The following is a 72,089-nucleotide window of genomic DNA, read 5'->3' as shown; positions in this document are numbered from 1 at the left end:
TTAGCATAGCAGCTCTATGAAATTGGGCCCTGCTCCACTTCAAAGAACCTGTCTTGGGTGAAAAGTAAAGCAGCAATAGTCCTCTTCAGTGCAGCAGGGAAGGAAACTCCTAAACTATCATATTATACTCTTACATTGTTGGCTGTGTCTACTCCTATGTTGGACAGAGTAATATGGTTCCAGCTTGCTACCCTGACGTCCTAAAATCTTCCGGTAGTTTATCTACAAAACAAGCATGCCCTCTTAAAAATGAAAGACCTTCCTATTCTTCCCTTTTCTCTTTGCGTATGACTTCTTGTCCTTCTCTTGAGCTACACCCAAGTTTTCCGACCTGTACCTTTAATTAAAAAAAAGATAAGTATACATATTATAATTTCTTGAGAATCTTATATTTAGATTACAAAATCAAACCTGACATAACAAATAAACAAACTTATCCGATGTTTTGCAACCTTGGCTTGCTCTGTCACATTGCTGGCAAATTCCCGCAGAGCATCAAAGTTTAGAGAGGTAGATACTTCTGGTTGGGCATCCTCTGCTCAGCAGCTACAAAAATCACAAAAATTTAGATTTAGCCTTCACCATAGATTGAAAAAGCACATGTGTCAAAAACAAGACTATTGTAAACGACAAGCAGGATGATTGGGAGAAAGGTTTAGGTAATTATTACACTTCAAAATTTAACTTAAAGACTTATTTTGAGTAATTTCAAATAGTGGCCAGTGCCTTTAAGTACCACCTGGACTGTCTAAGCTGCCATGGCTGTGTTAAAAACCTGTATTTAATTTTTTTTGTACAGATCCAGCACTGTTTGGCTACCGAACATCCGTACATGCCACAAAAATGGGGTAAAGGGTTTAAATTTATCTTTTAAGGGAATCATTTTTTCGAAAATATTTTCTTTCAGGAAAAAGAACTTGCTAAAACTGTGTCTGAGAAAAAAAGTGTTGATAATAATTGAGAAAAATAAGATTAGCAATTCATTTGGCATCAGGTGATGGCATCATACCTTCTACTTTGAAGTTACTCGCAAATCTTCGAACACTTCGCTGCTGATTTCCACTCATTCCTACAGGATAACCCCTTTCTGAAAACTGAAAAGCATGTTCAAACAAAAGGTTAGATTTGTTAGTTTGATCAACACTTCCCTCGGCCATATTATAAACCCCAACCAAGCTAAGCAGTCGAACGCTTAACCTCAAAAATATGTCAAGATTAGTCCTCCGGCTTCAACTGAACCCAGGATGGCATCAGCAGGGGAGCAGACTAGCCGTCGACAAACCTTCCTCTCCGAGGTTATGATGAGTTTGGTTGGGCCAAAGATCCAAACGCTGGTGGCACGTCCTTTGGGATTGAGGCATACCATAACATCGGCAATGTTTTCTCTTGGGTATGAGGTGCACTTCCATTGACAACAACCATTCCCGGGAGTACCCCAATATGGTTCTTGCCACATGTGCCACCATCAACCCGGGGCGAGACGACGGCGAAGGACATCCCGTCTCTGCTGCCTCTGTAACCGGTTCAGCTGTACAGAACACAGCCAAAGTCAGAGAACCCATGAAGTCATGCGCATGCACTGCATCATGGCTGTGTAAACTGACTTAAACTGATCTGCTGATTTATGATTTTTCATATATACATGCTTCACTCATTTTGTTCTCATGATTTTCCACAAGTGTATGTTCTTCATTGCATTTTTATTTTTTTATTGTTAGTTATTCTGTTTTTATTTTATTAAAAACAGATTGGGGAAGGGGGTGGGCAAGGAAGCGAAAAAAGAAAAGGAAAAAAGCTTCTTTGATGTTTTCAGTACGTGTAGATTCATTTGTGATGGAAGGTTTTCCACAAGTTTATTTTCTTCATTGCATTTTTTTTTTTTTTGGGGGGGGGGGGGGGGCAAGGAAGCGAAGAAAACAAATACAGCTTCTTTTATTTGTTAATTACATGTAGATTCATTTGTGATGGAAGGTTTTTCACAAGTTCATTTTGTTCTTTGCATTTTTTTTTATTTTTTTTCCTTCCCTGTAAATAAACATATAAATACTTGCAATTTCCCGCATTTGCTTGATTGCGAATTTGTTTGGCTGCAATGGTAATGGCTTAATGTATTTGTATTGTTCTTGCCTGTTGTCTGTGGTTAGTCAAGTTTTGGTTGTTAATCATTTTTTCAAATTTTATTCATTGCTAAAAAGAGTTTGTGTGTTTTATGTGTTTTGCTGTTTTAATGTGTCTTGCTTTTTTTCTTTCATTTTTGTTTTTGGTATTTTAGTCTTTTGATATTTCGTATTTTGAAATTGTACTTAATACCTATTTATAATATTTTTTAATGTTTTTCTGTAAGTTTGTTTTTCTGTTAGTTTGTTTTTCTGATAGCGACCCATCGCTGACCCATCAGTCATCGCAGCTTTGGCCTCCCCTGACATCGTTACTTGTGTAGCTGGCAAGATCCGCATCCCCAACTCGTCAGCCGAGCCTTGTGTTTTCAATCACAATGAACATTTCTGTCAAGACAGTATTAAAGTCTAACCTTCGAGAAATATGGATCCAAATATCATTCTTATATTTTGTGCTCAATTCACATTTTCCTTTTGCTTAGGCCAAATAAAAAAAATACCAGTTGATCGTCCGGATTTTTCAAAAAGAGGAGGATGAGGGCCTTACCATTTACTATTTTTTTTTTCAAGATGGCCGCTTAGTATTTCAAATCAAACAGGCCACCAATTCTCAGTTTGAATCAACCGCAAACTTATTTTTAACACTAATTACACTAACAGGGTCGGATAACACTAACAAGATTTGCTGGTAGGCATTCACTAATATTGTATTATGAAACAGACGGTTACAAGTGTTCGAAAGCATCGCGATAGATTCGGGAAAAGCTCCTACGCAATACCTTTTGAAAAGATGGATTAAAAAAAATTTTTTTTAAAGAGTGATGATGGCATGGCATTATTCTGGATGAGACATTTCCCAACATGGTATGTTGGCCTCACTCTTCAACTACCGCAGTTTCAAGGGAATGGACTGGACTATTATGGGCCACAATATCATTCTAAATGCTTTTGTGCTCGGTTCACCATTTCATTTTACTTATCAGTACACCATCCGTACTGTATTTTGAGAATGATGAACTCTGTTTCCTTTTTGAAACATTTGGCAGGTCTTTTTTGTCCTGTTTTTTTTTTTCAGTTTATGTTTATTTGTTATGCTGAGACTGAATCCAAGCCTGTATGCCCGTCTGCTTCCTCATTTTGAAGGACAAGGACTTCTTCCACCTAGAGATCTTTACTGTGACACCGCTCCTGATCTCCTGCAATTTTTCTGACTGATGGGAAAATCACCTGAATCCATGAATTCCATATGTCAGGATCTACATCCGCTCATGGAAAATCGTTGAGCTGGGCGGAGACATTACCAACACATGACATGTTGGCCCCACTTTTCAACGTGTCAACTACTGCGGTTTCAAGGGAATGGACTAAAAAAATATGGACCACAATATCAATCTTATGTTTTTGTGCTCGGTTCATCATTTCCTTTTGCCTTACCGTATTTTGAGGACGATGAACTATGTTTCCTTTTTGAAACATTTGGCAGGTCATATTTTGTACTGTTTTTAAGTTTATTGTTGTTTGCTCTACCAGAATGAATGCAAGCCTGTACATGTACGCCCGCCTAATTCCTCATTTTGAAGAACAAGACTTTCTTTCATCTAGAGGCTTGTACTTCGGCAATTTTTTCTATAGATGGGAGAATCAACTGAATCCTTTAATTCCATATGGCAGGATCTGCAGCCGTTCATGGAAAATCAAGGAGCTGGGCGGAGACACAGACATCTTGCAAGAAACAGAGTTATAATGGCATTAATTTGAATGAGACAGTATCCAACACATGACATGTTGGCCTCACTTTTTAACATGTCAACTAACGCAGTTTCAAGGGAGTTGTACTGATGGATCACAATATCATTCTTATGTTTTGTGCTCATTTCACCATTTCCCTTCGCTTCTTTTTAGAACGATTAACTTTGTATCCTTTTTGAAACATTTGGCAAGTCCTTTTGTCCTGTTTTTAAGTTTATATTTATTTGCTCTGCTGGGACCGAATCCAAGCCCATCTGCTTCCCCATTTTGAGAAACAAGGACTTCTTCCACCTATAGAGACCTGTTCTTCGACGTCGCTCCTAATCTCCCACAATTTTTCCGACTGAATCCATAAACTGCACATGGCAGGATCTGCAGTAGTTCATGGAGAATGAAGGATCTGGGTGGAAACACCGACATCTTGCCAGAAACCGACATCTTGCCAGAAACCGAGTTATGATGGCATTGATCTGGATGAGACATTATCCAACAAAAGACATGTTGGCCTCACTTTTCAACATGTCAACTACCGTGGTGTAAAGGGAGTTGTACTTGATTATTCCCCCTGATGTAGTACTTTTTCAAATCACAGGTTGCCTGGCCCACGCAAAAAGAAACCAGATTTCTGGCGAGCCCAAAATTGGTCTCATAATAAACTGACCCTTCCCCCAAAAAGAACAATATTGATTCATTTTGTTCAATCTTCTCATTGTTGACAATAACACTATATCAGCACAAATAAAAATGCACTTCTATGGATGATCACGATTATGATACTGATTTTTTTAAATAGAAAATCAGAGACGTGTTACACAAGTACTTTCTGTTTATAGCAGCCATTCACTGGAATCCTCAACAGGGTTTTCAAATACTAATTGCAATGAGTTGAACCCATCATTTGTATTGCTGTCATTGTTCTGAAAAATATTATTAACCGTAAAACAAAGTGAATTGACAGTGTGAACATTTTGTACTGGAATCGCCACAGTAGCAGTTCTCTTCAGGATAACATGATAGACAGGGATTATTGTCACAAAAAAACCAGTATTTTGATTTAGTATGAATATTCATTTTCTTATTTGCTGTTTTACCTAATCCCCTTGTATGTATTGTAAATTGTCCAGAACCCAGTGGCCATGATTGTATATAACCCATGTCTATTGTGTAGTAACTCGCCTTGATTTGTACGGTCTCAGGTTTAGGGTCCAGTAACTTCATTGCATATTCAAAAGGTAAGTTTCAATAACTTTAAGATTAAATTAGATTAAGATTAAAATATTTTATTGTCATGATAAAAAAACATGAAATTTTGTGCTGGTGTGATGTGTGTGTAGGGATATAGTGTATGCTAATGGGGGTGGCAATAGGGGGTAGAGCAATTGGGTTTGGTGGGATGTGAACACGGTCCTTCTGAGAATTTGTGCTGGATGCACACACCCTGTTTTTGCTGTGCGGTTGGTTGGTCCTTTGAGACCACAGTTTTTCAAGATATATATAATTGGAAAACCAACCTGAATTCTGCTGTGTCAGCTTTTTGCAATACTTTTATCAGCTATTGTAGGCTTTTAGCCTATTTGGCCAGCTTTGGAAAGGAAGACAGACAAGTTGGAGAATAGACGCCTACAATCATGGCCCGTAGTTGAAGTGTGGAGTTGGTACTAAAGTAAGAGGTCCTCCATGAACCGCTGGTTCACCGATGTGTTTGTACAAAGGATTTGAGTGAGGAGGATCCACGCTGGAATTCGTTACAAAGAGCGTTGGACGGAACAATATTGAACTATAACTGAACTATTACTGCAAGGCAGTCAACAAGAAGCTAAGTGTAGCATAGCGAAAACCTCTAAACACAGTGTATGAGGTGAATCTTCAAGAGTTGAAAGTATATAAATTTGGTTGTGGAATATTTATAGTTCATTGTAATATTGAGGGGAGTGATTGGATTTTTGTTTGGTTTTGAAGTGTAACCGAGGACCTAGAAATACAGATAACAATTCATTGTCGTTTTTTCGTCGGGAAGTGGTTAGGTTGTTTTAACAATTTACTGAATCACTATTCCTATACGAAGAAGGAGTTCTCAGTTTTTGACCAGGTGAAATTATTATTTGAATTGCAATTATTAGTACATAGTCATACTGACCCTTAGCCTGAGACGTAATTTGTATTGGAAGTGTTGTGCATATATAGAGGATTGTTTTATTTAATAAACTAATAGTGTAAATCGAGAAATTCTCTCTGAGTGTTATTCATTGGATTATGGACAACATAAGATTGTTCTGACAATTATGGAAATTGAAGATTCGGCTTCAGTTCTAAGCCATGGCAGTACACAATCCCATAGTTTCAGGACCAGCTTCAGACTTTCCCAAGCCATCAAGATTGGTGCCTCGAGACCAACTGATGGATGACAAGAAACTAATTTCATTTCTCATTGAGAAAGCAACTCCCTTCGGACTGTTCAACAAATTATCAAGTGACAAAAAAAGCTTTTTGTTGTCGGCAGAAATTTATGATGTCATTTCCAAACTGATCAAGACAGACGACGGCCCTAATAATACAGACTCACTGTTCTGTGACCTCTTCTCTTGAGAGGAAGCTTTGCAAACTCTAGGTACCCAGAAAGATAGGAAAATACCAGCTGGAACCCCCTTCTCCATATTCAGAAGCACCCAAGTTCAACCACTCACGAAGTTGCTGGTGACAATGGATGAAGGCCAAGGGCTGTTAGACCGTTTCCTTATTTTGACTCCCCAATGTTTCCGGCCTGCTCCCGTTGAACGCCAAGAAGCCCACAGAAGGTTTCTTCATTTTTCAACTTGATTTTGGCAGTTTATGACCTTTACAAAGTGCCAAGCTCATATAAGTTTGACAAATTTGCCATACGTATGTTAACCCACATGGAAACAGAACTTGTAACCAAACTAAATGACGCCATCAGAAACGGCAACATGCCCCCTCAGTCCAAAAAGATGGACACCGCCTTGGCCTCCATGTCAGACCTTTGTGCCTTTTATATATCAATATTTTAAACATATTATAGCAGAAATGCATGTGACGGACATGTGACTGTCTATTTTAGCCTATGTGTTTTATGCAGGTATTTGCTGCGTGACTGGGCGATGCAAGTGAGCGGAGCGTAACGCTGACCCAGACCGGCAGGGTGCAGGTGCGCAGTTGGGGATTTAAGACCGCATGTGTAGAGGCATGGCACCAGGCGGCTACATGTAGTGTGTAGCGACAAGCGGATCAGTGTGATTAGTGGACGAACTCGGACAAGACGTGTTTTCTAGTATAGTGTATTGTATATGTATTGTGTAGGGAGACGATGTCTCTCCTTTGTAGACACACTAAAATGAGACACCGGCTTGACCATCGCTGAGGAACTTGAAATGTAGTGTTTGTTAATTTACAAACACTAGGTGTTCAGGTTTTTAATGAAAGTTAGTAGACTTATCCATGGTGATGTCATGCAGAAATTTGTAAGTATATCTTTCATTTGATGTACAGATTGTCAAAATAACTTATGTGGTAGAGGAATTATGAAAGAAGAGACCAACTAATCATAAGGGAAAGCATAAATTCTAATTAAGGTGTTTAAGCGAGATTCAACGACACTTATTCCCTGAATTAAAGAATATGTTGCAGCTGAATCCACAATCATATCGAACTGACAGGGTTGACTCAGTCAGTAAAATTTCAAAACTTCTTCAAAGTATTTCAAATCGGTGCATCCAAGCTCTCATGAAATCTTGATTTGGCTCCCATAGGACTCTTTGAAATATTTATGATCATGTTTTAGTAAAATCAGTTTGAAAGGCCACATGTACAATACTAGGATTTTGCACATGAAATTTGTGTAAATCCTAAATAAAGATTAGAATGGTGCAAATCAACTGCCTGCAAGGCATGTTTCACTTACAAGAAGTTCTAACCCAATTCCATCTGGTCCAAAAAAAAACAATTTTTCTTTTTATATTTCTTTTAGTGATGACTGTTTTTGCACCTGTACCTTCTTTAAATCTTAAATGATGCAAATTATCGGACATTGGTATCCTTATCTTTAATGACATGCTCATCCAGCTGCATTTAGCCAAACTAGTATGTCATTTATAGATACTTCACTAGTCTAACATCCAGATGATCCAGCAAGCAATTTCTTTGCATGTATTATTGGCATTCTCATTCAGCCACACCTGGCCAAACTAGTATACCACTACAATGCAGAAGGGAACACAGTGGCGACCACAAGTTTGTGATGCTACATGTATGTGTACATATCCTGCCACGGTATGAACATGTCTGAGTTGATGGATGTGGTTATCTTGTGGCTTAGGATGTTGCTATGGGCAACTTATCCCACAACCCTTGTTTGAAGGATGATAAGCCACAGCCACAGATTCAGACCATGGCCTGCCATTTCAGATGGAGTGGCTGAAATGAGCAATGGCAGTCTCAATCAGCTACATCTAGCTGAATTAGAAACACCACTACAGTACAGCGTTATAGGTGCAGGAATCTTAATTCTGGTAATCTTGATTAGCTACATCTAGCAAAAACAGCTTACCAGAGATGTGTCCCATTTTATTATTGGCATTATGGATTGATTTACCGGGCAATCTTGTTGGTCTAGTTGGTATGACACTACTCTAGAATTGCAAAGGTCATGGGTTCGCATCCCACCCAAGTAACATGCCTGTGATTTTTTCACAGAACTCGAGTAAAATGAGTGCTGAGTATACCAAGGTAACAGACATCGGTGTATATATAGGTAAAAACCAAAATGCATATTCTTTATCCCGATGCAAATTGAATATCTATTAAATATTTTGGATTGCTCGCTGGATTGGTTACCTCTACTAGCTAAGGTTCATGTATTCAGAATGGCATTCTCAGTTGGGTAGGAGCCAAATTAGAATTCCCACTATATTCTCAATGACAGGCACAGGTGCCTACACTAAAGTGGGATTTGGTGTCCATCAAATAGTTATATGGCACACTCAGCTGGCTACATCTAGCCAAAATAGCATGGTCACTCACTTACATAACGGAAATGAAATTTGGCCCTAAAAGTAGGAACCTTTTATTAAGTACAATCTGACAATGTTTGACATGCATGTCATAAATGGGATTGGCTTATAAACAGATTTGTCAGGGTTTTTAATCACTATAGTTTCATTTTTTTTCTCCAAAAAAGGGCAATAAAAAAATCTATAAATCAGACCAAAGTAGGAAGAATATCATGCCTGCATAAAATGTACATGTATCGTTTCTAGACACCAATCATGACTTCTAAAAATTAAATACTCTAGTGATTGTAGGCCTACATAAACTTGACTTTAATGGCTTACATAAAAAACTAACAGATTTTCACAAGAACAGTGAGAGCCAAACCAAGATTTTCACCTTTGTTCAATAAATTCAGGCAAACTCAGTTGACTACATCTAGTCAACATAACATACCTTTTGCAATATACCAGTGCTGTCAGTATTTTTCAATCAGGGTGATTATGTACATTTATTAGGGATATCTATCATGTACACTGTACAGGTTGTATTTAGTTTTTGAATCGATTAGATACATAAGAAAAGAAGTTTTGTTTTTTAACATGCTGAATTTCTCAATCTTGTCGGAGTAAATGTTATTTTGCTGCATAAAATTTTTTTTAACGACTGATTATTGTTTCTGTCTTGATTGATTGTGTTTAGAATGTGAATTGTACCTGTGTGTGACTTCCATCTGGATAAGATGGTCAGTAAACATGACAATGGAATGGCAAGCATGAAGGAAACTGTCTTGGCAATGCTTCGTAGATGTGCCCATTAAAACACCATTGCAACAATGCCGTTTTGAAGTCAAAAACTCCAAGGGATGAAGAACATCCAAGTTAACTTAGAAACTGGTTTTCACAAGTGTGCATTCCAGAGGCCAAGGTTTGTAAAAAAAAAAATATTCATTTGATCTTACATTTCAGATTAAAATCATGACTAAGAATGACATGCACTCTGATCCTGGGTCAGCAGATCATTTGAGGGCGGTGTTAAAACTGGCTATCAAAGGAAAACTGACAGTGAGTATCAATCCAGAGTGTGTGATACGATCACCAGTCACTCCAGAGGTCTTCCAAGAAGCCTTCGCTTTATTTACCAGTACTCCGATAAGCATTTCAGTGGATGAACTTGATTCAACTTTAGCACTGTGCTGTGGCACCACGGTAGGCCAGGTGCTGGAAATAGAGTACTATTCCTAGTTGCTGTGTTAAGAAAATCAGGGATTCATTTCCAGATAGTGCCTTGATGTTTTGCTTCCAGTAATTACCAACATTATAAACTCATCATTAGTTTCTGGTACATTTCATACTGACTGGAAAGAGGCTTTAAAGATGCTATGTCAGATTTTTGGCCCCAAACAATAAAAATATATTTTTTTAAGTGAATGGTATTTCAAAGAGTATCACCCGTCCTAAATTAATGGTCAGGAACCATTTCTCACTTCATGCATAGTGGCTGGCATATTTTGATATTTGTGTCCTCTTTCGCATCAATTTTTATGTACATACTATACTCTAAAGTATTGGTCCCCTATATTTTGTATTCTTCTCACTTTTGATTTCTATTGTTGCATTATTGCTCTTTAAAAGCATTTGTACTATTGAGGCAGTCACACTTTACCAATCTTATTGTCTATATATGTATATCTTTTAAACTTTTTTAGTGGTGCTCACATTATCGGTGTATTTTGCTCATTATGGTTGAGACTCTTATCCTATCACTATTGTCCACACCGACATCTTAGTCATTTTAAATTGTTTTGGTACACATAGTATTGTGGTTTGACTTTGCCATGGCTAACCCTCCATGCCCTGCCTCTAGCTCCTCTCCCCCTTCCCTTTATTTTAAAACGGATCTTCTGGCCCCATTCTCTGGTGATGGCATCTGGTGCCGTCGACTCAAATAAGGTCCAACATCCCCAACTCGCCACCATTCTGCCCGCCAAACTGAGCGGAGCGGCTTTTACCTTATGGGACAGTTTGCCCATGACAACAAAGGACGTCTATGACAAAGTCAAATTAGAGTTGAAATCTGTATTTGTGCACCATCACACAAAATTTCAGTCATGCATAAATGCCCGCCCCCGGCTCCCCGGTGAAGCCCTTGAGGTTTTTGCCGCAGACATAACCCGCCTAGTGCACGAAGCATTCTCTACCTATGGTAAGGAGGCGAACGATGGCGAACTGTTCCGCCGTTTTGTCCCCGGTTTATCTCCATATCTTCAGCTGAAGGTGCATGAATGTGGCGCCACAACTCTGCCCGACGGGCTAAAAACTGCCACGCAACTAGAGCGTGCACATGATGCCAGCCATAATAAACTAATATTGGAAAATGGTACGCATCATTATTCCGCAGTCAAAAATCATACATGTCGACTATATCAACAAACACGAGACATCATCAGCCAACAGCCGTTATGGTGCTAAAGTTACCGGAATAAATTTTTACTCCTCGGGAGTGGAAATTAACGTTTGGACAATTGTTATTACTCAAGACTTGTCCAGAAATGAACTGGGGTGCTACAGTGCTTTTCCGGCAACAAAAGACAGAGCTGGACACTCAAGGGCTGAAAAGGCTCAACTTGACCCTCCAAAATTTGGGCATTGTTTGATGATCAGCTACATGTTAAAGTAAATTTTTGTGTCCACCACTTAGAATTAATGCGTTAAAGTCAGAGGAATGGGGAGCGCATTGATGATTTCGTGACCAGGTGTTGTGAGAATGCGAAACACTCCCAGAGATTTGTTTCAGACACATCTGGTGACCACAATTCGAGTTGTGTGCGCTGCTCATCTCCAAGCCTCAGACCAGGTATGATGTGAGTAAAATTCATCGTACGGATCTTCATTCTGCTATGCATAAAGTTCAGAAGTCCGCCAGTAGTTTCCTGCCTCAGCCGACCACAAGAAACTGTTGGCTATTATCCGACTATTGGAGTAACTAGTCATCAGCTCTATCTATTGCTTCTTGATGCTGTTATTATGTTGGAGTCAGCAGGGTTTGTTGTACGAGCGATGGTCTCTGACGGTGCATCGCAGAACAGAAAGTTTTACCGTATGTGCCGTGAAGAGGACGACAAGAGTAAGGATGTCTACTGTGTACTCAGTACGGTCGATTATTCACGGCATGTTTTCTTCTTCTCGGATGTTCCCCATCTGATTAAGACAGCTGAACGACTCGCCTATATGTCCCGGTCATGATTTCCCTCAAGGATCAGGCTTATCTTGTCACCCCATGTGGTTACATGGAACTGACCAGAAAGGATGACGCCCCAAAGAGTGTGAAAGATGAATTGGATATCCCCATTTCTTCATCCCCAGAACTGGAACCATCTAATGTGACCATGGTCATCAAAGTTTTACAAGATGACCATCCAAGAACATGTGAACTACCTTCTTCTGATTTTCAGAGAATTAACAAGAAAGAGGAAGACAGGAGCTGTACTCATTGTTGATGGTAGCCAGGATTGGACAACACATTGTTGCAAGGCTTACTTGGGAGGTATGAACTTGACATGGAAACTTTTGGGTACAAGTATGTTTCATTGATAGTAACATTCTTTTTAATGGATAGAAATAAAGGGTAATTGTTTTTGTTGTACACAACACAATAACGCTAGTAAAATAAACTTGTGATGTATACAGAATAAGTGTATCTGATATCAGCAGAAGCATAGAAATGGTACCAGGAAACAGTGACGGATACCTCTTACTGGACACAGACATAATATCTGAGCAGCGTCTGGCTACACACTTTTATGTACATACTTCTTTGTTTCATAACATGGTATTTTATAATTAATTGTTTTATCTTTTATCTTCTCACAACCTATATGAACACTTTCAATCAGCTTACAGAAAATTCCACAGTACAGAAACAGCTTTATTGAGGGTACAAAATGATATTTTATGTGAACTGGATGATAAATTTGGTGTATTTCTTATTCTTCTTGATCTTTCCACAGCCTTTGACACCATTGACCATGACGTACTTTATTCTCGCATTGCATCAATTGGTGTCAAGGGCTCAGCTCTGAAGTGGCTACAATCATATCTCAGTAACAGGACCCAGTCAGTGAACATTGCTAGTGTCCTGTCTGACTTTGATCCACTCCCTTACGGCGTGCCCCAAGGATCAGTTCTGGGGCAGTTGCTTTTTACAATCTATGCTAGCCCAATTGCCAATATTGCTCGTAAACATGGCTTGCGGGTACATGCCTATGCGGATGACACACAGCTCTATTTACCATTTGATTTAAACATACCCAATAGTGAGGAATCGGCTCGCCAGTGTGCCAAAGCCTGCATATCTGAGATTAAGTCGTGGATGACAATTAACAAGCTAAAACTAAATGATGATAAAACTGAATTTCTCATTATAACTCCCAGACATCTATTCACGCCTCACCTTGTGCGTGTAATTTGGGAGTTATTTTTGATAACACACTATCCATGGATAAACATGTCAGCAGAATCTGTCAATCGACATACTATTACTTAAGAACTGTTAATACCATTCGAAAAACCTTATCACATAAAACTGCTGCTACTATCATACATTCTTTGGTCACTTCTCGCCTTGACAATGGTAATTCCCTATTACCAAACACCAGCTCCACAAACTACAACTTTTACAAAATGCTGCCGCTCGTGTTTTAACAAAATCTAAAAAACATGATCATATTACACCTATATTGCAGGAACTTCACTGGCTACCCATTCGACAACGAATTCAATTCAAAATTCTACTTATTGCATTTAAATCTCAGTTCGGCATGACTCCGTCTTATATTGCAAATCTCCTTGTACCTTATGCCCCCTCTCGCACTCTTCGTTCTTCTGCTAAGTCCCTTTTAACTATTCCTAGAACTTCCTCATCGTATGGCGATCGTGCCTTTTCCGCTTGTGCTACTAAACTTTGGAACGCTTTACCTAATAACATCAGGTGCTGTAGTTCTCTTCCATTGTTTAAAAACTTGCTTAAAACTCATTTATTTGAATCCTCTTACACTTAGCTCGTTACATGTCTTGACAGTAGACAGTAGATTATTCATTGTATAATTTTTATTATTATGTTCTACATTTCTTTTTTGTTGTATGTATTGTTTTTTTTGTTCTGCGCTTCGGTCTTGTACACTAGATAGATGGCGCATTATAAATGTATTATTATTATTATTATTATTATTATTATTATTATTATTATTATTGTTATTATTATTATTATTATGATCCAGAGTTCTTCATTGCGAAGCGATGGACCTTCTCAAAGCTGTGGCTCCAGTAGTGCCCCTTTGTCTTGCCGACCAGAACAAAGACATATCTATGCTGGGTATGTTTAAATCATAGTTTTATACATATTTCTGTATTTGTTTCTGCCTTGGAGCTTTTTTCAATGTTTTGACATGTAAATTTTTCCGTTTTTATCTTTTTAATGGACAAATAAGTTATTGAATTGAGTTGACTATGCTCAGCAGGTCCATCCCCCTGTGGATCCTGTACAGCCAAGCCCAGTGTACTTAATATTGAGGGCATGAACAAGGCAGGACTGAACCCTGAAGAAGATCACTGTATCCTCACAACTGTGAAGGACGGGGCACATGGAATGGGAGTTGTTTCCATCATCAAGACAGCGAGGGATCGTCTATTGCCAGACAAGGCCTTCTGGGCAGCCTTTGCGATCATCAAGTGGGAGGTGGAGAAGGATGGGGAGAGAGTAACGGTGTATGAGCCCGATAAACCTGATTCCACTTTCATAACTCGGCCCCTCATTGAGGCAATAGGGGATGAGAACAACAGATCGTCTGCTGTTGTACTACTTGAAGGCATGGAGCATGATCAGGAGGTGCTTTACGGAAAAGAGCTTTCAGTGAATATTTATTCTGTATGGAGGAAACATAAGCAGAAGTTCTTCAATAGCATGATCGACGAGAAGCTGGACCGGGCAGAGGGCAGTTTAGTTTACAGGGGAGTGGATCAAGGTACGTCTGCACTCTACAACATAGAAGAAAGGAGACGGCGAAGAGCTAGTTGGGCACTTTCTGCATTTCACGAAGCTATGAAGAAACAAAAGCCACTGCCCAATACCTCCAGGTCAACCCTGAAAATGTTTCAGCTGCTGAGCTGTCAGAAGTTGCCAGGGGTGTACAGTCTTACCCAGTTCTTAGGTCTCACCCCAAACACAAGCTCCTGGATGCAACCCATGCCGACATCAATTTGGGTAATTTCTTCAAGAAAGTCATAATATGTGAAATTGCCTGCTTCCAAAGCTGGGACACCACTCGAGACTTCAAACCCATGTTTGATGATGCAGAGAAGAAGTTTAACGATCACTTAATGGAGACGATTGGGTTAGTGCCCAAGTTAATGATGCCAGGCAACTTTGCTCGTGACCTGTTTAACCAGACCAAGGTTGACAATTTCCTTGCTTTGATTCCTGATGAGGATAGGAACAGAAGTTAAAGGAAATTTTGAATTTTTTTTCTTTCTTCGTAAAGTATATCGCTCGACCCATCTAAACCAAGAAGATGTATGTCTCTACAAGGACGAAGCTGTTTAAATGACTTAATTTGACCTAATCACATTTTGTCAATGATGTTGAACTCACTGTAATAGAAGACCATCTGTCAAGGTCTAATAATCACACTTTAGGTTCAAACTAACCATTCAGATTTAAAATTAATACAGGTTTTTAATATTTTCAGTTGCCCATACTTACAGACTTGACCCCATTTTGACCTTGTCTTCCGGTTTAAAATGGGTGTTGAACATTAAAAAAATTCATGTCTAAAGAACTACAAATTTCCCCCATTGGTCGTGCAAAAAGATTTTACATGTCCATGTACAACACATGTAGTATGCAGTGCATAGTCACGCTACAGTGATTGCGCTAGTCTGTGTTAAAGGCGTTTTCCACATACATTTTCCTTTTGGTTTAGTAATCTCTTTTACAGTCGTCAAAATGTATAAATTCCTATTTCCTCAATCAACCACATCAGCCATTTTGACAATCTATACATCATATGAAAGGGCTGGACATACATCACAAAAATGGATATGTCGGTGACCTTCTGTTGACCTTTGACCTATTTAAACTGAAAGTACCTGTAAAATACTTTGGAAAAGTGTTATTTAATGGCCTTTTTGGTTTGATTTACACCTTTTGATGCTGTACCATTGAAGAATACAAGTTTTGCAAAGATCGGGAAAAGCTCTCGTTTTAATAAAAATGATGTCACCAAATGTAAGAGCGCCTTGTATCGGCAGATTAAAAACAATTCAAAATACACTTTTACTTGATGTCTGCGGCAGAGTTTTTGTTTGTGTTTGGTTTTATTAATTGTGGCTTTTTTTATTTGTAGCTCTGAATCACCTTCTCAAGTTTTTCTGATCCTCCTTGCATGGCTCAGAATACATTTGACCGCACTGCCTCCAAGTGAATGGTGTTCACTGCCTATCGTATACGACAACATGTGTCATGTTGATAACATGTGTGTTGCAAGAAAGCTTCTTCCTCTACCTTCCCCATGGTGCGACATGTGGTTATCCGTAGACAAGTGCACCGACAGACTGCATCTTCGCAACCATGTTGATCCAAATTGTAAGCTTCTCTATAACCCAAATGATCATCTAAAAGAATCCGATAACACCTTCAGTTGTGAGCAGACATTTGCTACGCAGAACAATGTTATATGCAAGGCTACAACCCAGTGCTCCCAGTCGTGAAAAGTACCAAAACCACTTGAGGAATTTGCGGTTTGTGAAACTGTTTATTGCTTATTCTATGCTTTGAATCATGGCCAAAGATAATGTTACCTGTAACATTTAATGGTATAGATTACTGTGTAGGGGGAAGGATAAGGTACCCTGCACCTCCCTCCACGCCTACTAATTTAAATTTTTCTTTTTTGGCGCTACCCTTATTACCATTCCATTGTTTGGAGATGTAACTCATGAGTTTTTCAAGAGCCATTTTTGCCATTCCCATTGTGTTACAATTTGACTTCCTATTACTAGGCAGGTTACACATGCGCACAAAATATTCAGCCGACCGGGCTGTGCACACACAAACTGGGTCGCTTGATGTTTCGGTATGAAAACAGGGGTGGTGTTTAGCAAAAAATATTATGTTAATATGAAAATAAAATTGACAGATAAAATAGAATCTTCAGAAATTATACTGCATGAAAACGCCTTGGAAGGCTTTTTAAACACACAGTTTGTCATGCATGCTATATAGGCTACCTGGATTTTTAATTCGTTGTATCATTTACATGATGTAAAAAAAAAATAGGCATAGAGTTGATGTTCGTTTGTCATCATGATTCAACAACACCTTGGTTTAAATTTTTTGTAACATTTTTTTATTTTTATTTAACTGAGCCAAGTAACCACAAGTGTAGAAACTGCAGCCACTTACTTCAAGGACCTATCCTTGTTTATAATTTAATTAATCGTTAATTTTTAATTCTTAATTAATAATTGAATTAATTAGTATTATTATCTTCAATTTTCTGGAAGTGGTAGGGCTCCCTTTCAAGTAAATATTGCTTATGTCAGAATTTTCCAAATTGTTTATCATCTATTTTTATCTCATCTCATTTGTATTTATAGTTTTCAATTTTGCTTTTTCCAATATTCAGCTTTTTTTAACATAGAGAAAGGACTCTATGGTCTGCAAGGAAGAAGTTGTGATGGTCTGAACCATGGCTGAATGTCTACGGGATGTTTGCAGGCTATGTGGAGAGAAGGGAGCCGCTGGTCTGCATAGGAGAAAACCCCACAATAAAGAAAAGTATAGAGATGTTATACTTCAGGCCTTGGATTTGGATGTCAGTCAGGATGTCCTTGGCACCCATCCCCCATTTCTCTGCCATAACTGCTTCAAGAAGCTAGACCTGTGGCATAAAGCTTTAAAACTCCAAAAGCAAACTTCATGCAACATCAAGGTTGCTACCTTTTTTGAACATGAGTGTTCACAAGGCTGTGCTGTTGTCCATCTCTCACTTGATGATCTCTCTTCAATTTGCAACAGGGTCATCGAATTGGCCAGTCAACATGGGTGCATGACATGGCGTGGTCCCGACAGGTTGAAAGTCATGAAGTTCGGGGAGAGTGGCTACCCTGAAGTGGAGTTGAGTATATTCAATGATGTTTCTTGGAGGGTTGATGTGTGTGGATTCGATGTAACAGGTTCAGGTTGTTCTTTGTTTGTGGATGTTCCGGCATCATTAGGGTATGCAGATGTTGAAGGTGTGGTAAGAATAATCTGCGAGAATGACGTTTGCACGGGAAACGGTGACTATCCGCTTTTAGTAAAATCGAAGGAAGGTTCGGCTGGTCAAATCCCAGTTACCATTACTGGCAGGGATACATTCCAAATTCACCCATATCGGACCATCAGGCATAGAAAGTGCTCTTTGCTGGTATCCAAACCGAAGATGAAATGCGATTTATGCCAACTTCTGAGGGTAGATCTCAGTGTCTTGTCTTCAAGACTTAGTAATGTCCCGGCTGCAGTTCTCACATCATCAACAGTGCGAAATGATGTCCTATCAAACAGCAACCTGCAAAGAAAGATGAAGTTGATGAAAGCTGAGATTCAATCTCTGAAGAGAAGGAGTGGAGCCCTCCAGGAAAAGGTACGCCTGATGATCGAAGGTGACAGCATCACTTTGCCTGTCGGTACTAGCACTCTGGTTCATCAAGCAATGGAGCAGGAGGAATCTGCCTTCATGTCTGCTGTCCCTGAGCACTCCTATGCAGCGTTGCTTTGGGAACAGCAGAAGAAGTCTTTCCAGAAGGGCAAAGGGATGAGGTGGCACCCAGCCATCATAAGATTCTGCCTTGCTCTGCAGAGCAAGTCATCGGCTACCTACGACCTTCTTCGTGAAAGCGGCTTTCTCAAGCTGCCTCATCCCAACACCCTTCACCCTTACACTCATTTTGGTGAGCCGACTGCAGGTTTTAATTCAGATCTGGTTTTGAGGATTGTTGAGGACATCAATCTCTATTCACTTCCAGAACATGAGCGTAACATCACAATCATGTTCGATGAGATGAAAATAAAAGCGGGATTGGTTTATTCAGTTCGTTCCGGCGCTGTTGTTGGTTTTGTTGATGTGGGCTCAATTGCCAATGAAATCCTCCAGTTTGAGGTAAAATGTAAAGGAGGGAAGGTTCCAATTGCTAGTCATGTGTTGGTTCTGATGATTCGGGGTATATTTACTTCGTTGCGTTCACCAATTGGGTACTACCCTAGCCTTGGCATTTCTAGCCATCAGCTGTACCCCTGCATTTGGGAGGCTATTAATCTTCTGGAGGCAGTGGGGTTTATCGTGAGGTCACTGGCATCAGATGGGGCATCGGCCAACAGGAAATTCTACAGGATCCATGGACCCCGGAACTCCTTCACACATTCAGTGAGCCATCCTGCAGCAGAGCGAGACCTTTTCTTCTTTTGTGATGCCCCTCATCTCATGAAGACAACAAGAAACAACTGGGAGAATTCAGGCTTTAACAACATGACCAGAAACTTGCATGCAAGTTTGTTGATACAACTGTTTAGTGTTGAAATATTTTACAACTGCTAAAATTTTACACTATTTTAAATTGCAGAAAACTTTAACTGTTAATAGAAAATGTAACAATATTCAATGGAAAAACAAAAACCCTTTTTGCATCCTTGACCGACAATTGATAATTTGTTACAAGAAACACTGTGTGTTACGCCGTACACTTGTATGTAATTAGTCAATGTAAAGCTCACATGTGACCCATATGTTTTTCTCATGTTAGTTTCAGAAGCAAGATATTAAGTGGACACATTTGCTGATGTTGTATGACTGGGACATCGGGAAGAACAGATCTTCTCCAGGCCTCCGACGACTATACAAGATCACGTATGAACATCTGCATCTAACCCCAACTTTGAGGATGCGAGTCTATATGGCCACACAAGTACATTGTTGTTTTATAAATGTTAATGAATAACAAACACCAACTGTCATCTAAGCATTGACATTGTAAAATGTAGAGCAGAGCCAGGATCGATGAAGGCAAAGGAACCTACCTTTTAGTTATGAATTTTGGCAGACGTAACAATTTTTATAATGTATCACATTATTTTCAGGTTCTGAGCATTACTGTTGCTAATGCTTTTAAGGCATTTGGCTGTCATGATACTTCTTCAACTCAGCTGTTTGTCTCAAAGTTTGACCAGTTTTTTTGACTGTTTGAACGTTGGAAATCCCCACAAGTCAGCACACAAACTCAAACCAGCTCTTGCTCCATATACAAGCGTAGATGATTGGCGTTTCAAGGTAATTTCAGTCACATTTAAGGTTTTACCCCCCCCCCCCCAAACGGAAAAGAAGTTAAATTTTCAACTGATTTTAAGTGTGTGGTTTCTTACTGCAAAGTATATGTAGAGCATCCTCCCCCCCCCCCCCCCCCCCCCATTCTGCACCGACAAGTTAAGTTTAGTTTTATTAGACTCAACACTGGCATAAAAATGTAAATATATAAATCGATCCATAAAGAAACAAAGAAGCAAAATAGCTAAAAATACCAAGCCAGTGAGTGGTGAGGAGGAACATGTGACCAGCACCTCTACAAAGCCATCCTGTAACAAAGAATGTCCCCTGAAACCCACCCCACAGATAAAACCACCCATTTGATGATTTTATAAAAATATTATAGGCCTAATGTTATCTTTTTTTAACCAGTGGCTTCAAGATGACTTCTTGGACTTTCTTGATAGCTGGGAAAAGGAATCTGAGAGCCTGGAAAACGTAACAAAGGAAGTGAAGCAGAGGATGTGCATAAGCAGAGAGACACTTGAAGGATTGCGAATTACTGGTAATTATTTATTGCATTTTTATTTTTATTGCGGTTCATGTTCATGTATGTCTAGCACAAAGTTACAAATCTTAAAATTAAATTAACCGGGGAACTTTGAGAAACACAAAGAAGCAACAAGACAATTTTTTTTGGAGACTCAAAGAATCCAGTATAATATTGTTCACAACACTGAGGCGAGTTGGATATGGGACGCAGATGCTATATATTTGTTTGTATTTCCACAAATCTGATTGGAGGATGAGAGCATACTTGAAGATAAAATTGTATACATGAATTGTTCACAGCAGCAACCTACAATTCAGATAGCTGATTTGGAACCAATGGACCTGAATCTAGTTTGTTTTAACATATCATCAACGTTTCTTTTAGTTTCAGTGAATTCCTTCACAAAATTGGGTAAAGTCCTTCTGCGAATTCCGGGAGTGGAGTATTTGCTAAGCGATCGCTTCAATCAAGATCCACTCGAGATGTACTTTTCAAAGCAGAGATCGGCAGGAGGGACCAGTGACAATCCCACTGCTGAACAGTTTGGCCATAACATGATGGCTTTTCATGTTTCAAGATCATGCACCAAAGCCTCCAAACGTGGAAATTGTCAAAAAAACACAGAAGGTGACAAAAGCCCTTTTCACACGAGCAAAATAAGCAGGGGGTCCTTGGTCCTAAGAACACAACGTTGTTTAATCCACATCGTGTGAAATGTACCTCTGCTTAAATAGGCACGGGTCCCTGGTCCTTTTAAGACCATGGTCGAGACCTCCGTCTTAAAAACACAACGTTGTGTAAATTATACCACGATCGTCCGTGCGTGCTGTGTGAATGAACATTGCTTGCGTAACGAAGGACCCTGGTGTAGCTGGAGCTACCACGCATGCGCACAAAAAACCCACACGACAACCAAGATGGCGGCGATCGAACAGCTAACGTTAATGATGCTTTCATTCCTAAGTTTTTTGAGTAAAAAACGTCAAAACAACAACCATGACAACGCACGAAGAGCAATTGGAGGCATAAACCAACGCTATAGAAAGCAGGCAATGTTCTACCGTCGAAGACTTCTGTTGAAGCAAAGGAAATGTGCCAAAACGATCGTTCATTCAGCGTTACTCATGATGACAACGTTCAGCGGTAAGAATTTCAACTCCCCAGTTACAACAAGGAAATGTTTCCGTACTGTCACACTTTTTCATTCGTTATTAAATCAATTAGTATTGATTTTTTGTCAATAGAGGTGTTCCTTTTTGTAAAAATGAGGTAAAAAAAGAGGGCACGATACGGAGAGTTTCCAGCATCAGGCAGGACCACAAATTACAATACAATTCTTCTTCATAAACATGATAAATTAAAAATAATTAAAAGTTAAACAAATTAAATCTTGTTTAGTAGGGGCCTATATGTACTATGCCCTATGGGGACCCCAGGGACAGATGAAGTCATGCAAGATGCAGATCGTGAGTGTAAATAAATTATGACAAATTCAAGTGGAAAAAATGTCAGATTTTTGGCTTAAACCTGACATGTACTATGTAGTGTTGCTACATATACATGATACAGCGAGCTCGCAATTAAACAAGCAGAACATTCAAATAGATTATGAGACAAGTTTATTTAACAATTGGTATATTCTGTACTTCAAACTCAACAAACCTTCTTTGACTGACAACAAAAATTTTGTTTGTTTTTATTAAATACAGAAGTACATCAAAGTTTTGGAAGAACCACTTGGTCCCTTCCACGTCAAACAGATTTCTGGAAGCTGGACATGATGGACACATTCGATGATGGAAGATTTTATGAATCATTTCGAATGACTCGGGATACGTTCAGCCTCTTGTGCCTCCAACTACGTGACCACATCGCAAAGAAAAACACAAACATGCGCAAGGCCATAAGTGTGGAGAAGAGAGTCGCTATAACACTGTTCCGACTTGCCAAAAATGCCGATCTTGGAGCAATATCGAACTTGTTTGGGGTCGGTATATCCACAGTCTGCACCATTTATCTTGAGGTTTGTCGAGCAATTTGCAAGGTGTTAATACCGCTGTATGTAAAGGCACCCTCTGCAGCAGACACAAGAAAGATCATGGACGGATTTGAGCAAAAGTGGGGATTTCCCCAATGTGGTGGCGCAATAGACGGCAGCCATATACGGATTACCTCACCCAGCGCATACTGTACTGACTACCACAATCGTAAGGGTTGGTATAGTGTTGTCCTGCAAGGACTTGTAGATTACAAGTACAAGTTTTTGGACTTCGACATTGGATGGCCCGGAAAGTGCCATGATGCATGGGTGTTTGAGCAGTCATCTTTGAAGGACAAACTCATGGCAGGTACTTTTTTCCCCACTAGTACCAGGTCGATTGAAGGGGTTGATGTTCCCGTTCTGATTCTTGGGGACTCTGCGTATGGTGAGGAAACTTATCTTATGAAGCCTTATCCATACGGGAACCTTACTGAAGAACAGAAACGATACAACTACATACACAGCCGAAGTAGAATGGTTGTCGAGAATGCCTTTGGCCGTCTGAAAAACAGATGGAGATGCCTCCTGAAAAAAAATGAAAGCGACATTTTGAATATCCCCCACATTGTAGGTGCTTGCGTGGCTCTCCACAACTTTTGTGAGACATGGCGTGAGACTTATTCAGCACACTGGGAAGAGGAGGAAGAATTTGCCCAACCAACTGTTGCTACTAATGACCAGCGACATTGTATTCATAAAGAAGCGTCCACAATTCGTAATGCCCTTTGCAAATTTATCAGTAAATAATTTGCAAGTACCATCATACCACTGTTAAAGGCACTTTGACAATTACCAATAGTGTCCAGTGCCTTTAAGGTTGCCCACACCTTCTGTATTTTTGACCAAACTTACTACAGTGTACAATGTACATGTAAGACCTAATTTACTATTATACATTGTATATTGAATTGCAATTGTTTTCACTATTCAAATCTCATGATAGGTGTTTTCACATTTATGTACATGTACTGTCATTGTTAATGTTTAAAGAGGGACATAAGTATGAAGTAAAATAAACCAGACATTTCCAAATACCTTTTCAAATCAAACTTTAATAGAAATATAACTCCCTGCAAAACAGCTTTTTTGATAGTACATTATGATAAAAAAATACATGTACAAATTATTGATAACCAAGTTCATGTAAATGTACAGGTAATGTATGTGAACCAAAAAATAAAAAAACTGAAGAATTATTTAAAAATTATTTAAAAAGTATGTATAGATACATGTACACATTGAACTAATTCTGTGTACAGTTAACTTTAATTTATCAGCTGCTTCTACAAATAAATATTTCATATAAATGTGTATGCCATAACTTAACAAAAACAAAGGGGACTACTGAACAGTAAGTAGCACATCCAATGTTTGTCTTTCTTAAAAGTGTAATGGTAAAAGTAATAACAGAAACCCAATTATGAAATAATGAACTTAACTACTCAAATTGCACTTACATCATGGCAAAATGAACAAAAAATGAGAGTTGTCATTGTTTGTTTTTCTTAAAAGTGTCAAAGTAAACACAACTTTAAAAATAAAATAATGAACTACACTACCCAAATATTGCAAATACATCATGGCAAAGAGAACATTAAATAATACTGCAATAGTAAAAACATGGCGGTGATCTTTTCTGAAGTTGCCAGGGTTGACATGTACGACATGTACACATTAAACTAAACCTTGTGTACAGTTAACTTTAATTTATCAGCTGCTTCTACAAATAAATATTTCATATAGATGTGTATGCCATAACTTAACAAAAATAAAGTGGACTACTGAACAGTAGCGCATTCAATGTCTGATTTTCTTAAAAGTGTAACAGTTAACACAGACCTATCAATGAAATAATGAACTTAACTACTCAAATTATAATAAATTCATGGCAAAGAGAAAGTCAAATGAGAGTTGTCATAGTTTGTTTTCTTAAAAGTGAACTCAAACTTAAAAATAAAAAAATGAACTACCCAAATATTGCAATTACTTCATGGACAAAAAAACATAACCTGAGAACTGTAATCAAAGTTCATTTTGCAAAGGTGGGTTCATGGCAAATAGAACAAGTTACAAGTTTGAAATTTGATACATGGACAAAAGTATCACATAATATGAACAGAATGCGCTTAATTAAAAGGAATAAATACTTGAGTTGAATAAAAAGTAAAGAAATTATATAGCATGTAAGTGTTTAAGAACAAAGTATCGAACTACTTCCCAGGCAAGGTTTTTATTTACAAAAAATGTTTTCAGTTGGTAAGTTTAAACAGTTTGGGATATTTCCTGTGATTTTTTTTCAACTTGTATTTGGTTGTGTTCCCACCCTCCAACAATTGGTTTCACAGAATAAAACATCATTGCAAATGATTTTTTGGTTATTTATTTAGTTTGAGTAATTGTTATGGATTGCAAGTTTTGCTACTGGATCAGGATATTTCACAGGATAGTGAACGATGGGCCACTCCAGTTATCAGGAGATTGGTAATTTGGTGGGTACACAGGTTGACGCATCATCTGTATCATCTGCATCATAAATTCCCGATGCTCCTTGATTCGTCTTTCCTCCTGTTTATGTTCCCATCGATCTCGCTTCTCCTGTACATCAATATCTTCTCTTCGTCTTTGCTCCTCTCTTTCCTCTATCTTCTGAAGATTCTTCTCATCTCTTGTTTCCATTCTGTCATACAGCTCATGTAGGGACGACATGGCATTTTCGAGCGCACCACTCGCACTACGATTTATTTTTCCTTTTCCTGTACAGGAAATAAACAAAAATGAATAATATTACTGGCTTTCAAGAACACTGTTGTGTTTTCTTTGGCAACATATTGTGATATTGTGCCACATCACATAAGAAGCCACTATTTATGAGTATTATTATTACTATGACTAGATTTCAATAATATCAGAACATTCAATAATTGCTTTGGTTTTTTGAGTTTACTACAAACGGATAAAATCGAGTCATTTGCAGGGACTGTCTTTAATGAGAAAATTGAAAGAGGAATCTGAAATTGCGAATGAAAACATGAAAATAAATTGTACCATAGGGACTTTTCTTTTTGGCTTTCTGGGAAGCAGGTGCTGGCGGTTGTGATGGTCTCTGGACTTCATCCGTCGTGTCGTTATTTCCATCAAAAGAAGAATCTGGAAGACAAAACAAAGTAAACATAGTGTTGTTCAAAATAGTACAGTACCTAATAAGCCTTGGTGAATAGTGTCGAAGTTGCGACTACTGATTGCTTAGTCGAGTCGTAACTACTGTTTTTCAACTATTCAGTTAATTGTGCCGCCACAACTACTACCAAAGAAGTTGCGACTACCTGCTTGGTGAACCAATTGTGTCGCTTACTACTATTCACGACAACATAATTTACTAACGAAACAAAAACAGACATCAGTGACACAATCCTTCAATCCTTTAAGCATGAATTTTACTATTGGGCCTGCGGCAAACAATATGCCGCAATATATCTTGGGAATTAAAAATTAGTCGCGACTAGTGTCAAAGTCGCGACCAGTCGAATAGTAAACTTAACTAGTTGCTCAGGTCTAGAACCTAATAATGCTCTTAAGGTCTGGTCAATATTTTGTTTTTTTAAAGTGAAGAGCTTTTTTTGGCCACTTGCTTGTGTCAAAAAATATAAGCGGAAGGCTTAAAACTCACTTGTGGACACTGTCAGTGTGGATTCGCTTCCCAGTTCTTCTGGAGAGGCTTCATCGATATCACTGATGATGTCTCTATCGCTGTCTGAATCCATGGGTGCAACTGCTGCAGCGAGGCTGGCGCTGTCCAGGTGGTCATGGTTTGCCTTGTCCATCATGGGACGATGACCTAAACGAAATAATTTAAAAAATATTGAATTATGCAAACTGTTACTGTTAGTTAAACTTAGTGCATGACTTTCCATCTGCAGCATGAAATTGTTACACTTTAATGATATTAACATTGCTTAGTTGGATGATGCCAGTCAACTCGCTCCCAGCAAAGTCGCCCCCTAAAGTAAATAAAAATATTTGTCCAAAAGATATAGTAAAAGCAAAAAATAATATAAAGTTCAACAATTTAAGAATGTGTAAACATCTATTATTTTAAATTTAAAAAACAAGTAAACAAAGTAAATAACCATCCTGATTACTACCACCCCAATAAAGGGGTGACTTAGTTTGGGGCGACTTTAAAGTGTGCAACTTTGCTGGGGGACGAGTCGACTGGTTTCCGTTCAGTTCTTGGAATTCCGTAGCTACTACAGTACAACTGCAAGCATCGTGTAGATTTTTGGTGGTACTTTTCAATACTTTACTCACCCAAAATGTCATCCATTTCGTTCAAGAAAATAAATGTGTGTCTCCCCCGTCCACTCTTGTTATTTTTTTTCTTGACCTCTCGGTACTTCCTCTTGAGGCAGTTCCATTTATCATGGCACTTTTCGGCCGAGTGCCTGGACTCCAACGCTCCTGCCACGTCTTTGTGGACAAGTCCGTCCAACTTTTCCTGGACATCGGTGGATCCTACCACTGCAATCAATCGGACAGTTTCATCGAACGTCCAGGTGTTTCTTTTTTGTTTTGTTTTCTTTGACGAAAGCTCGCCAAAAATTACAGATTCTACGTCGGTATTACGGTTCGCCATTTTAACACCAGTGAGTGGGAAAACAGTGACAGAGTGATGCACAAACAGCGCGGGAAAATAGTTGGTAAACAGCATACATTCGTGATGTGTTATGCTAGATGTGCGGATACCAGCGAAAGGGACCATAAACAATGTTGACCTTTGACACCCCAAATGACGAAGGCTCTGAGACACGGGACGTTGGTTTCTGCGCCGTGTGAAAGGTCGTGTTCGAGCGAGACCAACGTCCTTGGTCAAGACAACTGGCGCCTGAGACCAAGGACCCTAGTTTGACTTTGTCGTGTGAAAAGGGCTTAAGTGTGCCATATCTGTACCTGGTCTTTCGCTGCGCTACTTATTTCTGACTTTGTCCGACGACACATATTTTTCCATCATTGACAGCAAAAACAAAGATTTGTACGATGTGATGAAAAAGAATATCGATGGTGGCCCGTCTATAGTTTTTCATAGGTGATGCCGCCGCCACTTACTTTCACAGACACCATATTTGCGACTTCATATCTACGTTGCCAGACCCAAACAACCTCCTAAAAGCCGTCCAGTTTGATGTCCAGCAAAAGATCTACCTTGCCCAAATTAGAGCACTGGGCATGGTGGACAAAGTTGTTATTGGTCCATTTTGGGGCTTGGCAGAAAGTACTTCCAGCATACTTGACCTAAATATACCACTTAATCAGATGCTACAGAAGTTGAAGATGTGGGTTAATGATGCTACACCTCTGATGGAAGAAGAACCATTATTTCCCGACTCAAACCGTCTACTAATTTCATGGTGCTTCTGGCATGAACACAACTGCTTCCTCAACGAAACAAATTATAAAGAAATGAGACAAAAGAGCTGTGCACAGCTACAAGTAGAGACGAAAAAAAATGTCGTCTTACATCAAGGATCAGGGATATAACCTTATTGAGATAACCGAATGCCAATGGGAAACAGAAATCAAGGGAAACTTAGATTTGAGAAAATTCTTTAAGACAATCCGTCCCACACACTTCGACCAAAAAAGGATGACCCAGCGTGAGATCCTGCATTTCATTGTTAAGGGATTGATGTTTGGCTTGGTAGAATGTGATTTGCGTGTTCATCCAGCATTAAAAGAAGTGTTTGAAGAAATGACACCAATCTTCAAAAAAGCTTCTTTTTTTTAAGTAAAAATAATATCGGTGATCATATTCAAGATTGAGGGGGAAGGTCTCCTGAAGACTCCTTATAAGAGTTTAATAGAAAGTATGTTTGGGGAGAATTTTTTTGTTGGCGACTCCTCTTCTCCAGTGGTACTAATCCATTGGAATCGAAGTACAACACATATATACCAAGTGATCCAATACAGACAAAAGGATTGTTTTAAAAGTGTGTAGGTGATAGAGTGCAAACTATGCGGGACAATGTGGTTTGGTCCAATAATTTGGACATGGTTCCATTTTTGAGTGCTGTTGCCAAAACGTTTTGAGTTCTAGGAACAACACAGCATGGATATTGTTTACAGTGTAAGTGTGCCATATCTGTACCTGGTCTTTCACTGCGCTACTTATTTCTGACTTTGTCCGACGACACATATTTTTCCCTCATTGACAGCAAAACAAAGATTTGTACTATTTGATGAAAAAGAATATTGTTGGTGGCCCGTCTATAGTTTTTCATAGGTATCATGAAAACAAAAAACAAATAACAGGGGGCGACAAATTATGCATAAAGGTAATTGGCTTTGTTGCCAATGCCTTATATTTGTGGACACTAATGCAAAATATGCCAACTGGTGCCTTCGTTAGACGAAAAGCCAAGGAAAACTGTGAGCCGACACAGAGTCAAAAGTATGGGATAAGGGCCACAGAATGCTGAGAGTCAGAAGCGCAAGGTGTACATATCCTAAACAAATTCAATGGACAAGAAAAACAAGTAGTGGCAAGAAACATTCCTGCAGACGGTTTTTGTCATCAGACTCAAACCGTCTACTAATTTCATGGTGCTTCTGGCATGAACACAACTGCTTCCTCAACGAAACAAATTATAAAGAAATGAGACAAAAGAGCTGTGCACAGCTACAAGTAGAGACGAAAAAAAATGTCGTCTTACATCAAGGATCAGGGATATAACACCTTATTGAGATAACCGAATGCCAATGGGAAACAGAAATCAAGGGAAACTTAGATTTGAGAAAATTCTTTAAGACAATCCGTCCCACACACTTCGACCAAAAAAGGATGACCCAGCGTGAGATCCTGCATTTCATTGTTAAGGGATTGATGATTGATGTTTGGCTTGGTAGAATGTGATTTGCGTGTTCATCCAGCATTAAAAGAAGTGTTTGAAGAAATGACACCAATCTTCAAAAAAGCTTCTTTTTTTTAAGTAAAAATAATATCGGTGATCATATTCAAGATTGAGGGGGAAGGTCTCCTGAAGACTCCTTATAAGAGTTTAATAGAAAGTATGTTTGGGGAGAATTTTTTTGTTGGCGACTCCTCTTCTCCAGTGGTACTAATCCATTGGAATCGAAGTACAACACATATACCAAGTGATCCAATACAGACAAAAGGATTGTTTTAAAAGTGTGTAGGTGATAGAGTGCAAACTATGCGGGACAATGTGGTTTGGTCCAATAATTTGGACATGGTTCCATTTTTGAGTGCTGTTGCCAAAACGTTTCGAGTTCTAGGAACACAGCATGGATATTGTTTACAGTGTAAGTGTGCCATATCTGTACCTGGTCTTTCACTGCGCTACTTATTTCTGACTTTGTCCGACGACACATATTTTTCCCTCATTGACAGCAAAACAAAGATTTGTACTATTTGATGAAAAAGAATATTGTTGGTGGCCCGTCTATAGTTTTTCATAGGTGATGCCGCCGCCACTTACTTTCACAGACACCATATTTGCCACTTCATATCTACGTTGCCAGACCCAAACAACCTCCTAAAAGCCGTCCAGTTTGATGTCCAGCAAAAGATCTACCTTGCCCAAATTAGAGCACTGGGCATGGTGGAAAAGTTGTTAATGGTCCATTTTGGGGCTTGGCAGAAAGTACTTCCAGCATACTTGACCTAAATATACCACTTAATCAGATGCTACAGAAGTTGAAGATGTGGGTTAATGATGCTACACCTCTGATGGAAGAAGAACCATTATTTCCCGATGTAGAAATCCACAAAGATGAGATGTACGAAGCACTATTCTCTGATCAACAAGATGCTGATTTTGATACGTATACACAGGTTGCACTGGAAATGATTCTGACCGGTATTGTTTTGATTTTGGAAAGACAAGCCAAAGATCAGCTTGAGGGAGGAAAATACTTCCAACCAACCCCAACCCTCCAGGAGTCTGCTAAGAATGTTCCTACAACAAACACAATCTCTGAGCGAGATTTCGCAATCCTTGATGTTCTAGTGAGACTAAAACCTGCTGCATCCAGCCATTCATTTGAAACATGTGACCCACTCTGGTAAAAGGTGACATAAGTCGCGCTATGCTTTAACGTGTAATAGGCCGCTCCACGTAGAGAGGGTGAAAACAAAAAATTATATAATATCTTTAATGTTTTAAGTTTCAGATTTTATTTACAGAAATGTTGATTTGATTGATTAAAGTGAAAAAACCCATCATTTTTGAGTTTGTTGTTCTCTTGCATCGATCTAGTTTTCTTACATGAAACAGAAAAAGTGACACATTTTCCCCCTTCTTTCACAAAGTCATGATAAACCCCCCTTAGATAAAACGTAGTATGGTCTTAAAGCTTGACGTCTCCTCTATCCATATTTGGGTATATTGAAGGGCATAGGTCAAATCCAAACGAGTAATGAACGAAATAAAGTGGTAAACAAACTACCCTTGTTGCTAAGGATGACGTAGTTAGCGGATCACGTGCATAGAATAAAGGACTGTGACTGGACAAGACGCTGTTGGTCATGCGCACAGTAGACCCGACGACGTGGCCGTGTGCAAAAATCAGCGACTTACGTGTCAGCCAAACTCAACCTTTAAGAATGATGCAAGGGTGGTTGCTCTGACAACATTTCGAAAGATCTGGAATGTGGTCTGTCCCTTCATTGTGTGCTGCAAACCAATGTCGGATGTTTGCTGGCAATGTCAGAAAAACAATAACTTGGTTTACAAGTCTGCCAACCTTCCAGATGACCAGAAGCAGGGGCGATGTCGAAAACAACAGGATCATCTGACCAATGTGGCCACGGAGAGGGCCTTCTACTGGGATCTGGTGAAAGAGTCGAAGGTAACAGCAGAGCGAGAAGGAGTTCGACTTGGCCAAAACGACCCATGTAGCAGACGCATCGCTATGCACTATTCTTTTGACTTTGCACAGCAAGTGCATTACCCATCGGACCCCATGCAGCCTGGCCCCGTCTACTTTCTGACACCAAGGAAACTTGGCATTTTTGGTGTCCACTGTGAAGGGGTTACACAGCAGGTGAACTACCTTGTTGGCGAGTCATACAACACCAGCATTGCCAGCTCATGACCGAGGGGAAGGTGAGATGCGACATATGCATGGTGCATCGCGGTGACTTGATGTCGATGGTTTCGCAAGAACGCGCCAAGAAAAGGCAAGATGTTTCCATTGCCTCCACGCCAAATATCCGACTGACGTCAAGACAGCTGCAGGAAAAGGTGTAACTCCTGCAGAAGGAAAAAAGAAATTTAAAGTGTCGTGGGGTTCTGCTTCAGGAGAAAGTCTCGGAGCTGATGACAAGAGAGGCGTTTTGTGTCTCTGACGAGCAGAATGACCAACTAAAGTGAACCTTTGCTGAGTGTGAAGAAGTTCTCGGAAACACCATTGAGAAGGGGTCAGCAGCTGATTTGTTGTGGGAACAACAAAAAGAAGCCATTGCGAAGGGCCAGCAGATCTGCTGGCACCCAGCAATCATACGTTGGTGCATTGCCCTTCAAAGTAAATCTTCAACTTCTTTAATCTTCTTCGGCAGAGTGGGTTTTTGAAGTTGCCTCATCCAAGCATACTGCATCCATATACCCACTTTGCCGATCCAACAACCGGGTTTAATGCAGCGATGCTCAACAGGGTTGTGCAAGATAACTATATTTTGTCTTGCCCGGTTCATGAGAGGAATGTTTCATTGCTGTTTGATGAGATGAAAGTCAAGGCGGGTCTGGCCTTTTCAGTGAGGTCGGGAAAGGTACTTCGGTTTACTGATGTGGGAAGTTTAGCAAATGAGGTGGCCGATTTTGAAAGGAAATGTCGTGGGGAGTCGGAGCCGGCAGTGGCCAGTCATGTGCTTACCCTCATGGTTCTAGGAATTTTCAGTGCACTCCATGCACCAGTTGGATACTACCCGAGTACAGGCGTCAGCAGTGACCAACTGTATCCATGCATGTGGGAGGCCATTGTTTTCCTTGAGTTGGCCGGCTTTCAGGTACGTGCCCTGGTTTCCGACGGCGCATCACCGAACCGGAAGTTTTATCGACTGCATTCTTCAGAAGCAACCGCAGAGGCTACGTACTTCACTGCCAATCCTTGCGATCCTGACCGTCATGTTTTCTTCATCTGCGACGTCCCTCATCTTGTCAAGACAACTCGCAACAACTGGGAGAACTCCGGATATCACAGTTAGACCAAGACCCTTTGTGTAAGTCCTGTTGTAATTTTTTGGGTTCACAAGATCACAAACTTGTTGATGTCAAACTTTGCATTTCTTCCAATCTTTTAAACTTGAAAAATAACGGTGAAGTGACATTCAATTGCTATTTTCAAATGTTATTGTCAACTGTGTGTTTTAAAAACCTTTTATATTTAAGGCAATATACAGTTATTGTAATTACATACTTCTTTTTAACCAACAGTTCAACAAGAAAGCCATGGTATCAGTTGTAGTATCAGTTGTAGTATCAGTTGTAGTATCAGTTGTAGTATCAGTTGTAGTATCAGTTGTAGCATCAGTTGTAGCATCAGTTGTAGCATCAGTTGTAGCATCAGTTGTAGCATCAGTTGTAGTATCAGTTGTAGTATCAGTTGTAGTATCAGTTGTAGTATCAGTTGTAGTATCAGTTGTAGTATCAGTTGTAGTATCAGTTGTAGTATCAGTTGTAGTATCAGTTGTAGTATCAGTTGTAGTATCAGTTGTAGCATCAGTTGTAGCATCAGTTGTATTTGTTGAGTTTTTTGACAAATTTTTCGACTGCCTGAATGTATCGAACACCTTCAAAGCATCGCACCTGCGGAAACCTGCACTGGAACCATTTTGAAACATTTTGAGGGAACCTGTCATGTAACACTAACAGGTATACATACATACATTGTATTTAAACTCTAGCCAAATCAAATATAGCACAAGGGTCGTAAAATGTGATAACTTGGTACTTTGTTTTCCAGATTTAACTTTTGCTAACTCTTGCTAAATTCTCAGATAATAGTTAACATGGCACTTGTTAAGTTTTGGTTTGTGCTGTTTGTTTTACTGTCAATGGTTTTGATAAAAAACTTGGCTCTGTCAAATCCAAATGATGATTGGGTAATTGAAGTAAGCAATTTTGCTCTTCATGAACTAGCAAAATCTAGTGGACATGCACTTCGCACCGAGTCAGCTGCCAAATCAGTCTTAGAAAACCTGTGTGCAAGCAACAAGATTGATCTGTCATATGTCCATCTTACTCGGGCAGTTAATGCCCTTCGTTCTAAACTTAAGAAATTGATTGGTAAATTTCGAGTTGTGCTAAACCAGGGAGGCAGGCAAGTGTCGGCATTCAAAGAACAAATTTATAAACTTAAACTTTGTGGTGCAAAAAGAAAAATTCTGCATGAGATTGAAAATGAATGGAAAAAAAGGAAGATTGCGGAAGAACATGCTAAAAAGGTCAGTAATGAAGCCAAGAAATGCAAAAAACAAACTAAGAAAGCCCACACTTTGCTCTCCAGGATCATTAAGAGGAGGGTAGGAACAAAGCGTAGTGTGAAATCTAAGGGAACGTATTCAAGGCAATGGAAATCCAAACAAAAACAGCAGTTACAAAATGAAGTGAATGTTACATGGGATTTTCTTCTCCAGGAAGGATTTCTTCCTAAACACCTAGTTCTTGGAGACAAGTACGGAAATATACACAGGGCCGGCTCAATTGAAAATGAATGTGAGCACACTAAATTGTCTGTTGATAAGTCATTGTTTTTGAAAGACAGACACTGTGTTCCCGATGTGACTTATCGTGAATATGCATTGGAAAGCAATGGGTTGATGCCACCCTTGTTGTCAATACAGACGAGAGCCAAAGCAATAAATTCAATGTTTAAAGTTCAAAAACTTGAAGAGTCAAATGCCGTGACAGAGAGGTTGGAGGACAAGCTCTTTTTGGCACTGGAGCATATGCAGGCTTTGCACCAAGAACTGTCACTGAAAGACAAAGACATTGTCAAAGTAAAAATAACTGGGGATGGAACTACCTGTGGGAAACGACTAAAAGTCACCAACATTGGATTTGTGGTTATAATTGGAAACTTTGTTTCAACTGATCACGTACTAGCCATCACAACATGTCCAGAAAAATACCATCTGCTGAAACCTGTACTTGATGATACAATAAATTTCATTTCCAGTACAAATACATTTGATTTTAAGGCGATAACATTGACTCTTCAGTTTTGCTTTTGTGCAGATTTAAAATTTATGAATGAAATGATGGGAATTGGTGCTTGTTCAAGTAAATACTGTTGTTTGATGTGGAAGCTGATTGTCAATTAAGAAGTTTGGAAGAAACCCGCAAACTTGCAAAGATGCCTGGTAAAAGCAGATTAAAGTTCTTTGCTTGTGTTAACCAACCGATGTTCTCTATTGACTACAGCAATGTTGTTATGGATACACTTCATTTATATCTTCGAATTTCAGATCAGCTCATTCGAAAATTAATTCTCGAATTGAAGACCCAGGATAATATAATCAAAAATTCTAAAACTAATGACAAGCAGCAGCAGAATCTTGCAAAGTTTGAATTATTCATCACCGGCATTGGTATTAAATGGACCTGCTTTACCGACAAAACCGGATTGCTTGAATATCGAGATTTCACAGGTCCTGAACATAAAACAATTCAATTCCAAATCAACCTAAAAAACCTCATGCCATGGCATAAAAAGCTGAGTGACATTGAAAATTATGGCATGACTTTCCTAAATTAATGGAGCAAATGAAACAGGACTTGGATGTAAATGGAATTTTGAAATTTCAGAACGAAGCAAAAGCATGGGTTAAGTTATATTCCACTGTTTACCAGAAAAGGGACATCACATATTATATGCATGTCATGGTAAAACATGTTGCTGCAGTGCTAACAAACCATGGCTCCCTGAACCGATTTTCACAACAGAGTTTTGAAAAACTGAATGACCAGATTACAAAGAGTTATTTTCGAGGCTCAAATCACAAAATATCAAACTTACAAGCCCTGGAACAGATCATTCAAAAGGCCAACAGAATTGTTTATCTGTACCCATCTTGTCATAGAAAGTCAAACACAGCACACTGTACTAAGTGTGGAAATGAAGGACATTACAAGCCATCTTGCTCTGTAAGCCAAAATGTTCCTCTTTTACTACAGAAAGGAGCCCTGGATTGAGTTGATGTTTAATGTTGACGTATCCAATTTAACAAGGATGCATATTCTAACAGTTTTTAATTAATGTATTTAATGTATGTATGTTCGAAAAAATGTTAGTTTCGATACAAACAACTTTGTTATTGTATGTAGAAGTTTTTTTAAATCTTAATGTTTGTGAAGTTCATACAAAAACCAGTCTGTCATATGCAAAAACATCGTATCTGAAATTATAGTATTAGACGCCAACAGCTGATGACATTCATTCTTGAGTTTGTTTTAACTTATATACTTCTTAAACTAGATGAACGCATCCATTCCAAAACCAATCACGTGCTGTTTGATAAAAATGTTGTTTCAAACAAGATGATTTTGACTGCCTTTATAGTTCCTCATTTTGATCAAAGAGGTGGGTTAAGTACAACTTTTACAAGTGAATTTTGCCAATGGAACTTGTTTCATGTAACAGACAAAATATGTTTACCTGTGTACATGTATATTTTTTTTCATCACTGTAGGAATAGTAGCACTAGCAGTGTACATAATTGTTTTCGTTTTATCAAACTTTCTTTTTCTGTTTAAATAAATTTGTTCTTGCTCGGAAGAGTTCAATTTGAAATTATGTTGTGTATGTCCACTTTTCTTAATAATGTACTGTATAATCATTAAGGAAAAGGCTGTACACATATAATGCACACCCTCACACAAAAGTTTATGTGCACCCCTTTTCTCGATGAATGGTTTCACCCATAAGGCAAACGTTTATCTCGAGATCCCCCACTGACATCCTGTGGTCTGTGCTTGCATGGCTTTTTAGCACTGTACCAGTGGAATTAAAAACCGTTCTTAGGTTGACATTTCTGAGGAAACAAATGCTACAACATGAAAAGATACAGAAAGCTATATGTCTAGACAATTTTTATGGCAGAGATCACCCAAAACTAGAATTGTTGAAAAGTCTATGGTCACGATTCGTAGAATTGAAAGAGGAAATGAAAACGGATATGGATCATGAACAACTAGAACAATTTGGATCCAAAACAAAATCTTGGGTCGATGATTACTATCGAGTGCACACTTCCAACGATGTAACTCTGTATATGCATGTTTTTGCAAAGCATGTGAAAAGCTCAATTGAAATGCATGGTAACTTAAGTAAATTTTCTCAGCAAACTTTTGAAAAGTTGAATGATCGTATAACAAGTTGGTACTTTAAAGCCACCAATCATCACATTTTGGATGCTTTAACCAGGCATGCAACTGCCCGATGAAAAAAAAAGAGGAAACTTTTCGAGACCCACAATGGTACCCTAAAAAGTGTACTCTTAGGATCAATCTTAGCATGTATGGCAAAGACAAAGTGAAGTGTTTTATACAACTAAAATAACATGGAAAAACACCTTGCCTATGTATCATGTATGCACCGTAATTCTAAGGTGGCAAAGCATTGGGAGTTGATTAAGTTGAGGAAAACTAACTACTGTTTCCCAGGTAATTATGAAATTTGAATAAAATTATTATTTCCCCCCCCCAAAAAAAAAAAAAAAAAAAAATAATCAGATTTTTTTTTTTGATTTTTTTTGGGGGGTGGAATAATAATTTTATGCAAATTTCATAACTACCTGGGAAACAATAGTTAGTTTTCCTCAACTTAATCAACTCCTGATGCTTTGCCGCCTTACAATGGTCGGTGAGAGCCACTTGTCCCCGCTTGCCGTCTTGCACATCACAATATGCCATTCCTGGCTTGTCCACTTTCCGGACGGTTTCGGAGAGCAGTTTACCGTCTACGTCTTATTTTTCCAACCAGAACCACTTCCAGGTATTTTTTACTCCTTTATCTATGGCTTTAATTTGGCCAGGTACCACTCGGCCCCGCTCTAAAATATCATTTCTTTTGGATGTCATTTTGACGGACGTTTGAAGATGCGACTGTTTCGTAGCGCAATGTGAGACTCGCACACAGCAGCAGTATACATGTACGTTTGGTAACTAACTCACACACACACAGTACATGTACACAACGTGTATACTATTGCAAAATAGCGGGACCAGACGAAGACATGACCTTAGACTCATTTCAAGGCTGTATAATAACTTGGTTTAGCACACAACTCGCCTGCGCCACGGGGTGCGTTCCACTGTTTGAGATTCTTTGACCGTACACACGGCTATTAATGACCGCACGCAGTGTGTAAACGTATGCATTGCTTGCTGTGGGCTTTAGATTGACCATGCAGTAGAATGGATTGCGTGCCGCGGCAGAGGCCAGACCATGCGTTACGATGCATTGTTGTAAATTGTCTTAAGATCGCGCTAACCGCGGAATGTTTTTCTTAGTGCTAATCAGTTTTTTAAAAACGCGGAATTCCGCGGAAACGCGGAAGAGTTGCATGCCTGTTTAACCCAGTTAATGAACAAACAGAATAGAATCGAATATCTTTCTCCAAGTTGCAAGCGTGAACTAAAGCACAAGATAACTTGCAGTAATTGTGACAATGAAGGCCACAATAAACGTTCCTGTGTTCAAAGTAATTAGTTTTGTTTTCTGTTTATTTATCAGAATACCCCTTTCCTTGAGAAATTTACAGATTTTTTTTCCAAGTGAGATACCTTAGCATTCAGTTGTATTTTGTTTATTTCCAGCTTCTTTTTTTAACATATAAATATTAATAGTGATGCACTTTGGGATATAATGTATATAATGTAATGTATCATTAACAAGTGACACTGTAACTTGTTTTGTAATGAGAAATAAATACAAGTAGTAAGTTCTTTTTGAAATACTGTGTCTCATTATCATTGATTAATCACTGTTGTCAGTGGTGTACATGTATAAGGATTTAACAAAGGCTTTACCCATTTTGTGAATGGAAGATCCCAAAGTCAGGGTTCACAGACAAACGCACACCCACACAGAGATAGTGCTAATCCTCTCAGTGAGCCCAGTCACTGTGTTCAGTACACACATGGTATGAATTAAACAGTCAAGTTAGGTGAACAAAACAGGGGGTAACAAATTCATATGAGGAGTGTGTGTAGGGTTTCTTTAACACTGTGTCTAATGGAGTAGGGTTGTAGGGTCTACAAAATGAGATGGGTAGGAAAATGCTGATTTTCATTTACGTACATTAGATGCGTGTAGGGTTTTCTTGGCGAGTTGGAGTGTGTGTAGGGTTCCTTTAACACTGTGTCTTATGGAGTAGGGTCTACAAAAAAGAAGGGAAAAGTTTCCGTATGGCGCCACCACTTTTTCATTCGAAATAAAATAATATAGTATCTAATTTACCTGATTGATATATCCCTTTTTGTAAAAATGAGTGAAAAAGTGGTGGCGCCATACGGAAAGTTATCCAAAAGAAGGGTTAAAATTATATTGTCATATGAAAACGTTGCGGCCAAAACGTTTGATAATGATTTTAAACATGACGCGCCGAACCCTTTTCTACAAGTTGTGCACATAAAGCCCAATATAATCCGATCCACATGAACTCATCTGCACAGTTCAAACACAGTTATATTGAAAAAGTATCCATGTTTATATCATATAAATTTAAAAAGAATTAAATATAAAATAAAACCGGACTTCGGCGATTTAAAAACAGTCCAGCAGCTCTTTTTACGCTGCGCGATCCGCCGTTTTGATTGCATTGCTTTGTTTAGAAAAGTGAAACAGCGCCACCCCTCGGCCGATTTCAACAGTTCAAGCGGTATTAGATGTATTAAGGAATCTCCCTTGAAGTCATTTAAAGCACTTGTTGATTGGAGGATATTTAGAACCGTACTTTTGATAGCCAATAACAATTAAGTTGTTATCAACAACTATCTGACAGTCAGGCGCGCGCGCGGAAACACAGAGTTTGGGTGTACGTCCGTGTGTAACGTGTGAAGTGTATGTACTGTCAGTCGTCGCTTCCATGGGTCCCGCTGGCAAAGTTTACAAGGTAAGTTTAATCATAAAAAGGGTCTTTGACCCTTAACTTTTATGTTATTAGAATAAGGTACTCATATAGAACATTTTGTGATAAAATTCGTAACTTTTCAAGTAAGAATGACTGTAACAGGGCGAAACAAAAAACGCCTGTCACACAAGTTTTTAATTTATTTTTCCGTGTGTACATTAGACAATACCATTTTGTGGTTGGGCAAGTCCATTCGTCGACCAACCAAGTTCAATCGGAGAGTCGTGCTAGGTCTGTTCTGTTTGGCTTAATAAATTGAACTTGGGCTAACGTTGTAAAACTGAAAAACAAATTGGTAGGCTAAGACTTACTCCAGCAGCAGCCTTCATTTTGTAAAGGTAGGGCTAATACTAAATAGTAATATGATATTAATAGTACAGCTACAATCCATTCAGTACACAGACAGCAAGAAATTTAGCCTTGCAATCATACACAAAAAATAAACAAATAATTTAATAAATAAATAAACAATTTGGAAACAACATGTCGAAATAGCCTAACGTCACTAGGCCTATCTGACTATGTCGTGCCTTCTCACATTTAGTACAATTATGTGCCTACTTGAATTTGAAAATAAAATAAAAACACCCTTCCTAAAAAGTAACATAAATTTGATTATCAATATTAAAATAAGCCTATGTCTATTAATTTATGTATAATTTATGTTGTTTTCACAGCTCCGGAAGCTCAAAAGACTAGACTATTTGGCCGTTGTGAACAACAACTCGGGTGTAAAGCATCAACACAGTCGGAAAAAAATTCCCGCAGATGGTCAACAGACACTTTGTTTGACGTTCAAATACTCGACCAAAGAGTTACATTACAAAAGACAGAGTCCCTGGTGCACTACATTGGATGGCCACACTCCTTTGATGAATGGAGAGAAATCGGTGAGATAGTTGAAAGGGATACGACAGCAACACAAGATAACACTTCGCTTTTTTTTAGGACAACCCTTATAACTTCCATTCAGGAGAAACTTAGCTTGGCTAGAAAGCGTGACAGCCAAGTAACTATTAAGATACCCATTCAAGAAGAAACGTTCACTGCAATCAGACATATTGGGAAGAAAATCAACTGCTCATCAAAGCGTGTTAAATATCAACCTAAAAACTTTGAAAACTTCCTGGAGTTCGGCTGGTGGTACCGTATCAGTAATTCAAACGGTGACTTTGCATATGTAAAAAAGGCAACATTGACATATTATATCTACAAGAGAAGGGTGTTGAAGACTTTTTCCAAAGAATTGAAACCAACATGTCTGCAAAGAGGTTTTATGTTTGTGTTAACGTTTGTAAAGGGTACAGGAAACAAAACTGACATGGACATTGTACTGTGAGGGATTTTTAAACAAAAGTCCCAAAATTTAATCAGACAAGTTCAGTGTACATTATGGCATTTTCAACATTTGCAGTGTTGTTGGCTTTAGATTTTATGCCCCTTCCCATTATTGCCAAACCTGTTAATGAATGGTGTGCATCTATCAACAACTATGTGTTATATGAGCTCTTTAAAGGTCTACAATCTCCAATTAATGAACCAGACAATTTGACATCAATTTTAGAGTTCATTTGCATGGAAAATGATGTTGACATGCCGCAGCTACTTGTGAAACCCCTCCTCAAGACACTTCAATCCAAAGCCAAGCACATGCTCAGTAAAGCAAAGCCAAAGAGATCTGCAGGTGGAAAATCGAGAGACCTACTACTTACAAAGTGGAGAACAAGTTCATATAAACTGAGACTTACTTTCAGAAGCCCAGGGGCGTTGAAGTCCAAACTTGAAAGAGACCTACAGACTCAAATATCTCTCAGATTAGAAGCTGAAAAAGAGCTTCAAAGTCACAAAAACAAACGGAAAAACAAAAATGGAGTGTTCTTGCAACCAAATGCTAGTAAACGAACACAAAGGAGGCACAGATTGAAAGGATTTAAGCAAATCCTGCAGGCACTTCCACTCTTTGGTTCTGATGGAGATGAGCCTGTTAGAATTTCCATTGAAACAAAAGGTAAAAAAATGATAAACATCATGGTCACAGGAAAAGGTACCTTGAACATCAGTGACAAAAAGGCATTGTATCTCAAAGATCGATATGGTATTTCTGACAAAACGTACCATGAATTGGCTCTTTCTTCAGCAAAGTTTCCAAAATTACGTTCAGTGAAGTTGTATGCCAACCAACTCAATGCAAGTTACAACATTCAGGAATTACCTGGAGGCATAGGTGTTTTTCAATCATTGAGAGAACGTTTAACAACTAGGATCAATAAACTGACCAATAATAACCCAATGACAGATTCTGTTATTAAAGTTAAACTGTTTGGAGATGGTACATGCTTGGGGAAGAGAATACATGTTGTTAATATTGTGTTTAGTGTTATGAATGAAGCCAACTGTAAGAGTGTAACAGGTAACCACATACTTTCAATCCTCAAAGTCAGGGAAAAGTACCAGTCACTAAAAGATGCGTTAAACCCTATCCTTTGTGAAGTATCAGAAATGCAGACTATTGTCATCAATGGTAGAGTATTTGATATTGTATTTTTCCTTGGTGGAGATTTGAAGTTCTTGAATGTTATGACAGGACTGGATGCTTGTAGCTCAACATACAGCTGCCTGTGGTGTCATTGTTCAAAATCTGATAGATGGGACCACAGAAAGCAGTGGTCAATGATAAACCAAGCCAGTGGTGCTCGAACTATTGAATCAATCACACAATATGCGAGGCAAAAAAAGAACAAGTACAAATTGTTCAAATCCGCCCCTTTTTACCTCAATACCTATAATACGCATTGTTCCAGACACATTGCATCTCTTTTTGAGAATCTCTGATCAACTTGTTGGGCATTTGATATCAATCCTTAGGGAGTATGATAATGAAGTAAGAATTGCACATGCTAAACAATCTCCAAACATAGACAAGTTTGAAACCTTTGTACAGTCAATGAACATCGAGTGGTGTTTTATAGTTGATAGATCTGGTAAATTAACCTACAGAGACTTCACTGGACCAGAGCACTGGCGGATTCTCAATTCAATCGATTTAGACTACTTCTTGGCTGGTACATCATTCACCAAACTTCCTAGTCTGAAACAACTTTGGAGTAACTTCAAACTTTTGATAACAGAAATATCAGGTTTGTCTAATCAAAATGAAGTTGCTTTGAAAGCATTTGAATGTAGTGCAAGATCTTGGTTAGAACTGTTCTGTAACATATACCCCACCAAAGATGCGACTCCTTATATGCATATACTGGCAAATCATATTGGGGAATCAATCCGACTGAATGGTAATATCGCACTTTTCAGCCAGCAGGGACTTGAAAAACTGAATGACTGTGTAACACGCTGGTTTTTTCGAGGCACTAATCATAAGGAGATTGCCTTAAAACAAATAATGGAGAAACAAAACCGCATTGAAGATCTTGAGGAATGTGAACGTTTGATGAAATTCAGCGTTACTTGTAGTTTGTGTGGTGTAAAAGGCCACAACAAACATACATGCTCTAAAATTGCTCATGAAAGTTGAGACAGAGTGGCCCTGTGTACAGGTTGGTTGGTAAAAACAAAAATGCTGGACCTAATGTTGATTAGAACACTTTGAAATAGCTGCTTAAATGAATGTGTTGTTTAAAAACTAATTGAGAAAAATTTCCTTCTGAAAAGCCATTCAACAGAAATTGTGTTTAAATTTGAACGTATAGGAGGCCTATACTTGTTTTCAGGTGACCATGTTCAAAAAGAAATTAAAAAAACATGATGGATTGTGTTTCCAATAACAATTGTAGTTAAATAGATTTATGATAATTGTCTCTTGTATATAGGGTTTTCAGCTCTCCACTGCAAAGTGAAGACACGCACGCACACAGACCACCTCATCTAGCATAAAATATCATGTTTTCAACTCGTTGAAAAAGAAATAAAACATTATTCAATTGCGAAATTTTTTATACGAACGGAAAGCTTGAACTCTCAGCTTTGCGATCATGTACACAAACGTATAGAAATGCCGATACCATAGCCCTGAGAAATATACCAGTGCTTGGAGGAGGGGGGGGGTGATCCGTCCAACTTAACCGGAAATACCCTGCATTCGGATGCCACCACAAAGTTCCACCATCATTATCAGGGCTTCCAGACAACCCTGAGAGATGGAAAACAAATGACGATAGGGATGGTTGAAGTTGGTTCTGGTGACGCCAACACATACATGGAGGCCTTCAAATCCGTAATCGGTGACATTGCAGAAGCTGTTACTGGTACAAATAGTGATAAAGCCCAAAGCATTGCAAATCTTGTCACCTCCCTAAAAAACACAATGGGTGATCAAGGGCCCACTAACCAACAATTTAACTCGCAGGTTAAAGAGTTCCGGGAACAGCTGCTTCCCAAGGTTGTTGATAAATGGGAGTCATTGGACACCAAGTCTCAGGAAGCAATTGCCGATATGGGCAATTATTTTTGCAAGATGCATTTGTTGGTCAATTTCGCCACCGAGTCTGACAAAGTGCTCAAAATCAACGAAGCAGACATAATCGCAGCAGGCAAAAACCCCTTCGCATTTGGGTCAGAGAGTGGCGCTGCAAGACTCATCCGCACAACTGCAAAGGCATTGACTGAGCGTGGTTGTGACATGTCCGGAGTTTCATCTCATTGGCTGAGATATCTTGAAGAGTTATCAATTAACAATTATCTTGTGTCATACAGAGCCAACCGCTTTAACATTCTTTTTTAAGATGCAGCTGCCACATATTTTCATAGGCACCACATTTTTGATTTTATCTCTTCCCTGCCAGACCCCAACAATCTATTGAAAGCAGTTCTTTACGATATTCAGCAGAAGATTTACTTGTCCCACATACGCGCTCTCGGGATGGTGGATAAGGTGGTCACAGGACCATTCTGGCGCTTGGTAGAAGGCACCGCCAGCATCTTGGATTTGAATGGGCCACTTTCACACATGTTAGAAACTCTAAAAAAAAAATGGTCAGTAGATGCTACGCCACTTTTAGAACAAGAACCGCTATTTCGTTATATGGATATCCATAAAGACGCAATGTATAATGAACTCTTTGCAGACCAGCAAGATGCCGACTTCCAAACTTACACCCAAGTTGCACTAGAAATGGTACTGACAGGGATTGTTTTAATTCTTGAGCGACAAGCGAAAGACCAGCTCGAGGGTGGAAAGTACTTTAACCCAACCCCAACTCAGCAAGAATCTGCCAAGAATGTACCAACCACCAACACAGTGTCAGAGCGGGATTTCGCCATTTTAGATATATTAGTCAGACTGAAGCCAGCTGCATCGTCCCATGCATATGAAATTTACATTCTATGGCTTAACAATAAACCAAGTGAGTGGCTGGACCAAATGGATCCTGTAGAGAAGAGTGCTCTGTTGGATAAGGCCAGGCATCGCTACGGCTCAATAAGAGCACAGTACCTAATAAGGAAGGATATACTCAAACAACAACACTTAGAATCCCTAAGGGTAAAACAGTCTAAAAAAGACAAACAAGAGCAAAGAAGTATAGTTAATAAAGTTGCGGCAACTGATGCCATTGTTGAGTTTGGTGGAGTATGGAAGTTGGATGAGGTAGCAAGAAAATTGGAGTCACTGAGTACACAAAAAAGAAAGGCTGCACTAATTGCACAACTCAAGTATCACAAGAAGGTTCTTAACTCCAAAGGAGACCATAGATTGTTTAATAAATCTAGGCACGTGTAGACTTTCAAGAGGCAACGTTGATAGATAATTTAAAAACTGTGTTAGAACTAAACGAAATTACAACTGAAACTGTTCAAGAAGGTACCGTTGCCAACCTTCAATATCATACTCAAGAAAAATCAAAATCAAATGTCCAACAAAGTAAAGTCAATCTGCATGAAAAAATAGCAACCAGTCAGCGCGCAGCCTACGATATAATGAGACTATTCAACAGATTTGTTTGCAAGTGAAACCCGTTCACGGGCGTTTTGGAAATTTGCGAGAAAAGACGAGAGTTGAGCGCTACCCCTGAAAAGGGTCACGGGAAACCCCTAAGGTCACTCGCTGAGCCAAGATGGATTGGTAAGTACAATCATTACATTACACGCTATGAAAACCCCGTTTTTTCATCTTTTTAAATACATTTTAACGGAAAATTATGCCTTCAAAATTTGCTTCAAAATATGCTCCTTCGTAAATGTACCTCAGAATTTTAAGTGCTCCTGACTGTTTCGATAAACGGGCTCGAAAACGATGTCGGTATTTGTTGACAATGCAAGTTTTGCGATTGTTTCACACCATTTTCATTTCTACGGGATCAGGGATTTGTTCTCTTTTTTAAGTTTGAAAATGTCCGTTTTTTCGATTTCGGGCGTATTTACTCTCGAAGTGTGTGACGTCACGTACAATAATTTTACGTGTGCAACTATACATCGTGCATCACCAATTTCGTGATAAAATCCTAGCCTTGGGCTGCCAATAGAGATGTATTTCATCGTGCATCAACAATTTTGTGGTAAAATACTGGGCTTTATTAAACTAAAAAAGAGAAGAAGTGCATCATGCATTACCAATTTCATGATAAAATCCTTGGCTTGAACAAACTGAAAAAGAGATGTATTGCATCGTGCATTACCAATTTCGTGATAAAATTCCCAACTTTTTTTAGCAAGTGTGAACAAAATTGCTCTTCCAACCTGATAATATGAATAAATACTCAGTAAATACTATTATTATTAAATTTTATTTCAATACAATAATGCAGACACTCTACAAAGTACAAGAACAAAAGCCAGTACACTACATTCCGTTCGTCATGGCCATAATCATGGCAGCTCGTATTTTCTCTGTCGATTTAGTTTTGCAAAATAGTCATAAAACAGGAACGGACAGAACTTGTTCTTTATTCACTCAATTTATTCTTTAGAACTTACCGGAATGTGCTTATTTTGTTCCCTTGCCTTGAGAGTTGACAAATGTAAACAACAATATACTTAATTTAAATTACTAAGTAACTAAATACTACTTGTGTGTGAAGTGTTTTGTATACAAAGGCAATGGCCATGTAACATGATGGCCATTCCTTCTTTCTGTAGACATTTTAAATCGATTGTCATGTATAGTTTTTACATTGTAGATTGTACATGAGAGTGATTGATTCTTTGCATAGTTTTATGCGCAGCTTAGCCAAATAGTTTGCAAACACTTAGTCCACCCTTCCCCTCTCATCTGTATTTTTTTTTTACATCCGTTGACAATCACAGGCCCAGCAGTCAAGATGACCTCCCCTACTTCAACGTGAAGATTTTGGGAGACTCCCTGACGAGGTACGTACACCTTGAAAGTCCTTGGTTTTTGGCAGATACTATTACAAAGCCAGGATGCACTGTACGTCGTATGGTTTCGTTGTTGAAAAAGTTACATGCAGATCGCAATGGTACTGGACAGAAGCCGCATGTTGTTGTCCTACATGTGGGTACCAACGATCTGGATGAGAGTGTTCTCCACAAAGACCTCCAGAACTTTGAGCAGCTGATTTCATTGGCAAAGGAAACGTTTCCATCGGCTAAAATCATAATAAATTCCATCTTGCCACGTTCTGACTTCAAAATCCTCAACGAGAAGGGCATCATTCTAAATATGCACCTTGCTAAGCTTTGCAAGAAGGTAGGCTGCATATTCATTGATCTAACAGAGAACTTTCCTCCAGAACTTTTCTCTTGTGATGGACTTCATCTGAATCATTATGGCATTCGAAGGTTGGCGGATGTCATCACTGACGTCACCACATCCCTACTCATCAGAGTAATTCCAGGCTCTCGTACAAGCTCTACCAATCGGTTCGTTCCAAAAGAACTGCAGCTGCTTGTCAGAAAGAAAAAAAGGAAGAAAGAGCCCATTTCGAAACCCCAATCCTCGCCCTCATCCGGACCCCCATCTCCATCAACACCGGAAACACAACTCAAAGAGAACGCAACGAGAAAACATCCAAGGCAACCATCAGGAAAAAAGAGAAGTGCTGCAGTCGACAGTGATGGATTCCAGCAGGTTGGGTGTAAATTCACCTGTCCATCAGTTGACCCCTACTCCCTTCCAGTTTTCCAGCCTATGTGTCTGCCAATGCAGGTGATGGTTTACCACCACAAGCTGCATGTGATGTCGTCATCATGTGTCCGTCCCCCACAACAACCCACGCCATACATTCAGCGTAAAAAAGCTGGAGTGAAGAAGAGGCGGAGGATGGCCCAGGCAAGGAAGAAGAGGAAAAAGAAAAATCGAAAGGTATTTCACAATGGATTCTTTTAACCAACAATTCACTATAAGCTTTTGTACTGTCACGAGTTCAATAGGCCCCCTTACGGATGATGTTTTTTTTTTTTTTTGTAACATTCCTTAAGTGCTGTAACTTTACTGGCACTTTTCTGACAGTCGTAAACATACATGTACACAATGAATGGGGTTCCATTCTTCTGGAACGTGATAAACAAACCATGATGTCATCAGTACAAGGGTAAAGGCATTAGATTTTGAAAAAAATTGAATCCACTGTTGCCTAAATGTTTTTCCAACTATTTCCAACTGCCACCTATTTAAACAAAATTTGAAAAGGAGAACAATTTCAACATATTTTTGTATGTATGACTTGTAAACAAAGATTTCTTGCACAAAGCTACTTAAAATGAAGATAATTTATTACATTACATACTTATTTTTCCGTTCTAGGTGCTGGCTGCCTGGCCATGTGGCAAACCTTCATCAATGTCATTCAAGTACAGCAAAGACAATCAACCATTGCAGGGGTAAAGCGAAGAGCCCAGAGAGAAAAACCGCTTCCACAAGGGCAGGTAAAATGCGCAAGATGTGGAAGAGAATGTTTTTCATTTATGCAAGTGCAGTCATTCAGAAATGAGCAGGTTAAACTGTGGTTCAAAACAAACTCCAAGTTGAGTGACACTGACTTTATTTGTAAGGCTTGTAAAATTTCTGTTACAAAAAAACAAACCAATCCTGAATACACACCAGAGAAATCCCGTAAAAAAAAGAGAGTAGTATGTGCCTTATCCAATGTGCCTGTAAAAAGGCTAACCGTTCATGTGGGCCAGGGTGTTCCTGTAAGGAATGCCAAAATGTGTTATTTGCTGTGACTAATGCCAATGAAAATGAAAGTGTGATAAATGTAGAATGTGATGATGTCGATAGTGACAATAGTTCTGTCGTAAGTGACGATAGCAGTTTTGAAGATGATGAAGAATTTTTAAGTACGGATGTCAATGATATTCAAAACGATGCAGAAGAGAGACAGTGTGATGACAACACATCCCTCACTGATAATTACACAGAAACAATGTGATGATTTCTTGTGTGTTCATATATTTCATATTGCAGCTGGTTTTGTTTTCTTCATTTCGGCCAAGTCCTATTGTGCCTCCTGAAAAGAACAAACAAATTGTGTGGTTAGGACATTATGTAATATAACTACATGTATACAATTGTTTTACTTTATTTATTAAGGTCAGTAACTTGCCTTTATAGAACAACATTTCGTTCTCCACCGTTTTTAGTATCCACCACTTGTAATGTTTTTCTATTTTCTAAAGCAGATATTTATGTGTAAAATGTCCAGTTTCTTAAGTGAATGTTTTGGTTGTAGTATTGGTTTGGACATTTTTGATACGATTGAACTTCTACATTCCACCGCAATGTTGAACTGATAAATTGTTAGGTCAGTTCCTTGCCTACATCTGTAATGTTATTTATTTTTATATTGTACTTTTAGTTTATATTATATATCCAATATTTCATTTTGGGTTTGTGTATTTTATCAATGTTGAAAGCTGCCAAACTGTTTTATATAAACTGCCAAATTTTGTAAATGTGAAAGAAGTAAGACAGTTAGTTGTAATAATGTTGATTCTTTATCATGCTAAAGTATGATACATGTATTTACACGGGTCTTTGTACTTAACAATACTTTCATGTACTATTATATATCCAACAAGTTATACACAAAGGACTTACACATGTACATGTGTTTGCATTTTGGTCTTGTGTATAGTTATCAATACCAACAGCTGCAAAACTATTTATATAAACTGCAATTTTTTTTAAAAGAAGTAAGACAATTGCAATAATGCTGATTCTTATGCTAAAGTATTGTTTTTAAACGGGTCTTTGTACTAAAACAATACTTTCGTGTACTATTAGTATTAAACATGTATTATGTATATCCAACAAGTTATACATACAGACCTTAGAGTGTAAATCCACAACTTGTAAATACTTTTCTACTTTTTACAACAGCTATTTTGTTTAGGTGTAAAGCGTCCAGCTTCTTTAAATAGTGATTGTTTTAGTTTTGGTTGTAGTGTTTAATCTAAGTGTGGGCATTTTATATACGATTGAACTGTTACATTCCATCGCTATATTGAACTGGTATAAGTTGTTTGGACAGTTCCTTGCCTACATCTGTCAATTAATTTTTTTATATTGTACTATTATTAATATTATTATATTAATGTTTTTAAACGGGTCTTTGTATTGTTTTATTATTAATATTATATATCCAAAAAGTTATACACACAGGTATTTTTGTCAATACCGAAAGCTGCCAAACTGTTTATATAAACTGCCATTTTTTAATAAAAAGTAAGACCAAATGTTAATTCTTATTATGCTAAAGTTGGGTATTTACACAGGTCTTTGTTTTTGTATTAGAACACAAGGGCAATTTATTTCGACTATGCAATATTTTATGACCTTGCAATTTAGATTGATATATCAAACAAACAGTATGAAGGAAATCCTAGTGTATGTACTAGTACTTTTTTTTTTTTTTGCATACATACATTTTTAGTTGTTTTTCTCATTTATTTTTTAAATGAAGTATTTTATAAGGTGCTATAATTTGTTTACATATTTGTTATGATGTTTACAAGTTCAAACATATATATTGTTGAAATAAATTGTTGTTATATCGCTTAAGAAGTTTGACTGTGTTTATTATGACTTATTATTATTAATAGTTACTGCTGAGTGCTGGACTGATGTATAAATGATTGACACACATACCTAATTTTTTTTATTTTTTTTTTTACACAACCCCTTCTTCAAAAAAATTGGCTCAAAGTCATTACAAACAAAAATCTTATTTAAAACGATCAGACATTATTAAGCAGACATACATTATGAAAAATCAGTCACGAATTGTCTGTTTAAGCATAATTAGAAACATTTTCCATACTCACTTCATTGCGTTTCAAGTTAGTCAAGTGTCGCGGTTTGTTTACACACAGCAAAGTGTACGAGGCAAATATAATAGTCTGGTTGCTCCATGCCGTCGAATTTTGTGTTGATTCCCGCTTATGCAGTCTGTTAACCCAACTGCCTTGTGTGCTGTATCGCAGCACGTGATTGGCTGTTTTTGGCTGCAGACGGCTGACCGTGTACGTACGTTGACCAACCATACTTGCGCTCTGTTGAAATCGGACCCGCAGGCTGAAACTCGTGGTTCGTTGCAGTCCGAGAAACTAGGGTGAACATTTTGACTGCTCCTGACTGTTTCACGGTATTTGATGCTCAGAATACATGATTTTTGTAAGAAGAAATGTCTACTCTTTAGATTCGTATATAATTCATGTCTACGGTGAATAGATGAGACAACGTTTGAAGCCTTTTTACAAGTGCATTTTTTTTTCACGAAAATGCAAATGTTTTTGCTACAAAATCTCACGTAATGTACACCCTACCACTATTATTTTGTTCATGATAAAAATCTTGTATATTTTTGTATTTGCATTCCAAATAATTCCAAATTCTACTGAAAACTTTGACAGTTACAAGGTTTTTAAAAAGGGGTCGCCAAGCTCATTAAATATGCACAGCCCAACGGAACGTGCATACGTAAAAAACAAACGGAAGCACTTTTCAGTGGGCTGCGCGCTGACTGCAACACAGAGAAAACAATTAAAAGCAAAGCAACAACAGACATTGCTTCCCCAATTATGTGAAGAGCCACACACACTAGTGGGAAAGAGTGTCACACACAGGACGAGAGAGGATGATGGCACTGTAGAATGGTTCAGTGCAAAAGTAACAGATATGGGTGCTAGAAAAGCAAATGTTCTCAACACAGTGTATGCTATAGTCTATGATGATTTCCAAGAAGATACGTATTATTTCCCATTATTAATGGATCTTAAAAAGGGGGATCTGATCATCAAGAATTGATGCTACATTTTATATGATACTTCACGAAACATTGCATTGTAAATTATAGTTGTATTAAAAACTAAAATGTGTACCTTTTTTAAATTTTGATTTAATGTTTTCCTCCGAAGCTGCCATGGATAGGATTTATTTGTATTTCACTAACATGGTATCTACAATACAATAAAACTGTACACGCTTGTAATGAACGAACGCTAGCGGGCGCTCTGTTTCTCTGATTTCCAGGTTCCTAGACCATTGGTGTTGCGTGGTCACACACAACGAACGTTCCGATTATGCACGGCAAAAACTGTACACGCTTGTAATGAACGAACGCGAGCGGGCACTCTGTTTCTCTGATTTCCGGTGCTCAAAAGGTCTAGCACATTTGCAAATTGAAGGCGTGGCCAGACTATGCAAATGACTCGTAATGCATGCAATATTCATATCACGTGACGGGTTGAAGGTGACTATTCAAACTGGATGGAGTCAAAGGTTACGCGTTGCTGTGTTACGACGTGTAGTAGTGTGCACGTGTACACATATCATCACAATCATCATGGCGGCGTCCGTGAAACTAAGTGAGGCCGATATATTTCAAGCTAAAGAACATGCCTGCAGTCGCTTGGGCTTGAATGCTCTCAAGAAACAACAATCTGAAGCTCTTGATGCCTATCTCCGCGGGCACGACGTATTTATTTGCCTCCCTACTGGCTTTGGAAAGAGTGTTGTATTCCAAGCAGCGCCGATGTGTTGGGACTTCCTAAACGGCAACAATGTTGTCCCAGATGATTCGAACATTCCAAAATCTCTGGCCATAGTTGTTGTCCCCTTGAAGTCCTTAGCCATGAACCAATTGGAACCATGTCAGGCGATTGGTCTGGAAGCTGCCACTGCAATTGCAGAGATTTCGGATGAGGTTTTAGAATGTGCTGGTCAGGGAAAATACTCTGTATTGTTTGCCAGCCCGGAGGCTGTGCTGAGTGTCAAAGGTACTGAGTTGCTGCAACTTCAATCTGTGTACAGTAGGGTGTGTGGCTTGTTCATTGACGAAAGCCATTACTAAATGGTAAGTCCAAAGCATACACTGGCTTTTATAGCACCATTCCATTCATTATTATATAGACCACACAGTGCTTTAAATAGTATAAACAGACAATAGGGCCCTACTACTATTTACTAACTATAAAGTATAAGTATAATATAAATATAGTCTATACTAAATAATAATACTCAAGTCAATAGTATTATTATTAAAAAAATTAAACATGTTCAAAATAGGTACTGGACACTTGTCAGTTTGTAATTGTAAAGCCAAAAATTGTCTCACTAAAGACCAGTCTTCTCATTTCGCGCACTTGGTGTAGGCCTATCTCAACATAGGTATGCATAGGTCTGTGGAAGTTTGAACTCAATTTGTCGTCAAATTTGCATGAATCAAACATTGGGCGACGAACTGCATAAAATACTGGCACAGTACTGCAAGACTTCATATGCACAGTATGAGATGGGGTTGAAATATTGTTTTTCAACCAGGTACAATGAAGCTTAAGCCTGTTTTGGCTCGTAAACGAGGTTGAAAAATTATTCTTTAACACCCACGGTTACGGTATATCAGTGGTACCGTGCCAGTATTGTTGTTCATGCTAAGTAGTGAGTTCAAAGTGGGTGCTTGCATAAAGTAAAGAGCCTCGGGACAAGCCTAGCAATGAACAAATTTAATGGCCCGAAGGACAAGGTTAACATTCAGTTTCAAAGTTTTAACATTGCACATTGCATTGTTTATGTGAGGTGGACTGCAACAATGAAATGAATTCTTCAATTGTATATTACAATGCACAATTGGATTATTACTACAAACTACGATCCACTAAATATAAAATCCTCCTGTCGGTGAATGTATCAGTAACTTGCACGTTTTCTAATTGGTATTTTACAGGGGCCAATCTGCAGGGAAAACAGCAGCATTCCGAAAGTTATATGGGAACATTGGACAACTGCGGAGTCGCCTCCAAATGGATACGCCATTGATTGCGATGACTGCCACAGCCAGCAGTACTGACAGGAAAGCTGTAGCAGACAGTCTGTCATTGAAAAATGTTTACCTAATTCACACCAGCCCAATACTCCACAACATGAAACATACCGTCCTAAAAACCAAAAGTATACAATCTAAAGACGTGTTGGGTTGGTTGTGTGTGAAAATTTCTGAAAAGGGTGTTAACACTGAGTCTAGGAACCTAGACTAACACAGAGCATGCCTCTGAGTTTATGACCCATATCGGGCATGGTATATACAGTCCTCCCGGCAGTGGGCAGTGCTTCAACTGGCACTACACAAACAACGGAAATACAATACAAAACAAAAGAGAAGACAAATAATAAAACACATATCAAGTCAAGCAATGTCTTGAATGTGTAAACTGGTAAATATGACTTACCCAACTAGTCACTGGTCAGACGAAAATTCAGTCAGAAACTACATATATTGCTGGGTGGTCACTGGATCACCGTTTCGGAAATTCCCCTTCGCGGACATCTCGAAAAATAATGAAGCAACTGATTCGTGTGAAACATCCCGTTCCAGGGCGGGCACGACGAAGGGTGGTCGCCGCTTCTGTTCTGTGTGACTGTGTGAATCTTCTTCCAAGTTCCAGGGCCAGACTCCAGTTACCGGTTCGTCACCCCTCACTCAACTATCTTTATCGTGAAGAGAGGCAGCCATTTTAGAAGTTATGGCTTTTGGTGTCGTACAAACCAACACTAACACTGCACAGGCAATCGACAAATCACGTCAATTCGTAACGAACGCAAACTGCAGGATGCCACATGTGCGCGTGCCTAACATTGTATTTAGTCGGGTGCCTCTAAATATTATGGTTATTTGCATAGGAGTGACTCTCAAGTCGTCTGGATACCAACCTATGAGTGAATTGTTGATGAGGCTACCGTATGAGGGCGCTAGATATGTTTAGTGGTGTTGGGCATCACGATCGATCTTCTCAAAAAATTCACTTCCATCACAATCCATTTCCATTTCACAAGTACAATAAATATAGTCATACAATTACAATCAAACCAAGTAACCATACAAAACTAATTAAGGAAACGGAGGCAAATCCCGATCAGCAGTTGCTTTATATTTTTGTGTTAGGTATTACAGTACTGATTGCATGCAGTATCGATCCAGATCCAGGCCTTGTTTTGACGACAAGAGACTGGACTAAAAACAGAAAATAACGGGAAAAGGGACAAGAATAAAAGGGAGAAAACAGAATTAGCTGTTGCAAACAATTACCAACCAAATGGACTGATGGTAAAAATGCAAAAAATAGTTAATGGCCTGACGTTCGACTCAATAATAATAAAACAGTATTTAGAAAGCGCCAAATTGCCAAAGGATACAAGGCGCTGAACAAGGAACACAGATAGGCTTAAAGGAAACACTTAAGTGGAAGGAAACACTTAAAAAAGCAAGTCTAGACATCAAAATGATTATTGAGCTTACATGAAAAGTCCAGTAAGAGGTGTTTACATAATCATTATGATGCGCAAAATAAAAACTCACTTGTTTTTTATCAGTGTCAAACAAAGGTATATTCGACCATCACCATTTGCATAACAATATGCATTTGACCACCATTTGCATAACAATAATATGCAATAAATTTGTACTAAAACTATGATTTTGAGATTCTGTTGTTAAATTAAATATGAACAAGTCAGATTCTTTGTGCCAGTTCTGTTTGCATTTATTCCAATGTATCCAAACAAAACAAAAACAATCTCCATAACTTTATGTAGTGACATTTTAAACTGACTAACCAGGACAGCAATCTGTACTCCTTTCAGGTAAATGTTTGTAAAGATCGAGATAGTAGAAAACGATCACCTACCCATTGTCTTTTAAACATGGTGCCCAAACACTAGTCAACCCACATGAAATAGCTTGTGCTTTTAATACTTATTTTGCTTTAGTTTTTTCTGCTGATGTCCGTTTGTCAAGACCCACATGTGATTTTCCCATTCCAGCTCTGTCTAGTATTAACTTCTCAGTTGATGATATTCAGCGTACCTTATCTTCCTTACCTCTGGGGAAGGCTCCACAGTAATAGTTTTTATCTCAACTCTGCAACTGCATCATCCTTTCATCATCCATATGCCTTATTTAGTTAGTATGTAGCAAGAATAATATTTGCATAACTTTCAAAAGTTGCAAATTCTAAAAAATAAAATAAAATAAAAGAAGAGGGGAAAACATAAATAAATAATAATAATAATAATAAGCTATTAATAAACTTTTGAATCTTTAACACTAACAAACTTGTAGACACTAAAATAGTCTTTATAGTGACAACCCTTTAAAGAATGTGGTTTAAAGGAACGGTATACATTTGGTAATCACTCTTGTGGCGTTTAAACAAATTATTTCACTTTGAAGCTGTGAGCTTGTGTAAAAAGATGCCCCAACGAGGCCTGGTTCTTGATAATTTTACCAAAATGGTTAGGTCCTCGGGTAAACAACTCCTTATAAGGAGATGCTGTGCGCGTCGCATGTAACGCGTGATGTGGCACAACTGTTTCAGCCGTTGCTCTCGACCAAAATAATGGAATGAAGAAACTGTCTTATACGCACAGGTGCATCATCACAGGTGCATCAAACAACACCTCGTGATGCCCTCTTGACCAATCAGAATGGATAAATTGTCTTAGGTATTTATGAATATCTGTTCAAACATAGCCTTGATCAAGGCTGTGTAGACAATTACTCTAGCTAAAACCATAGAGCAAGGATAAACCTCAGCCGCCCGAATGCGATACAACCAGTCCCCCCGACTGACTCTAAAAAGAAAAGCACACCGCACTCTCACGCACACACTAAGCGCCTGTACATTGTACGCAGCCCCACACACACCGCTATTCCACACACCGCTATCGCCCACAATCCTAATTTTTATAAAAATAAATCACGAGGTGTGCCTGCTTTCTTTTAACACATACTGAATTTTTTTTAAAGAACAATTTCGCTAATAAACCAATTATAAAGATGTTAATGCAAACTCGGATAATTTTTTTAAAGTGTCAACCTTTTATCTGATGCAATCATTTCGTGAAATAATTCTTAATTAATTTAAAAAAATACAAAATATTTATCTTGGAAGCAAATTTGAATAATTCTATTATGCCACAATTTGTTAAAGCAAAACCTCTACTTCCAAGTTCAGATTGGTGACAATGTTAGAAAAAACAATGGAACTTAAGATTCCTAAAAGAAGTATGTATGTAAGATCAACTGGCTTCATGTAGATTATTTGATTAAGGGATGAGGTTGGTTCGAATTCCACTCTAATCAATTCTTTGTCCAAGCCAAAAAATCATATAAAAATTTACCCAGTCAGTTTCCCTTGTGGTTAATATTGGTATTTATTTTTTTTCTATTTATAATAAAGTAACAAATAAAATATAGGACTTAAGACATTGTATTGCGAGGTATCATTCGGGGAAAGCTCAGTTGGTAGAGCGCCGGCACATTAATCTGGAGGTCGTTGGTTCAAATCCCACTCTAGTCAATTCTTTTTACAAGTCCAAAATATCACATAAAAATTTACCCAGTGAGTTTCCCTTTTGGTTTATAATGGGTGCGTTCGTTTAGCTTCCCTGGGTCGACCCCGGTGTGTGGGTTTTTTTTTTCCAGGACGAACGTGTGCAAATAATAACCCACATTCGTCCTGGGAAAAAAAAAAAACCTCACACGGGGGGTGACCCAGGGAAGCTAAACGAACGCACCCATTGATATATTTTTTAATCATATAATAAAGTAGAAAATAAAATATAGGATTTGAGGCATTGCATGGTCAGGTATCAATATGTTTGTGATAACAGTGTGTATCTACTTGCTAAAAATAAAAGTTTTCATATGAATCGTAATCCCCGAATACCTTCAAGTCTGGATCGATTGCACCTCTCAGTGTAATCCTCTTGGTCTAAATGCTCCTATCTGATTTAAAGTCTTTCAAACCATTGATGAGTAACAGCACCTTTGGAATGATGAAACCTCTTCTTCACCTTTGACCCTGTCTTGGGTCCCTAAACATCATGAAAACGGACGATACACATCATGAAAATGGATGATAAACATCATTGGAAAAATGCACTGTGTACACTTTTACAAATTTTACAAATTAAAAAAAAATTATTAGGATGTCTTACATTTTGTTTCCTTCATGTACGATAAGTGGAGAAAACATTACTATAAAAACCACTGGTCAACAATAAATTATTCATTTTTGCAGAAGTGATAGGGGGGGGGGGATTATGTAAATTGCATTTATACAATATTTTGACCTACACTGAAATATGTCACTAAGCTCTGGTATCAATTATTACAGAGTTTAAACAGTCACTTTGCTGCCAATTGGTTTCAGCAGGTATTACATCCACTGTACTGGGCAAGAGGTTTCCCTCATCAGTCTAAGCTTGCAGTCTCCATATTTTGCACTTTCCATAGAAATAAGGTTTGTTATTAACTTAGTTAAACAAATAAATTGAACATCAGTATACACTGTTCAAGAGGCCAATCAGCAGCTTGTTAAGCCCTTTAAATTTTGGGCTGCTACAATTTCTTCAAATTATACAAACTTATTGAGTGGTAGTTTTTTTTTCAGTTTGAAAAATATGGAAAAATATGACAAGAATGCCATAAATTGTCTGTTTTTTTGTTGTTAACCTTGAATGCTGCTAATTGCCCTTTCGTCAAATTCATGACTCATCAGTTGAACTTGCATATATATTTGTTAATTATTTCCAGTAAACTATGGAATATGTTGCTACTGGATCCACAATCATATCGGACTGTTGGAAAGCCTATCATTGCCTCAGTCAGGAATTGTTAAATATCTCACAGTAAACCACTCCTTAAATTTCGTTGATCCCACCAGGCCTGTATGCTTCCTTTTTTGAAAGGGCAAGGGGACCAAGGCATTTTCTCCTAGGTAAAGGGCAACCTATAAGGGATTGTAAATTTCTACTGTGGCATTTCACGGGCACCAAGGCAATGACCAGGGGCAACGGAGGCAATTGCCTTCGTTGCCTCCGTGAAGTATCAGGCCTGTCCCACCACTGGTGCTCCTACTCAAAATATTGAGTGCAATTGATGGCAGATCAAAAGGAGTCTGCCGAGCACCCATACATTTTACTGATTAATGTGCCTAAGCAAGATTCAACGACACTTATTCCTTCAACTAAGAATAAATTGCCGCTGGATCCACAATCGTATCCTTGGAAGGCATATAATTGCCTCAGTCAAAAATAACCAAGTCTTCTTCAATTGTATGATGAATGGGAGCGTCTAAGCCCTCTTGAAATCTTGATTTGGCTCTCATTGGACTTTTTGAAATATTTCAGATCATGTTTAGATAAAATCAGGTTGAAAGGCACGCAAAGTTCTAAGAGTTTGCACTTGTAATTTGAGTTTGTGTGAAACCTAATGAAAAAGTTATTCAAATCAAGTGTCTTGCAAGCCAATGTTTTATGAACAAGGAATTCAAACCCAATTTCATCTGGTCCCAAAAAAGATTTCATTTTTTGAGTGATAATTGGTTATTGCACCTGTACCTTCTTAAATCTTAAATGATGCAAATTAATGGACATTGATGTCCTTATCTTTAATGACACGCTCATGCAGCTACATTTAGCCAAACTAGCTTGTCATTTATAGATACTTCACTAGTCTAGCATCCAGCAAGCAATTTCTTTATGTTTTCTGGCATTCTCATTCAGCCACACCTGGCCAAACTAGCATACCACATCGCAGAAGGGAACACGGTGGTGCCCACAATCTGGGCATGTCTGAGTTGATGGCCTGCTATTTCAGGATGATGTTGTGTCTATAAACTACACATCCTTATGACAAGAGTGGCTGAAATAAGCATGGCAGTCTCAATCAGCTTCATCTAGCTGAACTTTGAACTACCACTACAATACAGCATTATTGGTGCAGTGGGTCTTTAGTTGAATTTGGTATCTCACTTCTGGTAAACTCAATTGGCTACATCTTTAAACTACACATCCTTATGACAAGAGTGGCTGAAATAAGCAAGGCAGTCTCAATCAGCTACATCTAGCTGAATTAGAACTACCACTACAGTACATCATTATTGGTACAGGTATAATGGGTCTTAATTGGAATTCGGTTTCTCACTTCTGGTAAACTCAATTGACTGCATCTAGCCAAAATAGATTACCAGGGATGTGTCCCTTTTGCATTGTCAACAATTTTATTTTGAACTTTCAATTTTATCTCTGATTTTGATTGCTTGCTGGATCGGTTAAATCTATGAAGCCAAGTTACAAGCATTCTGTAATTACAGATACGTTTGAAGAAAAATGTGTGTCTTGCACATGTACATGTATCTGTCTACATGTATGAGTTGGGTATGAGCCAAATTAGAATTCCCACTATATTCTCAATGACAGGTACAGTGCTTACACTAAAGTGGGGTTTGGTGTCCATCAAATAGTTATGGCACACTCAGTTGGCTACATCTAGCCTGCATAGCACACCACTCACATACAATGTACATAGACAGACTGCAGGCATTGTATTTGGCCCTTGGTGTACAAGGGATGAACCAAATGCCAATGGTGTTGGCTTACACAGACTTTTCAGGTTATTTATTTTGAAGAAAAAAAAATCATATTTTCCCAAGGGCAAAACAAATCTGATATCATATTCAAGTAGAATGAATACCATTCTTGCATAGAAATGTATGTAGATATTTTAGGACACATTAACTTAACTTACATAAAGACCTGAAAGATTTTCACAAGAACAATGAAAGCTAAACCAAGATTTACAAATTTTAAAATAAATTCAGGCAAATTCAGTTGACTACATCAGGTCAACATAAAATACCTTCTGCCCTATATTATTCCAGAGCTACCAATATCTTGAAATCAAGGAGATTTTCTACAACAATAAGGGAGATGGTTTGATCAACATATAATGGACAAATTAATCACCAGGGATAATTTGGAAATTGTTCACGCAGAACATTGGCAGATTGATTGGTTTTTTTTTTCATGGAAATTTCTGTTGGCAACTCTGGTACTCATATCATAACTTCCAGACACTTTCTACAGTGTACATGTAGTTCTTCAATTCATCAACAATATTTGTTGTCTGCTCAATTGACTAGACTAAACAAAATGTAACAACTTTTTAGAACCCAGCTCTTTTAATGTAGTAGTCAGGGGTAGTACACAAACTACTAAGCTCATGGAAGTTACATGGAAAACAAAGTTAAGCGAATAGAGACAACAATAAAGCAGAAACTGGAAACCGTTACAGGAAAACAGTTCGGTGATGATTAAAGTGAGATGATAACTCAGTTGAAACAAAAGTTTCATTCCTTGACCAAGAAAAGTGAAAAAGTTCAAGTCTTGACTGTCTTACCAGTGAGTTGGAGTATCAAAAGAATAGCAGATGAATTTGGAGCATCAAACTACATGGCAAGAAAAGCAAAGAAACTGGTGAATGAGCAGGGAATACTTTCCATTCCAAATCCTAAGGCTGGAATACTTTCCATTCCAAATCCTAAGGCTGGAAAACTGTGAGAGACTTTTATTTATCTGAGTCCGTCAGCAGACAAATGCCAGGGATGAAAGACTTTGTATCAGTTACTGTTGACGGTGAGAAGAAACATCTCCAGAAACATCTTGTTCTTTGTAATCTGAAAGAAGTGTTTGAACTTTTCAAAGAAAAAAATCCTAATCTGAAAGTTGGATTTTCAAAATTTGCTGAACTTCGGCTGAAGCAGTGCATCCTTGCCGGATCTAGTGGAACATCCTCCAAAAAAAGAGCCGTATCCAAAAGCACTAAGAGCTCAAATTGTGAAAATGCTCAAAATCGACAAGGCACATCAACTTAGTTTAGCAGACCAGACAGGAGCTATAAGGTGTGTCACATATGACAACATCTGCCAACATTACAACTCTGGAGATGTCATAACAATGTGCACTTTGAGAGAGGATGCATACTGATGGCCAACAAGCAAACCCGGATCATTCCATGTCCATCACTCAAACAACCAATCAGCGACGAAGTAGGCTAAGGCTCTATCCCTGATAGATTGACCAATGCCACCAGTTGCGACAATATCATCCCTACATCAGACAGACAAGGACGTTATTCCTGTTAGCATCTAGGGAATAATAACTACCATCCATTCTTGAAAAATTTAAGTTTCAACCAACCTATCCTACAAATCAACCTCTTTAACCCTAACAATTCACATTTCAACATAGTATGCATAATTTGGGTAATGTGTGTTCACAATTACATCTCCGTAACAATTACAGCTTACTTGTAAAATGTAATGTCAGTAATGACTGTTTTTTGCACCTGTAACTTCTTACATCTTAAATGATGCAAATTAACGGACATCGGTTTCCTTATTTAATGACACACTCATGCAGCTACATCTAGCCAAACTAGCATGCCATTAAAATTCACTAGTCTTACATCCAAATGATCCATCAAAGCAATGTCTTTGCATGTATTTGTGGCATTCTCATTCAGCCACACCTGGCCAAACTAGTATACCACTACATTGCAAATGGGAACATAGTGGTGTTTGAGTTGATGGCTGTCGCTATGTTATGGCTAAGAGTGTTGCTGTGGGCAACCTATACTTCAGCCGCTGTTCAAAGGATGATTAAGCCACAGCCACTGATAGCCAGGCCTTCCATTTCAGGATATTGTTGTATAATATATATAAACTGTCCTTATGACTGGAGTGGCTGAAATAAGGATGGCAGTCTCAATCAGCTACATCTAGCTGAATTAGAACTACCACTCAGTACAGCATTATTGGTGCAGGTATTATGGGTCTTAATTGGAATTTGGTATCTCACTTCTGGTAAACTCAATTGGCTACATCTATAAACTACACATCCTTATGACTAGGTTTGCTGAAATAAGCATGGCAGTCTCAATCAGCTACATCTAGCTGAATAAGAACTACTGCTACATTACAGCATGATTGGTACAGGGATCTTAATTCTGGTAAACTCGATCAGCTACAACTAGCCAAAATTTGTGGGCACTAATGCAAAATATGCCAACTGGTGCCTTCGTTAGACGAAAAGCCAAGGAAACCTATGAGCCGACACAGAGTCAAAAGTATGGGATAAGGGCCACAGAATGCTGAGAGTAAGAAGCGCAAGGTGTACATATCCTAAACAAATTCAATGGAAAAGAAAACGAGTAGTGGCAAGAAACATTCCTGCAGACGGTTTTTGTCAACAGACTCAAACCGTCTACCAATTTCATGGTGCTTCTGGCATAAACACAACTGCTTCCTCAACAAAACAAATTATAATGAAATAAGACAAAAGAGCTGTGCACAGCTACAAGATGAGACGGAAAAAAATGTCTTCTTACATCAAGGATCAGGGATATAACCTTATTGAGATAACCGAATGCCAATGGGAAACAGAAATCAAGGGAAACTTAGATTTGAGAAAATTCTTTAAGACAATCCGTCCCACACACTTCGACAAAAAAAGGATGACCCACCGTGAGATCCTGCATTTCATTGTTAAGGGATTGATGTTTGGCTTGGTAGAATGTGATTTGCATGTTCATCCAGCATTAAAAGAAGTGTTTGAAGAAATGACACCAATCTTCAAAAATGCTTATATCAGTATAAATAATATCGGTGATCATATGCAAGATAATGCAGAGCGGGAAGGTCTCCTGAAGACTCCTTATAAGAGTTTAATAGGGAGTATGTTTGGGGAATTTTTTTTTTTTTTTTGGCGACTCCTCTTCTCCAGTGGTACTTATCCATTGGAATTGAAGTACAACACATATATACCAAGTGATCCAATACAGACAAAAGGATTGTTTTAAAAGTGTGTAGGTGATAGAGTGCAAACTTTGCGGGAATATGGTTTGGTCCAATAATTTGGACATGGTTCCATTTTTGAGTGCTGTTGCCAAAACGTTTTGAGTTCTAGGAACAACACAGCATGGATATGTTTACAGTGTAAGTGTGCCATATCTGTACCTGGTCTTTCACTGCGCTACTTATTTTCGACTTTGTTCGACAACACATATTTTTCCCTCATTGACAGCAAAAACAAAGATTTGTACTATGTGATGAAAAAGAATATCGATGGTGGCCCGTCTATAGTTTTTCATAGGTCTCATGAAGAAAAAAAACATATAAGAGGGGGCGACAAATTATGCAAAAAGGTAATTGGCTTTGTTGCAAAATATGCCGACTGGTGCCTTTGTTACACGGAAAGCCAAGGAAAACTGTGAGCCGACACAGAGTCAAAAGTATGGGATAAGGGCCACAGAATGCTGAGAGTCAGAAGCGCAATTTGTATATATTCTACACAAGTTTAATGGAAAAGAAAAACGGGTAGTTACAGCATGGAGGTTGAATTAGAAGGAGTTGGAACGAAAAACCACAGCCAATTAATCCCATTAGCGCCTTTGGCTATCCTGCACTAAACCTATGGGGCCACTGGCTGAGCTCACCAGGTTTACGACCGCGATAACGTCTTCTGTGTGCAGTGTCCAGTGCCGCGATCTCGTTCACAGGACACGCATATGTCATCGTTCAAGCAATACTGGAGTAAACATGATCTGCACATACAATCAAAAAACAACCAGTTTTCACATGCGCAGTAGTGTTTACAAGCCGCTTTTCTATGCGCCATCTTTTCCAAACGATTCTGCGTGAAATTCTGATTGCAACAATGTTTTGATCGAAAATTTTCGACCTTTTCCACCAAGGTTAGTACATGATTACAATTCTGGATAAAGTATGAAATACTATATATTATGATAATATTAAAAATGGGTTTTCAGGGTGTTCCGGTGTTCGTCGGCGTTGGAAATTGGTATTTTTAGAAGCATACGTCCTTGTTCTTTCTGATATGAGGATGCTCAACTCTTTACGATTTTTTAACACAAAAGTTATGGGATTTTTTTTTTTAACCATCGATTTATCGCTTTTAATGTTGTTAATATGGGAACTTATATTTTTGATATGTTACTTTTTTAACTTGGATTTTAATTCATAAACCTAGTGTTATTCGTTTTTTAGTTTGGGTAGGATAGGTAAGATTATCAGATTCAGAGGTCTTTCATGTCCACTCGTTTTTTTGGGGGGCTTGTCCAACCATTTTAAAAATAATTTGTATGATTTTAAAGAATTATTTCGATTTTAGTTTGGTTGTTTTTGTTTATGTGCCTCACCAGTGCAGTGTGCATTTATAATATTTCTCTACACAGTCTGGACCTCCCCATCTCCCTACCAATTGACTATGCCTTACAAAAAAAACCCATTATTTTAATTTTTAATTTTAATAGACACTATTTAGTACAACTTTTAGTTTTACGAGATTAATATTCTGTTTTATTTCTACGTTTTCTTTTTAATTAAGTTCATATTTAATTTCCCTCACCCCTCGCTCGTGAAGTCACTGCTTTTTAAACTAATTTTAAAGCTCTCCTTGGTGTTGTTAGCCCTTGTGCATGGGCCAATTTGGGTTTGGGAATAGATAAAGATTTTGTTACTAAATTAAGTGCAAATTTAAATCAAACATTAACTATCATTTACTATTATAAAAATAACAAATATTTGTTTGTGCTGACAGGTTCAAGAATGCTTCTTCATTCAGAGTGCCTTCGTAGAAGATGCAGATATCTATCCTCCGTATATCTGCAAATTGTGTGAAGTTAAGGTGAGGCAGTGGTGGAAGAGTTTTAGTAAGAAGAACAACAGGTTTGCCATATGCAACATCGATGTAGCAGTGTTTGAATCGACCGAATGTGACCGCTGCAGAGCAAAATCTCCATCTATAAAATCTTTGCTCAGTGATTATGAGGCTGCAGCCCAGAGATCAAGGCTTCTGACTTGGTTCGGGAATGATTTTCTTCAGATTATGACGACCGGGCCGAGGGTTACGTAGCTGTGTATCTGAGTGTGTTTTCAGATTTCTCGTGGAAGCTAAAAATAGCAGGTGTTGTGGTGGATGATTCTAGTTGTCCCGCACTTCAAGTTCCAGAAATATCGAGGAAAGATGACTGTGAGCGGCTTTGCTCTTCGATATCAAGTGGGGTCATTTGTGAGGGGAATAGTGACTTCCAAGAGCTGGTGCTATCAAAGACGGGAAACGATGGGCAGGTGCCGATGTTTATAACACCTCAAGATTCTTTGGTAGAGGGAACCATCCGGCACCTTAGATGCAGACTACTACTCACCGGGCCATCTGTCACTCGATGCGATGCATCTGTCATCAAAGTGATCTTTCTGCCATGTTGTATCGAGTGAAGGCGAAGGAAGGAGTCATCATTACTGCATCATCCAAGATTCCAAACTGCAGTCTGTCAGTGTTGCAGCTGCAACAAAAGGCACATCAACTTTCTGCCGAGAGAAGAGCCCCGAGACGTTCCAATACTGCTCTACAAGCAAAGATTTCCGCACTGTTGGAGAAGGAAAGTGTTTCTCTCGAGCTCAAGCAAGAGTCAACCATAAAGGAGGCAATGATGGGTTTTGATGAGGAGATGATGGCAACCTTCCCACTAGATTCTCATTCATCCTTGGATAATGGTACTTTCTTATCAGATTGACTTGGGGGAAGGTCTGCTTCATGTCTATCTTTGATAAGTAATGTCACTATGTCTAAAAGTAGATGTTGATACACAATCTGGATGTGATTGCCCAAGGCTTCAATATGACGAATATCCCAAAGCTTTCCATTCATTTCTGCACGACACATATTTTTCCCTCATTGACAGCAAAACAAAGACTTGTACTATTTGATGAAAAAAAATATTGTTGGTGGCCCGTCTAAAGTTTTTCATAGGTATCATGAGAAAAAAAAAAAAAACATACAAGAGGGGGCGACAAATTATGCATAAAGGTAATAGGCTTTGTTGCCAATGCCTTATATTTGTGGGCACTAATGCAAAATATGCCAACTGGTGCCTTCGTTAGACGAAAAGCCAAGGAAAACTGTGAGCCGACACAGAGTCAAAAGTATGGGATAAGGGCCACAGAATGCTGAGAGTCAGAAGCGCAAGGTGTACATATCCTAAACAAATTCAATGGAAAAGAAAAACGAGTAGGGGCAAGAAACATTCCTGCAGACGGTTTTTGTCATCAGACTCAAACCGTCTACTAATTTCATGGTGTTTCTGGCAAGAACACAACTGCTTCCTCAACAAAACAAATTATAATGAAATGAGACAAAAGAGCTATGCACAGCTACAAGTAGAGACGGAAAAAAATGTTGTCTTACATCAAGGATCAGGGATATAACCTTATTGAGATAACTGAATGCCAATGGGAAACAGAAATCAAGGGAAACTTAGATTTGAGAAAATTCTTTAAGACAATCCGTCCCACACACTTCGACCAAAAAAGGATGACCCAGCGTGAGATCCTGCATTTCATTGTTAAGGGATTGATGTTTGGCTTGGTAGAATGTGATTTGCGTGTTCATCCAGCATTAAAAGAAGTGTTTGAAGAAATGACACCAATCTTCAAAAAAGCTTGGTTTTTTTTCAGTAAAAATAATATCGGTGATCATATGCAAGATTGAGGGGGAAGGTCTCCTGAAGACTCCTCATAAGAGTTTAATAAGGAGTATGTTTGGGGAAAAATGTTTTTGTTGGCGACTCCTCTTCTCCAGTGGTACTTATCCATTGGAATTGAAGTACAACACATATACCAAGTGATCCAACACAGTCAAAAGGATTGTTTTAAAAGTGTGTAGGTGATAGAGTGCAAACTATGCGGGAATATGGTTTGGTCCAATAATTTGGACATGGTTCCATTTTTGAGTGCTGTTGCCAAAACGTTTCGAGTTCTAGGAACACAGCATGGATATTGTTTACAGTGTAAGTGTGCCATATCTGTACCTGGTCTTTCACTGCACTACTTATTTCTGACTTTTTCCGACGACACATATTTTTCCCTCATTGACAGCAAAACAAAGATTTGTACTATTTGATGAAAAAGAATATTGTTTTTGGCCCGTCTATAGTTTTTCATAGGTATCATGAAAAAAAAATATATATATATATATATAAGAGGGGGCGACAAATTATGGCATAGTGTTTTAGGTACCCCTCTCTTATCAATCGACCAAAGGATTATGCCCAAAATAACTTCAGGGGCCTTTAAAAATGCCGAAAGGGACGAGCATATCAAACAGAAATGAAGTCCTCTCCAAGGTAGTCTGATTCAACGCTCTACGTTTTCACAATGTCGAACGACTGCTACGATGACCAAACGTTTGGTTCGCCGGACCCGACACCTTCCCACCTTGTTGCTATTTCCAACATGGAGGAGGATGCCACCGTTGATGGGTACTACCCATTTAACTCGCCTCCCCCTACATCCTCACAACTTGTGCTGATCGACAGGATGGAGGATGAAGCAACGGCTGGCCCGTCCACCGCATCAGAACCCAACGTCATACCAGAGACACCGCCTCACGAATCGTCACTTGAACAGGTAAGACTTGAATTTTTTCTTCTTCTTATTCTTAGTATTTTATTGAATCTCTTGTTTGAAGGTGCAAACGTATTGATTAGATTTATTATTCTCCCGAGTTTGTGGTTCACTCTAAAGCGGGTGTATCTTAACTGCATGATTTTTATGTTGTTAGCGAATTACTTAAAGATCAACCTTAAACGGTACATGTTATCATTGCAGTGTAAGGATTAGATCCGTACTCGATCTTAGTTATTTTATTCTTGATAGGTCGTTTAATTTTTAAACCCTTGTTTGAACATGATGCGTTTCTCGATCTTAGTTATTTTATTCTTGACACGTCTTTTTAAGTGGCCCGCTTATTAATTATGAGGGCATTCTGGTTATATTTTCAAGTGGCCTGATAAATCCTTTCAACTAAGGGTATTATTTTTACAATTGTGTTAACGTTTTGGCTTCTGTTAATAATAAAATAAAACACTGATAATACACCATGCTGCCCCGGAACCGACGCAACTCGCACCGGAACCGACCCAACTCGCCACGGAACCGACCCAACTCCCCCCAGCCCAGGAAGGTCTAGAACCAGTCGAGCTATCCCCACCCCATGCTGGCACGGAGATCGAGTTGCCCCCAGCCGAGGAAGGTTTGGACACAATCGAGTTCCCCCCAGCCGAGGAAGGTTTGGACATGCAACAACAATCGAGCTCCCCCCGTATCAGGAAGGCCCGGAGCCAATCCAGCTCCCCCCCCAACCCATGCTGCCCCGGAAGCAACCGGGATCCACCCAGCCCAGGAAGGCCTGGATGACAGAGAGGCCCCACAATCCCAAGTGCCACCAGCAACCCTCCAGTTAATTTTGGCTGAACTTAAAAAACTCTCAGGAGATGTGTCAAGGATTAAGAAACACCTAGGCATTGCAGACGACAAGCCCGAACCGAAGTACTTGGTGCTTGACCATCGAAGCTGTTTTCGGACAATGAACTTGCCATCTGCAATTATCACGGGGGCCCTGTTCTATGCAAGGGTGGGTCGGTAGTTACCAAGGAAGCCCTTAAAGTAAACGACAAGTTTAAAGCGATTATGTCCCAAACAGGCATAGAATTTCCGGGGGCTTTTGCATCAGCGTCGGGGAGAAAGAGTTTGCGCGATTCAATAAACGGCAAATGTAGGAAAGTGGCAGCCAAATTGAGCTTGTAATTGCGTTGCTGGGAGATAATTGTTTTAAACTTGTCGTCATTTTCATAAATAACCTTTTGTGTTTGTACCCGGCATATTCATTTCAGATATTAACAATTATATTTTGGTGAATATTTACGGGCCTGTATAGGCCTGGAAAGTGTAATCATTCGTGGTTTTTAACTAAAACTGTAGTTCCTATGCCGTTACAATTAATTTCTATTATTTAATCTAAATTGTGTTTCCCCTATAGCTCGGAGTAAAAGCCGGCAATTCCATTCTTGAAATATCGATTTTGGGGTCCACCATTAGCATTTAGTCCTGTATTAATTCATGATTTGTAAACACACTATTTCCCATGCTTGTAATATAAATTGCTGCTTTCTTAAAGAATCTTCTATAAAAAAAAACACCTTCAAAAGATTCTGCTCTGTAGTCATGGACACTATGGAACAGGACAATGGCAGTACTGCAGGAAGTTTACATCCTCCCGAGAATGGGCCGCAGTAAAGCCACAATGTGACCGCAAATAGTTGGTATGTCTTTGAGGCGCACTAGCGGCCGGTCGCACAAGCGCCGTGATGCTGCCTATTGTTGTCACCGATTAACATATAAGTAGCAGGCACAACAAAGGACATCATTTTAACCCTAACTACCCCAGGCCTGTCAAAGTCCAACAGATGGTTTTGTTTGACTTTGAGTGGTTTAGTACTGTGAAGATTGTTCTGCTGTTGGACTATGGGTGGTTGAGTACCAATGGTCTGGGGCACTGGTGTTGGACTTTGGCTGAGTGTGGAAAGTGATACTGTGTTGTGCACCACGGTGTGGAATAAAGCCAATGTTTAGGGAAGTCATGTTATGTATTGTGTGCAATGCTTGGTTCACTGGGTATGCATTGACCTCTTTTATTGGGAGAGACATTGATGATGTAGCTTAGGGCATTGTTTGGTACTTAATTATCCTTGCAATCTAAACATGGGCTTCCTGTTGGTGTAATAAAAAAGATAAAGGCAGACTGTATTGGAATATCATCTAACAATAAAGAACAGTCAAAGTGGAATCTACCATTTATGCCATGGGGTGTTTTAGGTGTTGCATAACTAAATTGTGTTTATTGAATGGTATTTATAATATGAAAAGAATTGTATTACATTTACTATTGAAAGTACAGGAAGTTATTATGATGTAATGTTACATAAAAATTTAAATAAGAACAGCAATATTTGCTATAAATACGGGTGTTTTCTGAGAATCTTCCCCAGTCTGACATTGACTGCACTGAGTCAACATGACATCAAGAGAGGCTAGAGATCTTCAGCAGAATTTAAGAAGAGGAGAAGCAGACACATTTGTTGGCTCCATGATGGAAAAAAGAACAAGAAAAACAAACCGAGAGAGCAGAGATGAAGGAGTAAAGATGGTGCAAGGAAAGAAGAAAGGAAAGGGGAAAGTAAAGGTTCCACGTCCTAGCCTTGCTGCTCTGAACGAGAAAGCTTTTCGAGAAGAAAAACAGCACATGAGGAATGCTATAAGAGAAAGTACAAGGCAGGCAGGTTTAAGCATGTCGAGAGGCTTCAGGGCCTTCGTGGAAACATCCGAGTCAGAGGAGGAAGAGTTTATTGACAGGGCCATGGCTCAGGCAAGAGAGATGTTTCCTTGGTGTGAAGAGGAGGATTCAGTGGCCAGTGAGGATATGGAGGAGGAAGGAGGATCAGAGGATGTGGAGGATGATGAGGCGAATGAGACAGAGCACCAGGAATCTGAAGAAGAGGAAGTGAGAGATGATGGCAGTGAGGATGAGGGAGGTGCTGGACCATCCAAGCAGCAAGGAAAGTCCTGCAAAAAACGGCCACGGAAGAAGAAGGATGACAGACGATCTGGATCTTCAAAACAACAAAAGCCCTACAAAAAACGGCCAAGAAAGAAAAGAGTCACTGAGCCAGACTCGGATAATGATCCAGACCCGCCATCTGCTTACCAAGGCGATCATGCCCCAGATGAGGAAGGCTGGACAAGAGTCCTGGAACACATCAGCATCCGAGACTTCAAGGGAAAACAACCCGCTGGACCAACCTTTAGGAAAAAGAAGTTACCCATCAACTACTTCTTGAAATTCTTTCCGGTATCCCTCTTACTGATTTCAGGATCCATGTACTGATGGGCCTTGTCAAAATCAACCGCTACAAGGATTACTGGTCATCACACCCGGGGCTGCAAAACAAGTTGATCTCCTCAACTATGAAACGCAA

The 72,089-nt window shown here is 38.8% G+C and overlaps 5 protein-coding genes across 5 annotated transcripts; 4 read left to right on the top strand and 1 right to left on the bottom strand.

Annotated features, from left to right (window-relative positions):
- Positions 1-17,524: 17,524 nt before the first annotated feature.
- On the top strand, positions 17,525-20,223 carry LOC117293214. The gene is made up of 3 exons (XM_033775438.1): positions 17,525-19,449; positions 19,706-19,867; positions 20,040-20,223. Exons 1-3 carry the CDS (start codon positions 17,614-17,616, stop codon positions 20,136-20,138), a joined length of 2,097 nt encoding a protein of 698 aa, XP_033631329.1. The 5' UTR covers positions 17,525-17,613; the 3' UTR covers positions 20,139-20,223.
- A 1,955-nt stretch (positions 20,224-22,178) lies between these two features.
- LOC117294025 (protein ANTAGONIST OF LIKE HETEROCHROMATIN PROTEIN 1-like) lies at positions 22,179-23,543 on the top strand. The gene is made up of 2 exons (XM_033776537.1): positions 22,179-22,221; positions 22,516-23,543. Exons 1-2 carry the CDS (start codon positions 22,179-22,181, stop codon positions 23,541-23,543), a joined length of 1,071 nt encoding a protein of 356 aa, XP_033632428.1.
- A 1,689-nt stretch (positions 23,544-25,232) lies between these two features.
- On the bottom strand, positions 25,233-27,429 carry LOC117294023 (trihelix transcription factor GT-3a-like). The gene is made up of 4 exons (XM_033776536.1): positions 27,105-27,429; positions 26,464-26,631; positions 25,842-25,943; positions 25,233-25,549 (listed from the first exon to the last, which is right to left on the bottom strand). The coding sequence occupies exons 1-4, from the start codon at positions 27,427-27,429 to the stop codon at positions 25,233-25,235; spliced, it is 912 nt and encodes a 303-aa protein (XP_033632427.1).
- Positions 27,430-31,487: 4,058 nt separating this feature from the next.
- Positions 31,488-32,053, top strand: LOC117293626. Its single transcript, XM_033775998.1, has one exon. It carries the CDS (start codon positions 31,497-31,499, stop codon positions 31,905-31,907), a length of 411 nt encoding a protein of 136 aa, XP_033631889.1. The 5' UTR covers positions 31,488-31,496; the 3' UTR covers positions 31,908-32,053.
- A 13,041-nt stretch (positions 32,054-45,094) lies between these two features.
- LOC117293625 lies at positions 45,095-48,824 on the top strand. Its single transcript, XM_033775997.1, has 2 exons — positions 45,095-48,217; positions 48,659-48,824. Exons 1-2 carry the CDS (start codon positions 47,333-47,335, stop codon positions 48,737-48,739), a joined length of 966 nt encoding a protein of 321 aa, XP_033631888.1. The 5' UTR covers positions 45,095-47,332; the 3' UTR covers positions 48,740-48,824.
- The last annotated feature ends 23,265 nt before the right edge of the window (positions 48,825-72,089 follow it).

This window comes from Asterias rubens, chromosome 8, assembly GCF_902459465.1.
Source record: "Asterias rubens chromosome 8, eAstRub1.3, whole genome shotgun sequence".
Lineage (NCBI taxonomy): Eukaryota > Metazoa > Echinodermata > Asteroidea > Forcipulatida > Asteriidae > Asterias > Asterias rubens.
This window is presented reverse-complemented; position numbering and strand designations above follow the sequence as displayed.

Bases quoted from the DNA above. Each gene is read 5' to 3' on its own strand.
- LOC117293214 (XM_033775438.1), top strand. From the start codon at position 17,614: ATGGCTGAATGTCTACGGGATGTTTGCAGGCTATGTGGAGAGAAGGGA. The intron at 19,450-19,705 runs GCAAGTTTGTTG...TTCTCATGTTAG, and splicing joins ACATGACCAGAAACTTGCAT to TTTCAGAAGCAAGATATTAA. The intron at 19,868-20,039 runs GTACATTGTTGT...CATTATTTTCAG, and splicing joins GAGTCTATATGGCCACACAA to GTTCTGAGCATTACTGTTGC.
- LOC117294025 (XM_033776537.1), top strand. From the start codon at position 22,179: ATGGGGACCCCAGGGACAGATGAAGTCATGCAAGATGCAGATC. The intron at 22,222-22,515 runs GTGAGTGTAAAT...CACGTCAAACAG, and splicing joins AGTCATGCAAGATGCAGATC to ATTTCTGGAAGCTGGACATG.
- LOC117294023 (XM_033776536.1), bottom strand. From the start codon at position 27,429: ATGGCGAACCGTAATACCGACGTAGAATCTGTAATTTTTGGCGAGCTT. The intron at 26,632-27,104 runs GTGAGTAAAGTA...TATTTCGTTTAG, and splicing joins CGAAATGGATGACATTTTGG to GTCATCGTCCCATGATGGAC. The intron at 25,944-26,463 runs GTGAGTTTTAAG...TTTGTCTTCCAG, and splicing joins CACACTGACAGTGTCCACAA to ATTCTTCTTTTGATGGAAAT.
- LOC117293626 (XM_033775998.1), top strand. From the start codon at position 31,497: ATGTCGGATGTTTGCTGGCAATGTCAGAAAAACAATAACTTGGTTTAC.
- LOC117293625 (XM_033775997.1), top strand. From the start codon at position 47,333: ATGGTTTCGTTGTTGAAAAAGTTACATGCAGATCGCAATGGTACTGGA. The intron at 48,218-48,658 runs GTATTTCACAAT...TTTCCGTTCTAG, and splicing joins GGAAAAAGAAAAATCGAAAG to GTGCTGGCTGCCTGGCCATG.